The 70,198-nt window shown below is 45.5% G+C and overlaps 6 protein-coding genes and 1 long non-coding RNA gene across 11 annotated transcripts in view; 3 read left to right on the forward strand and 4 right to left on the reverse strand.

Annotated features, from left to right (window-relative positions):
• Positions 1 to 3,141: 3,141 nt before the first annotated feature.
• On the reverse strand, positions 3,142 to 8,269 carry LOC125744958 (calumenin). The gene is made up of 6 exons (XM_049017286.1): positions 8,010 to 8,269; positions 7,532 to 7,725; positions 6,864 to 7,030; positions 6,389 to 6,449; positions 5,158 to 5,357; positions 3,142 to 4,535 (listed from the first exon to the last, which is right to left on the reverse strand). Exons 1-6 carry the CDS (start codon positions 8,228 to 8,230, stop codon positions 4,431 to 4,433), a joined length of 948 nt encoding a protein of 315 aa, XP_048873243.1. The 5' UTR covers positions 8,231 to 8,269; the 3' UTR covers positions 3,142 to 4,430.
• A 5,140-nt stretch (positions 8,270 to 13,409) lies between these two features.
• On the reverse strand, positions 13,410 to 15,376 carry gtf3c6 (general transcription factor IIIC, polypeptide 6, alpha). The gene is made up of 6 exons (XM_049017300.1): positions 15,219 to 15,376; positions 14,993 to 15,073; positions 14,759 to 14,822; positions 14,493 to 14,537; positions 14,187 to 14,291; positions 13,410 to 14,050 (listed from the first exon to the last, which is right to left on the reverse strand). Exons 1-6 carry the CDS (start codon positions 15,240 to 15,242, stop codon positions 13,773 to 13,775), a joined length of 597 nt encoding a protein of 198 aa, XP_048873257.1. The 5' UTR covers positions 15,243 to 15,376; the 3' UTR covers positions 13,410 to 13,772.
• A 7,459-nt stretch (positions 15,377 to 22,835) lies between these two features.
• LOC125733682 (inosine-5'-monophosphate dehydrogenase 1b-like) lies at positions 22,836 to 40,341 on the forward strand. The gene is given in 17 exon segments (XM_049006063.1): positions 22,836 to 23,397; positions 24,073 to 24,171; positions 24,260 to 24,334; positions 30,100 to 30,148; positions 33,291 to 33,332; positions 33,334 to 33,393; positions 33,507 to 33,581; positions 33,707 to 33,913; positions 34,320 to 34,407; positions 35,093 to 35,292; positions 35,772 to 35,862; positions 35,951 to 36,046; positions 36,142 to 36,285; positions 36,370 to 36,531; positions 36,662 to 36,806; positions 37,130 to 37,213; positions 38,131 to 40,341. Coding segments are annotated over 16 exon segments (1,638 nt in total). The 5' UTR covers positions 22,836 to 23,397; position 24,073; the 3' UTR covers positions 38,153 to 40,341.
• A 518-nt stretch (positions 40,342 to 40,859) lies between these two features.
• Positions 40,860 to 46,335, reverse strand: prrt4b (proline rich transmembrane protein 4b). The gene is given in 3 exon segments (XM_049006059.1): positions 40,860 to 42,128; positions 42,130 to 45,855; positions 46,112 to 46,335. Coding segments are annotated over 2 exon segments (2,007 nt in total). The 5' UTR covers positions 43,938 to 45,855; positions 46,112 to 46,335; the 3' UTR covers positions 40,860 to 41,929.
• On the forward strand, positions 45,875 to 46,594 carry LOC125733698 (uncharacterized). Of its 2 annotated transcripts, none has more exons than XR_007393046.1 (3): positions 45,875 to 45,960; positions 46,089 to 46,152; positions 46,537 to 46,594. It is a non-coding gene; the product is annotated as an uncharacterized LOC125733698 (long non-coding RNA). The 2 variants fall into 2 exon arrangements; XR_007393040.1 differs by lacking the exon at positions 45,875 to 45,960 and adding an exon at positions 45,990 to 46,024.
• Positions 46,595 to 50,943: 4,349 nt separating this feature from the next.
• LOC125733651 (uncharacterized) lies at positions 50,944 to 59,928 on the reverse strand. 3 transcript variants are annotated; one of them, XM_049006061.1, is made up of 3 exons: positions 59,793 to 59,928; positions 55,769 to 56,682; positions 50,944 to 51,065 (listed from the first exon to the last, which is right to left on the reverse strand). In XM_049006061.1, the coding sequence occupies exons 2-3, from the start codon at positions 56,586 to 56,588 to the stop codon at positions 50,944 to 50,946; spliced, it is 942 nt and encodes a 313-aa protein (XP_048862018.1). In that variant the 5' UTR covers positions 56,589 to 56,682; positions 59,793 to 59,928. The 3 variants fall into 3 exon arrangements, 2 of the variants coding, with proteins under 2 accessions (XP_048862018.1, XP_048862019.1); XM_049006062.1 differs by lacking the exon at positions 59,793 to 59,928 and adding an exon at positions 59,497 to 59,786; XR_007393014.1 differs by lacking the exon at positions 50,944 to 51,065 and adding an exon at positions 53,051 to 53,182.
• A 6,779-nt stretch (positions 59,929 to 66,707) lies between these two features.
• rbm28 (RNA binding motif protein 28) overlaps positions 66,708 to 70,198 on the forward strand; it is a 12,131-nt gene continuing 8,640 nt past the window's right edge. For both annotated transcript variants that reach the window (XM_049019487.1, XM_049019497.1), the window contains exons 1-7: positions 66,708 to 67,075; positions 67,210 to 67,356; positions 67,549 to 67,643; positions 67,732 to 67,807; positions 67,994 to 68,086; positions 68,736 to 68,804; positions 69,050 to 69,128. In XM_049019487.1, coding sequence (XP_048875444.1) covers positions 66,958 to 67,075; positions 67,210 to 67,356; positions 67,549 to 67,643; positions 67,732 to 67,807; positions 67,994 to 68,086; positions 68,736 to 68,804; positions 69,050 to 69,128 — 677 coding nt within the window. In that variant the 5' untranslated portion in view covers positions 66,708 to 66,957. The remainder of the gene's footprint in view (positions 67,076 to 67,209; positions 67,357 to 67,548; positions 67,644 to 67,731; positions 67,808 to 67,993; positions 68,087 to 68,735; positions 68,805 to 69,049; positions 69,129 to 70,198) is intronic.

The following is a 70,198-nucleotide window of genomic DNA, read 5'->3' on the forward strand; positions in this document are numbered from 1 at the left end:
TGGAGTTGGCCCACCCTCAACTTCAGCTCTTCTGGGAAGGCTGTCCACAAGGTTTAGGAGTGTGTTTATGGGAATTTTTGACCATTCTTCAGGCACTGATATTGGATGAGAAGGCCTGGCTCGAAGTCTCCGCTCTAAATCATCCCAAAGGTGTTCTATCGGGTTGAGGTCAGGGCTCTGTGCAGGCCAGTCAAGTTCCTCCACACTAGACTCACTCATCCATGTCCTTATGGACCTTGCTTTGTGCACTAGTGCACAGCCATGTTGGAACAGGAAGGGGCCATCCCCAAAATGTCCCCACAAAGTTTGGAGCATGGAATTGTCCAAAATTGCTTTGAATGCTGTAGCATTAAGAGTTCCTTTCACTGGATCCAAGGGGCCAAGCCCAACCCCTGAAAAACAACCCCACACCATAACCCCCCCACCACCAAACTTTACACTTGGCATAATGCAGTCAGGCAATATCGTTCTCCTGGCAACTGCCAAACCCAGACTCATCCATCGTATTGCCAGACAGAGAAACGTGGTTAATCACTCCAGAGAACACGTCTCCACTGCACTAGAGTCCAGTGGCAGTGTACTTTACACCACTGCATCCGACGCTTTACATTGCACTTGGTGATGTAAGGCTTGGATGCAGCTGCTTGGCTATGGAAAACCATTCCATGGAGGAATATTTAGTAACAAGGAAATTTCAGGAATGGACTTATTGCACAGGTGGCGTCCTATCATGGTACCAGGTTTGAGCTCCTGAGAGTTACCCATTCTTTCGCAAATGTTTGTAGAAGCAGTCTGCATGTCTAGGTGTTTGATTTTATACACCTGTGGCTATGGAAGTGATTGGAACTTGAATTCAACAATTTGGAGGGGTGTCCCAATACTTTTGGCAATATAGTGTATGTGATTGTTTATACTGTGTGGGTTCATGGTATCTGTTATATAGAAGAGAATCTGCTATTTGAACAGTGTCAAAGTAAAATGACTAAGTACTGATTTCAGCTATGACCAGTAAAGTTAGCCCACGGTGCTGTTAAGTCACGCACCATCGGACCATATGGCCTGTCTTGCACATTTGCTGACTGTCCTTGCTTCTGATAGTTCTACAGTCATCTGCATGCCCTGCTGGAATGTAACATCTGGCAACCCTCAGGCACCACTGGTGACCTTCACCCGCATAGCTAGAAAAAAAGCAGACAGAGTGTACTTTGCTTGATTTACAAAAGATTTACAAGAAATCCATATTTGGACAGTCTTTTAATAATAATATATTGCGTAATATGAGTGATACTGTTTGAAAGTGTATCTTACCTGAATCACTTAACTCTAACATTTGGTTTTGTTTTATAAAAACAAAAAGAAGACGCTAACAGTTTTGGGGGGAAACACTTCAACTTCTTAGGCAGTAAATACTCCACAGGACAATGTAATCTTTTTGGCAGAGTATATTTTTTAAAGCAATAGTCTCAAATTGGCATTTTCCTGTCTATTGTAATGACAATGGTTGCTAATGTTTGTATGGTATATTCCAGAGTTCCTGGGTGATCCTTCAGGTCAGACTGGTAAACACACTTTAAAGAGTACAAGATGGACTATTATGGTTCCTCAACATTGTCTGATTCACTTAGGACTGCAGGCAGCCATCTTCTTTATATTTAATCCCAGCTTGTCAGCAATGTTTCACCTTTCCAGTAGCATGCGGAAAATGAGACTATCGCCAGGTCCTTCACACCCACGACCTTCCCCAGGAAGATGGAGAAAAGGGGGCTCAAAGGTGTTGATAGCCAGTCGGATCCCATGTCCTGCTACTTACCTCACAAACTCTGCGGCCTTTACCTTTGTGGATGCTGGCTTCAAATGGCAATGGTCCTTTATTTGTGGAATCATGAAGCAAACGCTTGACTTGCCAGCATGTGTGAACCACACGTGTTTTTTTGTACACACAAATTTCTCTTGGGATGGCTAACATTATGAAATGGATGGATGGATGGGATGGAGTAGGGGGATTTATTAGAGTTATTGGAAGATGGATGAATGGATTGGATAAATGGAATGGGCACCGAAGATTTTGTAAGACAAGCATTGATGCGGACGTGGCATAAGATTGAAGATGCTTCTGTGGATTCCAACAAAACAAAGATGGCCGCCTTAGGCTATAACTGCAAAGGGAAAGAAACACGCAATGAAAACAAATCAGGTTGCTAAGTATCAAATTAGAGGCGTAGTAGTCTCTACACCAATGGCTGCCAACAGGACAATGTTCAAGATATTCAGTCAATAGCGACACCCCACCCCCAAATCAGCGAAACGAACCACCGCAACATGGTGGCTCTCCAGATCATTTTCCTTGTAGAACTAGCTCTCACTGTAAAAAAGGGAGAACACTGTTTTAAATAGTCATAACTACTGACAGGTTTCAGTGCAACGTAATCAAATAAATGTAACCCCAATGTAGTATATGCCATGTACAGTAACAGAACGTGATGGGCTAAACCAGTATGGAGAATTGTGTAAATGGGTTATCACGAGGGGCGGCATAGTGGTGCAGTGGTTAGCACTGTTGCCTCACACTTCTGAGACCTGGGTTCGAGTCTCCGCCTGGGTCACACGTGTGTGGAGTTTGCATGTTCTCCCCATGTCATCGTGGGGTTTTTTCCGGGTACTCCGGTTTCCCCCCAAAGTCCAAAAACATGCTGAGGCTATTTGGAGTTGCTATATTGCCTGTAGGTGTGCATGTGTGAGTGAATGGTGTGTGAGTGTGCCCTGCGATGGGCTGGCCCCCCATCCTGGGTTGTTCCCTGCCTCGTGCCCATAGCTTTCGGGATAGGCTCCGCGACCCAGTAGGCTAAGCGGTTTGGAAAATGGATGGATGGGTCACGAAGGCATCATTTTATGGACCAAATGCACTCTGTGATTCATCTTTCATCAAATTCTACAAGTGAGCTACGACCAGACAGTTTCATTTTTCATGATGTCAAATGCTAAGCAAACATTCTTTGATTACATGGGGTTACTAATTTCCCATTGAATGATTACCAAAATCCACAGTAATTCCCAAGTACATCTTAGTAATGTTAGGTTCATGCTGAAAATGACAAACACTTTTGAGGCAAACAGTTTCATACCTATAGGCTGGGGAACTGATTTGTTTATTGGATTTCGTTTTATTGACAAAAAAAAATGTAATATCCAACCGCAATGCAGTTACAGAACTTGATTCAAATCCTTGTATTTTACTGCTCATTTTGCGTACAAATTGAGGTAATCATATACACAGGCTTTCAACTTACATACAGTAAACAAAAGTAGGGTTACCAACATTGCATTATGCAGACTATACAAAAGGTCTATATGACAATTCATCAAATTCTGAACAGTGGTTAAGAAAATTGTGTAAAGGGGAGGGGAAGGGTCCACAGAGACCACCTGGGTCACTCCATCCATTGCCCTAGATCTGTGACTTTCAACCCTGGTCCACAAAGACTGCAGTGCCGGCAGACTAATCTTCCCCATTCTCATTAAACTGCTAATAACCTCAGTAGTGAAATATTGGTTCAATTAGCATAATATCAATTAGTATAATCAAGTGCGTAAGTGCTTGGGTACACCAAACCCCCCCTCCAGCCCAAGCACCCTGCAGGGACCAAAGCAGACCAGCACCTTTCGAAATGGCTCTTGCTACTGACAGATATACCTATCAGAAAAACCATATTTCTACAGATATTTACTCCAATTAGTTCTACACCTCCCGTAAACCACCTAATAAACTGACCAACGGCTTTTTCCTTCCATGGTTTTTTTTTTTTTTTTTTTTTTTTTTTTTTTAAGATCAGCTCCCATTTGGAAAACAGGAAGTTAAAAAGAAACAACATTTGAAAGGAGCAAAGGCCCCAAGAAATAGTGTGGAGCTCGGTTTGTTAAACTAAACGAATCTATTAAGGACCCATATAAGAAACAATTTATCAAAACATGAACACGACGTAAAACATTCAAAAAAGTGTCAAAAAGCAAAGATACCAAAGCTTGTTCTTCATTCATATACGGCTTCAAAGGATCACCTGCAAAGCCAATATCACATCCTCCCATGACAACCTAACAACTTCCTCCCACAAGTTAAAAGTTGTACAGTTAAAGGCTGAACACGCTCAATTGCCACCTGATGTTTTAAAATTGTGAAGGAGCTTCTGTCAGAGAATTTGCTGCAAATAATCGCACACACTGTCTTTCAACCCGCTACATGCCAAAATGTCTTTCAACTGTGAGTAATCAAGTATAACAACCGGGTGGTTTCGGAAATGCATTTTACATACCAACAGAATACATTGCATGTCCTCATAACTGTCTTATCTGAGACCAGGTATTTGAACAGGAAGCCATAAAATAAATTATTTCTTATCTAGTCAACATTAAAAGACTTCCCCATGTGGAAAGATTTAAAACTCATCATGTCGTACTAGGGCTTCTCCAAAGTCAGTGGCTTGACTTCCAACGAACAAATCGTACTTTGCGATTATTTCTTCTTTAGTGAGTTGACCATCCTGGAACAAGTAAAACAGAATTCGGTTCAATTTTATATCCTTTGAATTATACAAACACATATTTCACACAGGGGGCGGCATAGTGGTGCAGTGGTTAGCACTGTTGCCTCACACCTCTGGGACCCGGGTTCAAGTCTCCGCCTGGGTCACATGTGTGCGGAGTTTGCATGTTCTCCCCATGTCGTCGTGGGGTTTCCTCCGGGTACTCCGGTTTCCCCCCCCACAGTCCAAAAACATGCTGAGGCTAATTGGACTTGCTAAATTGCCTGTAGGACTGCTTGTGTGAGTAAATGGTGTGTGAGTGTGCCCTGCGATGGGCTGGCCCCCCATCCTGGGTTGTTCCCTGCCTCGTGCCCAATAGGATAAGCGGTTTGGAAAATGGATGGATATTTCACACAGGACAGACCATCGAATCACACTCTCTTTCTAATTTGATTATAATGTAACAACTTTCAGAAAGTAATTTTGGCCTTTAAAAGTGCTTCCAAGCAAAGTACATATTTGACTTCTAAAAATGTCAGATCTTTGCGATTTAGCTAGTAACCAACTCTGGTGCATGCCTTAAAAATCTGCAGTGAGCATAATTTATACATTTATTGAAAATACAGAATTCTGGACTCACCTTGTCCGTGTCAGACTCGTAGACCAGGTGCTTTGCTTCTGCTTCAGCGTGGTCGTAATCCGAAGGCAGGATCCAGTCCCTCGTTTCTTCCTTGTCCATCTTCCCATCTTTATTCTTGTCCCGGAACTCCACAAACTGCTCTCGCTCCGTCTTCACCCACTCGGGTTCCTGGGGGTCACCCTCATGGTTGTACATGTCCCCTGGTAAGAGAAAGAACCAGTTTGGGGGGGGGGGTGAACTTTTGTTCAATCCTTTACGTTCTGGGTAGATTTAAAGCAGTTTATCCACCAGTCTATACATCACAATGCAGCTGCATAGCTAACAGAAACTGTATTCCAGAGTAACCATAGCAACAAACCCTCAGTCACACAGTGGGCAGGCTAATTCTGACACTGATTAAAAAGCCTCCCTGACTAAACAATCCAATTAATCATGTCACCAATGTGACCAATGTGCACTTTTTCCATAAGTGTCGCACGCACCTTGCTTTTCTGTGTACAGATTTCACAGTCTCAATTATTTGAAATGAATGGAATTATCTGCACTTTTGAAAGCATTACAGCTTAACGGCCCAGGGCATATTGCACGTTAACTTTCTTTTTCTGTTGTTGAGTATAATCACAAATTATCTGCACATGATGTTGATGAGGCACCATGAGAGTATGGAAGGGCTGCTAGTGATTTGATAATTAGTACATTTACAGAGGTAGGTTGGTGCTAAGGGATCGTTAGCAAATTCAGCGATCCATAATGAAGTGAAGAATAGGTGTCCTGTCAAGGATCCTCTATACACTTCCAGCCAGGAGAGGCTTATGCCTCTCAAACGGACCCTAAAGTCCAGCAGCTGGGTGCCCTATGGATAGTCTCAATGATACTCAACGTCTGTGAACTAAAAATATTTCAAGAAATTTCACTGGAATTTCCTTAATTCGGTAAGAAAAATATCAGCTTATTAAAAAGGAAATTCATATGCAAATTCAGCCTTCCAAATATGCAACAATCTTAAAAAAAAATCATTGTTGCTGTATGAGAAAATAAACATTACAAAAGGAGTGACTCTGGTCCTTTTAAGTACCGAGGGGTGTCGCTCACTGCGTTACATGTTTTATGATTTGCATGTTTTCACAGTTTGTAGTTTTTCATGTCCCATGCAAACCAGCCAAGTTTAAGGAACTGTACTAAACTGCACATCAATCGTTTCATATATACCTGATGTGACTGCTGTACTTACCGATGTATTCCTCCAAGTCAATATATCCATCCCCATTCTTGTCGATGTCCTCCATGGTTTCCTACAGAATATAAAGAATAACCACATCTTGGGTGTTTCTCAATATGCTTAGTTGACCGTACTTGTGTTCATCTTCCATTGCCGAAGACCAGTTCCAATACTCAAGAACAATGGTACAAAAGACGGTAAAAATCCCCAGATGTCATTCTTGCCTCACCCTAAATATCAAGGATCCCTTGGTTGCATCCTCACTGAACGAGAGCAATCCCATGATTCATTGCGGCCCAAGTTCGTTCTTGGGAGGCAAGTTAGCAAGATGGGTCTTGCCAAGACCACAGTTACGATTCTTGGTATTGGGAAACACCCCTTAATTCTGTTCAATACACACACACTTTCCACATCCTCTCACTCAGGAAACAACACACTGCTTTCCTCCCTCATGCACAAGTAATTTTAAATTGCAATGCAGACACACCAGCACCACGATGTCCTTCATGTAGTCAAACTCCTCCGGATGCAGGAAAGCTGTAAACTCCTCCTTGCTGGCGATAAGGTCGCCATCTTTGTCGGCCATCTTGAAGCGCCTCTCGTCCCGCGACATCATCTGCTTGTAGTTGAAGCCGTCGTCGGGGTCATTGTCATCTGTGGGGCTCACAGCGTTACTGCTCGTGTGACACCTTTCGGAGCGGCATTAGTGTCACATTAAAAGTGATCGGGATATGAGTAGACACACGAAGGGCAGTGAAGGGCAGAGTATACTGAAGGCAGTGAAGAAGGCACTGATGACTGATTCTGGCTGTAACTTCTCCAGAACATTGGACCTACTCAGCTTCCATGCTCAACTCTTTGGTCTTACCCAAGAAAACACAAAAAGTTACAATTCAATACTATTCCCGCGAGATCACACTAGTGAGACCATTCCATACCAGGTACCCCCTACCATTTATCCAGTTTTTATTAACCCCTTTAACCCAGTCCAGCAAGATTGTAGAAAGGAAAAAATAAATTAATTAATTAATAAACTCGATGAAGACAAAGACCACACCAATGTATGCAATCAATAAGAAAGTCGCCCATCTCTGCGTCCATCTCACGTCGGATCGTTTGACAGGAGAGCGACAAACCTCAGAAGTGGAGACCTACCAAGCACATAGCCGTAGGTCACATTCTTGTATTCCTCCCAGGAAATGACGCCATCCTCGTTGAGGTCGTGGCCCTTCCACTGCCGGTCCACGTCATCATAAATCCAGCGCTTCTGCGCAAACTTGATCCATTTCTTCATCTCCTCTGTCGTGACGAACCCATCTTTGTCTTCGTCGATTTTTTCTACAATCTTTCTGCGGAGAGACAAGATCAACGGGCCGGCCAGGTAAGTGACGGCGTGAGGCAACGGATATACCATTTCACGGGACACATTGTTGGAGTAAACTGCTTAAAAATAAAACATGCCTTTCACCTTATGCATTCAGCACTGCAAAGCTAGGAAATTTATTAAATATGAAAAAACTTCAGGGGATTATAATGGCAGGAGATCCTGCCACAGAATGACAGATGCACACAACCAAATAGGTACCGAGAATCTAGTGACCATCACTGTACTTAACGTTCTAAGGTTCCGTACCCCAGTCTCTCTTTACTCTCCTCGGGGGTGAGCTGGTCAAATGTCTTGGCCTCTTCCTCGCCGAGGAAGGCGTCGTGGTCGTAGTCGAAGCTCTCGCCGTCATCGTGCTCCTTCTCGCTCAGCGGGTCGTCGTGGTGAACGCGGTCTTTCTTCTCCATGGGCTTGCTGGTGGCATACACCACACACAGCGCGAAACACATCACCAATGGCCGTAGCTCCATCACGCAACGCTCTGTCAAGACATGAGAGGTTCGGTGAGAATCAACCTGTTTGGGTCAAAGATGTATGACGTGATTGTTTAACATATCGGTATTGGTCGATATCTGCTTAAATTGTTTTTTTTTTTTTTAAATCAAGACATTGGCATGAGTTCTATGTGTCAGCCTTGGTCAGTTTTGCCAGCTGATATCTCGACTTTAGTTAATATTCAAATTTAGCAGCACCAGAGCTAAAGACATAACTACTAAAACGATGGAAATGTTTGCAGTGGACGATCGTCCATTTTCCATAGTGGAGGTTGAGGGATTTCGTCAGCACATTCGACATTTAAAACCTCGCTACAGTCTCCCAAGTTGGCGCTGCTTCGCCGGTGCCGCACTGCCAGTTACGGGATGGGGATGCAGTACACGTTCATTGGATCTAAAGTAGGAAACGTCTCACTTGTTGATCACAGTTCCAGTTCCTTAACCGTGACAATACTGAGACAAAGAATGTCACAAAAAAGTAATCAAAAGCCTTTTATACTTGCTTACTATAAAGACGATGTAGCCTGGTTATTGTAGTTAAGTGAAGAATGATGTAAAATGTAAAAACACATTTTAATCACTGTTCTCAAAGCCTTGATCTTCTCAAATTATATGTCATTAGCTACCCAGTCCCTGAGGATGGTGTGAGATAGAAGAAAACACGCCGAAGCCCCGTAAACCACGACCTAATCCACAATAAAGACCCGTACTTCGAGGACTAGCTGCCATTGAGAATAATTCATTTATTTGACAACCGCGGAGTTTCCTAAGCGGCGGCCACATCCTTCATCAGGACCAAGTTGAATTTTAATAATGTATTTATTATGTTTAACAAATAAATGCTTCGAGGAATCGACTGAAACATTAGATCGACGAATTTCCTTTATGTAACAGACGAATGGAAACGATATTACCAATAACGGGACTGGGACATTAACGCTTAGATTTCTAGACATTTCTCTCCTCGACGACACAAACCTTAAATTATGTATGGCATATCTATTTCAGACTTAGGGAAGAACACAAAGACCACGCTTCCATTTTCGTACGGTTAAATAAAAAAACACACACAACGCGCACCAATTAAGTTCATTATTAATTTAAAATTCTGGCTGGACACACGAACTTGTTCATGCCACAGAGTGACAATAAGCCAATATTCTTCACTTATAGAGTAGACTATGAATTGGAATGTAACAGCGTAAAAACAACAATAATAAGTAATAATCTAAAAAGGCACGAATTCCGATCAGCAAACATAAAAACACAAGACAAATCAAAAATTTATAGCTTCCAGCCAGCCATCTAGGGTCTGGTGTGCGGAACGTTAATTCCCGGCAAGATCGAATAGCGGTAAAGCAATGATGTCAGTATAAAACGACCAAGTAAGAGAAAAAAACGTGATATCCGAATTACCAACCCAAACAGAAGTACAGCGCCAAAGAAACACACCTACCGATTGATATAGAGTCAAACACCCAACGCGATCTGTCCTGTAACCGCAGATGTCTGAATAAAGAAGAGATCGGCGGATCTACGCCCCTTCGCTACAGTATTTCCTGCAGAAAAAAACAAGGCGGACCAATAAAATCGACCTAAAGGCTCCGCGCGTCAGTGACGTAACGTTCCTTTGGCGTCTTCCGATTGGTCTGCCGCAATAGAACACGATTATCTGATTGGCTATGAATCGCCACGTCCTCAAACCCGTGGAAGAAATCTATTTTACACCTCATATTGGAAACTCAGAAAAAAAGTCAGAAGAAATATTTAATCAATTTAATCCCCTCCTTCAGAACTTAAATTCATTTTAATTGTAAGCACAAGTATTGATTTTAATATAGCAAAGTTATTAAACGTTAGACGGCGGTTGTTGGAGCAATCTAATTTTATACCCCACTCCCATTGAATCAATTTCTTTGTTTCGCTGTTCATTTTCTTAATGTGATTAACTGAAAATGAACAGGTCAAGACCGGCAAATACTAATTAACAATCCGGTTGCTGAAGGTAGAATGGCTAATTGACACGAGTGGCAGCCCTTGTCCATTCAAATAGAATAGAATAGAATAGAATAAACCTTTATTATCCCACGAATGAGAAATTAAAAAATTAAAAATTCACAATATGCTAATGTGTTAATGTTTATTCTGTTTTACATTTAAATGTAGAATATTAAATCATAACCTCGCGACCATGACATAGATAGAAGGCAGGATGGATGGATGAATGTGAAATCATTAAGTTATTTTTAAGAAAAAGTATTTCAGTACAAAACTGATATCCGGCCACTTGAGATAGATGATTACCAATTTTTAACTAATTACACGATCGCCCAATAATTATGCACTGGTCTTCATGTTACTGTCCAGGAAGTACCTGACATTGTCAGGGAAACTGAAGAGTTTGCTGCTGCAATTTTTAGGAAGACCATTAATCTTAAATTGCCCAGTAAAAAGATAATACTGTAAGCTTCAGTTAAAGGGATCAATTACTTATAAAGCTGTCATATCACCTGCAATCCAACACTTGTTACATACTTACAATTTTTTAAATGTAGCCTAAATATCAAAAATAATAGTGCACTGCAGTTCGTTAAACAAATAATACAATTATGTCATGCATCTTTTTAAAATGAAGCTTATGCACAAAACTGTTTATTTGATGTGCATACCAAATAAAATAAAAGTTCATAAATAAGGGGTTTATTTAAATTATATTTTATCACAGTAGTCTCAGTATATTTTACCAGCTGATATCAGATAGATCAATTGTATTTATTAATGCAATATTCAGCTTGCGGAAAGTTTACTTCTCATAATTCCACTATTTTCGCGACTTGCCTTAGTCAAGAATCGGACTGAGCTAAACATTATGCAGTTATTACGTATAGTTCTTAATATCCCAAAAAATCTATTGCCACAATCATCGTGGTAGTGACATGTGAAGCTGTGAAATTCCACTTTCTGGAAAAGATCCATAATCGATGGTCATATTACATTTGCTGGTCATCGCAGGGGAACCCCCCCCCCCCCCAGCTCACAGCGAGTCTTCGGCTCCCCATTTGTCGGTATCCCGCAGGAAAGCCCGGCTGCTTTCGCCATCCCGAAATCTGAAGTGTTTTCCACATACATCAAACCCCCCACCGAGTCGATCATCGCCAGCAGTGTCGCGAACACGGACACCAAGGTGGCGATCAGGTACACCTTAAGTGGGAGACTCATGTCTCTTTCCAGTGGGATGCAGGACCTGGGAGAGAGAGAACAAGCATCAACAAACACGCAAAATCATTCCGGTAAAATAAATTGTTAGTAAATCTAGCGACAGTCAATTAGTATACCACATGTTTGTAAAATTATACTACGATTCGTCTCAAGATTAAATTCCACCTACGTTTATTTGAAATTCGACCCTCCTTCTTGGACTATAACAGACACCCGTAACAGCGTGGATTTGCAATTACTTCGCTGAAATATTTATTTGAAAGCGGAAGTTTCTGCTAGTTACTTTATATCCTTCGGGTCCTAACCGACCCCACCTATCTCTTCCGTGGAAACAGCGGTAGTCACGGTGCTTTCCAAGCGACGTGTATAGTTCTGCTGTTTCATAGCAGGCCCACATAGGAAAATTACACCGTTTAATGAACGTTTCTCACGGTGCAGATGTTGCAGAAAGAATAACGGAGAGCATTCTCCGTTTCTGTTACACAGCAGCATCGCCCAGTAGCCAGCACACCTCTAGGGCTGGAGGGAGTGCTCCTCCCCTCTTTGGTGAGTTTCCTTTGGCTCCAAAAACATGCATTTCAGCCCAAGTGTCAGAAAGCTGCCCATAGTGTGTGATCGTGATTGTAACCTGAGATGGACTGACATCCCATCCCCCATGGCATCTGGGATTAGCTCAACAGACATTTTTGGACTGCAGCAGGAAACCCAAACAACCATAACAACATGGGTAATAACTATAGAAACATGGCTAATAAACAAAGTTTGAATCTGAAATTAAATTACTAAAAATATAGTGTGTAACCACTTCATCACCAGCTAGGCACCACTTGAGATTTTGGGCCCCATGAAAGCATATATTAGGCCTCAAACCCAGACCAATTCTATTATCTTCCAATTTTTTTAAGGTCTCTGTCACTCAGGGGCCCTTAGAACCATCCTAACTCCACCCCCCACCCCCCCTTTACAGTGCCCCTGTCACCAGCACACCTTACATCATAATTTGGTTCCATATATTGGAAATTGCAAAAGAGCAGACCAGCCAATGGAAAGATAAGAAACTATTGTAAAGCCTTTAGCTGAGAAGAATGGCCAGCCAGGAAAAGACAGAATCACGAACCTTTTATAGATTGTTCTAACGGGAGGTTTAGAATTGGTTAGCATACATCATGTACCTGTACAGCTCTGGCGTGAATAACATCCAGGGCATCCAGCTGTGAATCGATTCGGAGGCCCTGATACCAAGGTTGCAGTGCCATCCACTGAGTCACCCACCGGCCAGAAAGGTACATACTATCATGCATATATCTCCGAGTCACCCACCGGCCAGAAAGGTACATACTATCATGCATATATCTCCGAGTCACCCACCGGCCAGAAAGGTACATACTATCATGCATATATCTCCGAGTCACCCACCGGCCAGAAAGGTACATACTATCATGCATATATCTCCGAGTCACCCACCGGCCAGAAAGGTACATAACATCAGGCATATATCTCCGAGTCACCCTCCGGCCAGAAAGGTACATAACATCAGGCATATATCTCCGAGTCACCCTCCGGCCAGAAAGGTACATACTATCATGCATATATCTCCGAGTCACCCTCCGGCCAGAAACGTACATATCAGGCATATATCTCCTTCCCCATCTCACAGGACTGGGTGATCCCATCCAGCGTGTCACAAGCCTGAATGCTTGTTGCTATGATTTATTCATGTTACAGACAAACCTGTAATTGTGTTGTAACATTTCCACACACCCTGTGGTTTTAGCTGATGACTGCACACTGACAGTATTACATATGACAGCCCCCTACAGGCAGCTGGGAGTTAAGGGCCTTGCTCAAGTGCCCATAGATGTACTGAAGCTGGGCTTGAACTGCCCCACCACACACACACACACACACACACCTTTGCAATTCATTTCTAGGGGGAAAACTTCAATCCCAATTTAATGGCCTTAACAATAAGTAACCAAAAAAAACACAAGACTTTTGACACTTTTACTTTTTTCATAGCATTCACAGATCTTTGTGGGAACCTGAAAAATGGTTCCTACAACATGAAAATATATGGTTTTTATTCCATGGTGGGGAACAGTTGGTTCCCACCATGAAATATAAATCTAATTCTCTCTCTCTCTCTCTCTCTCACTATTTTATTTATGATGTTACAAAAACAATGAAAAGCTAAAAAAAAGTTTGTTTTGAATTTCATAATTGGTAATTTCATAAAATTGTCCTACAACATGAATTCCCGTCATGCCACTTAAGTCCTTCATGATTTTCAGTCACATGGTCACTCTGCGGGTGTAACCACATCACTCTGCGTTTCCATCTCGCTCCCTGCTTCCTGATGACCTGAAGCACTCTGGCTTGAAGCAGACTCCAGCACGCCACATCCAAGTCCTGGCTGTTCCGAATCGGAAGCCTCGGCCTCAGACCCAGATCCGCTCGGGCTGGGACTGCTAAATGTGCGAGTCCCTCCCCACCTCTTTTTTGGGTTCTGGATGAAACTGCAGACTGTGCTGTTTCGGCCCAAGAATTCGCTGTCATTCAGCTGCAGTACTTCAATGCCTTGTGGTTAAGAACAACAAAAAATAATAATTGGCATTTTTAAAAGTAGCAATAATTAATTGACATATTTCCATGTTTCAATGATTTATCCTAGCCAGAGTTAGGATCACACAAATACTAGAGTTCTGGGACCAACCTGAGCTGGGCTCCCCCTCCTTTTTCTCAGAGAGGAAGGTGCGTTGCATCATTAACTTTTTCACCGTGTGGCACTTGTACTGCAGCTGGGGGCTGGGCTCCTTATCTAGAAGAAGCATACCGACAATAGGGGAAACTTCAGAACACAATTCTCAATTGTGATTTCACGAATCAATTTACGATTTCCCTCAAGAAATGTAATTCAGGCAAGTCATTATTTGGGTAACAGAAATAATGCCATATTAGTTACTTTTAAATACTTCAATAATTTCTTCTTTCCCTTAGAAAAATTACAATAGAAACGTACCACCCGCGTCGGTTTCATCGAAGATCACACAAGTGCCAAGAACATCTGAGAGAAAAACAAGCAAGCGAGATATTTCACTCTATGCTAAGAGAAACTATGCCCATCAAACGAAACGGATAGAAATAAAAGCGTAATCAAATCAACAAACGTACACATTACAACGTGAGGCTGCCACCCCTCTCCTAGATATACAGAATGAACCTGAGTAATAAAGCAAAGCAGCATCGCATTCATTAATATAATCTGAGATTAAAGGGCTTAATTACCTTCATACTCCCCAGCAAATACATACGCCCCGACCTGCATCATTGGTTGCTCGGTGTCTATTCCCTGCAAACCCAAGCATATTGGTTATTTCTCCGGTTATCTACTAGTTCCATTGTATTTAACGAAATTTATTTAGAAGTAATAGGTGCGGTTGACCAAAGAGAACCCGATAACTCACACAGGTTTAAATAACGTTTACAAATAAAACCGCTTCAACGTATGAGAAGACTTACCACGATTTTACACTGACCCTCGGATTTTGTTAAAAAATCTGAATCGATGATTCCTGAAAGTTCAACCAGAACGAGCTGTTCCTAAATTAAGGGAAAGAGACAAAAAAAATTACGTTTTGCCGAACTGTTGCTCCGTGACTCTAGATACCTAATGGCATTAAACATTACGTGCATAACCGCAATCATTGTAAACTTTTTCCATCATAAAGATATCCGTTTCTCTAACCTCTTCTTGCCATTCATCTTCCATTGTGAAATACGCCCCTGTATTCCTTCACATTGCATTTGGTTCCGTTTTAGTAAGAATGAGGAGATTTGCAGATGCGGGCGGCCATTTTTGTTGTGCTGTAGCAAGACCAAGTAATCGATGCCTGATTTCATGGATGATGGTGATGATGATGATGATGATGATGATGATGATGATGATGATGATGAATAAAAATAATAATAAAGATAATAACGATGCAAATAATAATTAGAATGGGATCTCTTGTAAAGGATAATAAAATTGACCAGGTAGTCTCCTTCAGAAGATACCTATATAAGTACGAATAAAAAATAAATATATGGAATAATTAAATTCGATGGGAAAACAAAGTTACATGTTGATTACACTTGTGTTATACATTTTATACGTTATTGCCAAATCTCCTAAAAGAGCACTAACGCCAGTTACCGCTAGATGGCCACAGAGAACCCGTCATTTTTCTGAAATCGCTCATCCGAGAAAGAATGTAAAGGCGCTTCAATGAAGAAACCATCCGTTCAGGTTAACCGAAAAGAAGTCACGGTAAATTACGAATGGCTGACAACTTAAGTAGTACAGGAATCATGTTTGGATGTTCTTTGTTAAAGCATTTTATAAGATAAACATTATAATCGTTATCGACGATAAGAGAACGTTTCTTTCGCATGTCCATCCGTCCATCTTCCACCCGGTCATCCTGGTTAGGGTCGCGGGTCTCTTGGATGTGCAGGATGGATATCATCTTCCGCTTAATCCGGGGTCGGGTCGCGGGGGCAGCCGTCTCAGCAGGGAGACCCAGACTTCCCTCTCCCCGGCCACTTCATCCAGCTCCTCTGGGGGGCTCCCGAGGCGTTCCCAGGCCAGCCGAGAGACATAGTCTCTCCAGACTGTGTCCAGACCAGAGGATGGATATCTCGTGTGTTTTAATAGCTCGCGCATTTTTGATTTGTATGAAACTGTGATTGCATGGTGAACAGATCTTAAAAATATTTCCCAGAATGACTAAGTGCAGGGATATTTGTGGTGGAAACTCAATATTGCATCGCCTTACCGTCAGACACAAGCATCATCTCTGGATCCCAGGTTACTGACAGGCTGGGTTTTTTATTTCCGAGTGTAGAAATACTTGCGGCGGAGGTTCGATAAAGCATCACGTGACATTGAGATGGACGCATCCGTTCTGGACCACATTTAGATACAGGTCTTAGCTAGACCTATTCAACTCTGGGCAAAGCCTCATACCACACCCACATCTCGGTTAGACTTCAAGTGTGTGTGTGTGTGTGTTTGTATGTGTGAACTTCATTATCACTCCAAGGTACCAAGGGATTCAGACAGTGGCTAACTCTCTATGCAATTTAACATCCCTAATCCTCCTTAGTAAAGAACAGGGTAGGAAACTGGGAAAAGGGGTTAACCAGAGGAAACCTTGACAGGAACAGGGAGAACATGCACACACCTCATACCCAGAGCTAGGATTCGAACCCACAACCCTACGAGGCTACAGCCCTAACAGCTAAGTCATATTGCCCCTATTGCTAAATATTCTCCATGAATAATATAATACATATGAATCAATATAAATATTGATATGAATCTCGATTAGTGCCCCTGCTTTTCCTCAGAAACAGAATTCACTTTATTGGCCAGGTACACTTGCATGCATTGGGAATTTGTCTGGGCAGTGGTACATGCATTCAAAGAAGATATAGAACATAAGCACAGGTCTTCATGCGCGGACAGGTCAGCCTTAGGGGGAGGTTGTGTACTCTGAGTAAGCGGCTTTTCTCCCCTAATCCCTCCGAAACTCGTAAGCGTTTAGTCACCTGCAGGTCAAGGTATCACAAAGGGACCCGTTCCACCCAACTGCCTCTGATACAGCAGGGTCTTGTGGCCCAGAGCTGTCGATTAGCCAGGGTGTGACGCTATTGGCTGGCTTCAGGGTCACTACGGAAACAGATTAGCAGTTTAGGGGACAGCAGCCACTCAGTGCACAGAGCGTGTAATTAATGCCAAGTCATCCCCATTAGGAGGCCCAGCAGAATCTAAGGCTGCAGCAGTGTCTATGGCAATGGCAGCATCAGCACTGCATAAACAAGTAGAGAAAAATCCCTCCCAATGAAAACTGATGTACATAATTTATTACTCTCACTCTATTAATTCCAAAATAAAATACACTTCCAACGGGCACTTAGGATGCCTGTTATTAGGACATTCTTCTGAGAGTATGATGGTCTCAGTGCCGTGTGTTTGTATATATGTGCTGTGCTGACTAGGATTGCACTACTTGTTGATTGGTATTTAGTCATTGTCATTGTCTTATGTTTAATGACACTAGTCTGGAGGAATTCTTTGCATGTACATTGGACAATAAAACTTTGAAAGGGCTAATTTTATATCCAATAGGCTGATGAGAGCCTCTTCTCCAAAGGCATCCTGGGAGGGTTTGTGTACAATCTGCTTGCAAAACTGGTTTCCATCCAAACAGTCTGGAACAGGAGTTCAGGTCATCAAAAGCAGCCCACAGGGGAACGGGGCTGCTGTGTACATCAAGTCGTTGATTTAATATTGCAGGCCATGGCTTATGAAACCCCAGGTGAACATGAAGGCCTGTGTTTTCCCTATGACCGTGTTTGTGCAGTGATCTCTCGGTGGGGTTACCCTTCAGGGAGTACCCCGGAGAGAAATGGCCTTCACACGCACACACGTGCGCATACACACACACACACACACACACACAAACATAAGGGTGCAGCATCCTTACTGCTGGGGTAGGCTTGGGAGTGGAAAGTAAGTATCTTTAAGTGTTTTCATTTTGTCCCATTCCACTCCCCCCCCCCCCCCCCAGCCATATATACTCCTGCCCCCCCCTTTTTTTAGTCCTCCAATCCTCTTTGTGAAGAGTGACGTCCGCTCTGGTCAGGAGCAGGGTTAAGCTGGGAGCTCCCCCTCTCTATCCCGCCTCATCGGAGCATCCCGCTGCCACAGTCCTCGTCCCCCGCCTCCCTGCCTCGCGGCTGCTGCTACAACCCCGCCGAGCATCACCCATCATTTCTCTGCCAGATCTGCTCCTCTGCTTCCTCTTTCGTCTGCAGACTGTGCCGAGAGAGTCAGAAAGACAGCTGACGTTTGGGAGGAGTCCCAGCAAACGAAGGTTGAAGAACATAAACGATCCACGGGACGCAATGTGCTCAGTGAGATAATATTGTTTTTAGTTATTGTTTTTCATGAGAGCCCCCACCCCCGCCTGGGCGTCCCGCTGTCTCTCTTTTTATCTGAGCACCACATGTGAATTGTTTCGAGACCCACTGTATGACCGCGGATCTGCGGAGACTTGAGGCAGAGCCCGGAGCAGGGTCGCAGGGGTCGGACGGCAGGAGGAACAAGAGAGGCCGCTGCTCTGGATTTCTCGAAGATGGAGGGGCACAGGTATGAGGGGCTCGGAGATGACGGGGACGTGGACCGGTGGAGGATGCCGACGGATGCGGATCCTGCCCGACACATCCGCCGGCCGGCTGTCCAAGTGCATGGGCATGAGACTGTTGCCCAGCGCTACACTGCCACCCGCATCCAGGCAGGCTATGCGCCAGAGAGGTGAGTGAACCAGCACCCACCACCGGGCGGTTTAGCGTTAGCTGCTAACGTCAACGCCAACGACCATCACATCAATGGTTGAGTCCTTGACATGAACTCGAACTGCGCGCATCCATTTCACATGCAAGTTTCGCTAGCATAGTTCACTTGATATTTTAATTAATTATAATACAATTTTAATAAGGGGGGGGTCTAAATTTATAGATAATAAAATCAGTACCAGTACAAAGTTTCTCTATAGATGGCGTAGCAGCGCAGCGGAAGTGTAATCCCCACGGAAACACGCAACTAAAATTCCCCTCTCCTTTGGTCTTTAGCCAGAGAAATGGCACATCTGTCGAGCTCCGTTTGCCATATGAAAGACGCTAAATGGACACAGAACGCGATGCCACAAAGAGCGGTTCACGTGGAAACGGAACGTTCATTATGGCCTGGATAAATAATGCAGTGTCTGAGCCAGGCACCCTTTTATCCGGGAAAGTGCAGTTACAGGACCGTCGCGTTTCAGGCCGCCTTTGATCATCACAGTGGTGTTTGCGAGAAAAGCAAGAAATGTAACGTTAGAATTGTGGCGTCTTGTCAGCTGGCAAGAGACATGCAGTCTCCTGCCATAACCTGTGGCAAGTGCACTAAGGTCAATATTTAAGCGTTTAAACGGCTGTTATTTTTGTTACTGTGGTTGTTATTCGTTTGTTTTACATTCTGTTCATTCCAGCGTTCCTGTTCCACTACAGGCTGTCAGTATTAGCTGATTGTCTGTATTTCTTATATCTGCCAACCTGCCATGACGTCGAGCATGATAGGTGGTTAGAGGATAGATGGATGGATAAACTGGTAGATGTGCCTTTTTTTCTTCATTCAGAAATAAGTTTGGAGACTCTCTACCACTTTTATATACTTTGCAACAAGATACTGGTACATTCTGTGACGAATATGAGGTTAATCTCCTACACATTTGTGAAAGATTTTAAATATGTGTCACATTTCCTTCTCTGGGAGCCTTCTCTCCATCTACATTCTAAAGGAGCAGAATCCACAGGGGCAGAGGAACATACACCATGCATTTCCCGATTAATGCTGACCTTCTCATTGTCCAAATGTATGACTTGGCTTTAGATATTGGCCAATACCTAACCAGAGTATCACCCATCCATCCATTTTCCAAACCGCTTATCCTACTGGGTCGCGGGGGGTCCGGAGCCTATCCCAGAAGCAATGAGCACGAGGCAGGGAACAACCCAGGATGGGGGGCCAGCCCATCACAGGGCACACTCACACACCATTCACTCTCACACACACACACCTACGGGCAATTTAGCAAGTCCAATTAGCCTCAGCATGTTTTTGGACTGTGGGGGGAAACCGGAGTACCCGGAGGAAACCCCACGACGACATGGGGAGAACATGCAAACTCCACACACATGTGACCCAGGCGGAGACTCAAACCCAGGTCCCAGAGGTGTGAGTGCTAACCACTGCACCACTATGCTCCCCCCCCCCCCCCAAAGTATTTATTCGTTAATCCATCAGCAAAGTAGCTCTTACCTAATGTCACATCGACAAAGCTTCTTGCACAAGCCAGTGAAAGATCCCACTGTGTGGGCCTGCTGAAGACATGTAGGAAAAATGCAGCCTGGGGAATGAGGGAAAATGGAGGGAATTAACCTGCTGCCAAATGCAAAATTTCCCAAAGATTACATATGTTGCCATTTTCTATGGTTTATATTTCTCCCAGAAGAGTCTACAATTTGCTCTTGTAGGAAAACCTCAGACAGTCTGTGCTGAGTGATTTACAGAGGGACCCTGACCTCTATTGTCAGGATGTGATGATCTATGACTCTGATCGGTCCAAGCACTTCCTCAGGGTGTGGTGAAAACGGTCTTGTGCCCCCCCCCACCATTCTGGGCACTTTCTACAGCATGTAAGAGCTGAACGCTCAGTCGTATGTGATTTTCGGTACATTAACGTTCAGGTGAGGTTTCCGGATCACAAACTCCTGGCTTCACGATTAAATTTCACTAAGAGGACCTGGAATGAAAAGCAGTGCAGGATTAGACTGATGACACTGAGTATATATATTCAGATGTGATTTGCGGAGTGAAAAAAATACCCAAATCCCTGTCTCTACCAGTCACCCAGCCGGCTTAATCTCCCCCTTCCTGGGATCCATAGAGCACTGCAGTGATGTCGATGGCAGCCACTTTACCGAAGCGCATCCCAGCAGCGCAGATCTGCTGCTGACTGGGAGCGCCTCTCTTATGATATCAGTATAATCGTGTACGCATTAAACCGGCGCTGCTCAGCTGTCCCGCCTCAAGGCCCCACATTTTTCCTTGGTAATTAAGTCATGACACAATTTTTTTTTACATTCTGAACTAAATTTATTTCACAAAATAGTGCAGTATCAGTAAATAGAACATCTGACATCCTACCTTGGGCTCATTCATTTTGGGGGTTGGGGAAGGAAAGGCACCCCTGTATGCGGTGATGTGGCGCACTTTTGAACAAACAACACAACTCCTCCTCAAAGGAAGGGGCTACCCTGTATTTGACATTACTATATATATATATATAGTATAATATATTATATTATATTATATATATATATATATATATATATATATATATATTATTATTATTATTATTATTTTAAACATACGTGCATACATTTACATTTACATTTTCCGGAAGTGCTTATCCTGCAGGAATCCCAGGAAACACCGCGTACAATGCAGCGGACGCCCTGACCGAGACGCCAGGCCACTGCTAGGCAAAGCGGGACCTTAGTTTCAACATATTCAGTAATGTATGAATTATGTGTGAATCAGCAACTTCATGTCATTGCACATTTTTTACTGAAACTGTAACCTTATTCAAATAATCTAGTTGATTTGCTTCATTTTTTCTTTACATTTACCTCACTGTTATTGAAATGTGTTTATTAACATCTTCAGAATAATGTCGCACATGGCATTTCACAATATCAACAATACCTTGGCTGAATCTTCACAAAGGTTTATTAGCTGGCCAAAAATATTATAATTCAACTACTTAACACCAGAAAACGCCATACAACACTCGTTCGTTTTTCTTCCCCCATTACAGATATGGTGCCCAGTCTCGTATGACTAAGCGAATCGGCCATATTATCTTTTTTTTACCCACATAATCACAACATACGGCTGTGTAATTTTAGCAATGAGCCTTTAGGGCTTTCAGCCTTTCAGACCGATTCAGCGACATATGCCTATAATTACCGCAAAATATATCTGCGTCTCCCCTAAGGGGCAAAAGCTGTCTTTGTTTTACAGGCCTGCAGGTTTAACCTGCCCCACCGTCTCACTAGCGGAACTCCTGCATTCACGGGTTCATAGGAATGATTAATCTGAGACAGTGAATGAATCCAATTTATACGGAGATCGAGGGAAGAAAATCGCACTTCATTCTGGATATCAAATCTGGAGGCAAAGCAGGGGTAAAGCCGGGTATTTAACCCTGGATTGGGGGACACTGCCGTTATAGCACCGGGACCCGTTATAACCTGAGTTGTATCATTCTCCTGACATTGAAGACACAAGTCAAAAGCTACGTGACTATCTTACCAGACATTCGCTGTATGACGTAAACTGTCAACTGCGAGCAGCGCTTCGGAACGGCACGTGCCAATTCCCATCACACAGATACAGCCCTAGCGACATAGTTCATATTTATTAAGATTTTAATGCAAAAATATACATAGATCTGGCATAAAATGCATTCAATGCGGGGGTTGAGGTGAACCTGGAAACACCCAGAAGCGCCCATCCTGGTGTCACTTTACCAAACTGCATGATTTTGGACCCGCACAAACACCAGAACGTGCTAGTCGCTGTTGCCACACACATCGTCATGGATGCTTGAATCAAACCCCAAACCCATGTGCGCGGCCTCAGTTCCACCCGCTAAACCACCGTTAGAAATTTCCATGCATATTTTAAAATACAAGCGATTCATTTAAAGGGCTGAAACTTTGTAAGCAGATAATGCGATCTGTATAAACGAGTTACTAGAATTCCTACATATTTTTAAGCAAGCTCCAATTAAACGCATTCGCACGTACATTTTAAGCAATATGAGGGCAAAGTAATTAGCAGGTTTAAAATGCCGTGCAAAGTCTCATGCGATTTAAGATAGCAGCAACACCGCATCGCATGTGAGATATTAAAAGATATTAGTGCTGCTAAAAAGAATAGGCTCCCTGTGTTGAACGGAGATGCAGTTTGGACTAATGCAGGAATGGGATTAAGGAGTTAAAAAGTACCCTTACAGAGACATGTGACAAAGCTGAAAGGCGCGACGCTGTTTGCAAGCAGGGCGCGACATCCAGCTCCGGACACACTAGGGCAATAAGAGATCGGGACCGTCGTTCAGCGTCGCCAGGTGTAAAGAGTGCAAAGGGGCCAGGGCTTCGTCGGTGTTTCCGATATTGGCTTAAATCTGCCTTTGTCTCGCCGTCTTTCCTGCCGGAGGCTTCAGTCTCACGATAACGCCAGAAGAGAGACGGCTTCAGTTTCATTTCGAAAGGTATAAAACCCAAACCGGGCTTGTTTCCCCGCTGTGGTTGAAAATCTTTTATATTTTTATATTAAAACGCATTTGCAGGACGCAGAAGATTCATGTATTTTTTATTTCCTGGTTCGCAGTGCTGCGTATTTGAGGGAAGGATCGGCGAAAACGTGCTCGGTGCATGGGAGGCACGTGCGTTTATTTTAGCCGATCCGTAATGAATTGGTGCTTCTGCGTTTTAAAATGAATTATTTACGCTTCCCATTTTTACAATAAATAATTATAATTCCGCGTATGTTTTATATTTGATGGTACATCGTGTGTGTGTGTGTGTACATGCAGTCTAGGTCACTGGGCCGTTTCGTCTTAGCCGTACGGCTATGTGGTGCAGAAATATGCGACCAAAAGCGATTCATCGCTGGTTTTGGGCGTGGGGACCTGCGGTGCAGACGTGATTCTTTTTAAATAGCTTGGTCTGCATTTATATTTCAGAGACTGTCTGTCTGTCCAGTAGACTTTAGGGAATCAGGTGGCGTCAGGTTGGGTTTTCTTGGGGGGGGGGGGGGGGGGGGGGATTGGGGCGAGTGTGATTTTTCTGCATTTCATGCAGATGATTAAAAAAGAAAGCTCCGGGTGGTTCTTGACGCCTGTGCAGTGCATTTTACTCTCCATCCCCTTTTGTTTTTCCGGTAGTATGGCGGATTATCTGATCACCGGAGGCACCGGCTACGTCCCGGACGACGGGCTCTCAGCCCAGCAGCTTTTCTCCATCGGAGACGGCCTCACCTACAAGTAAGTCCTCCCGGTCCGTCGCCGGCGCCCCGTTTGCTGCCACGATCCGCATGAAACGGGGACAAAAACGCAGCGTCTTAAACCGCAGATCAGCTCAGCAGTCCGATGCTGATGGACTCACAGCCGAGCAGCTGGTCGCTAAAGTGGACGGACTGACTTACAAGTAAGGAGCCTCGGCTTTGTGCATCGCTGCCACCTCCTCAGACAAAGACAGACATCTTCTCCCAATCTACTCCAAAGCTCCTCTTTTTAAACACCTCTTTCCTCTAAATCAATCTGCTTTGATCTATGATGGACTGCCTTTACCACCCGGTGAACTGGTTATGATTTTTGCGTAACGAGACCGACTTAATCCACTGGCTTAAACACACACCTATATACATAAATCGGACTTTCCTGTTTATTTATATAGTCGTGTGCCCAGGGGTGTAGGAATCGCGGGAGACGCGTCTCTCCCAATATTTAATTTGGCTTCATTTGTCCTCCCCAAACAATAGACCTTTGCACGTAAATTAAGATGTGTACCCCTCAATATTAAACTCTCTCATACTCCCTTGCCTGTGCCAACTGAATATTGCATTGCACGATTTGATCCCAGAATCATAAATTATGAAAACAGTCGTCAAAACCAGTATTGCACCTTAGACAGGATGGATTGTTTTTCACGTTTTTGCATTTCAGGATGTGTGTTCACTTAGCTGACTGTGGGCTCTGTAAATATCCCTTTGTTTTGACTTAAACTCTTCACACAGACGGCCTTAAGGTGCGATGGTGTGGGGGTGTAGTTTGCTTTTCTCTGGATGGGTTGTGTTTGCGTAACACATGGTTGCCATGTTTGTGTGCAGGTCTGAGGGGAGATTTTGTGGCGTGGTACTTTTTTCTTGTGGAGTACTGAACCTTGCCCGATAATATTTGGTTTGCTATAAAAAGTACTTCAGGAAGGCTTCTGGTCGAGTTATATAATCTGCGTGTTGCACATGTGAGCATTAGGGAGACGTGTCTGATTCACCTCATTCGGTCTGGAGTGCTGTCTGTTGGGGGCTGTGCCAGTTCTGTTGGGTTGCTGCCAGGTAAAGGTGCATTTCTGTACGTACGCTGGTTTGATAATCACTTTGGATAGTGTCACTGATCTGGAACCTGTCCGAAGAGACGTGGAGCTCTGGGTGGGATAGATGCCAGGCAGGATGCCAGTGTGTCGTGTTTGCCATTGTACCGAAAAACCGTGCCTTTGGGTCGTGGGAATTGAATCACAGGCTTGCGTTCTGAGCCGGTGCTTCTGACGAGAAAGCTCTACCTTCCGATAGGAAGGCTCTGGATGCAGAGATGTGAGCAGAGGAGGTGGTGAGACTCCCAGTCTGCCGGTATCGCAAGGAAATATGGTCCTGAGATATCAGCGTAACACCCAGGCAGGTGTTACTGAGGTCAGGCCCGGCTGCTTAGCAACTGCTCAGTGGTTTCTATAGCAACCGTGTATATTTGCTTGGTTTTTACTGTTTTTTTTTTTTGGTGCCTGTAAATGAGTTTGTTTTAAAATCTGTAGTTCTTAAAAATTATAATAATAATAAAAAATAACAGGTCTTTGTTCTAAGTATGTATGGATGACTGCTAATTTAACCGCAACACATTCCTTTCACAGATGCATGCCTGAGTAACTTAAGTCACAGCTAAGTCGCCTTCGTCAGCCAAACAGCTTGTTCATACATATGGCAGGAATCTTCACCGGGTCCCTGGCGAATCTTCAGCCTTCGGATTTCGGAACGTACCCCAAATGGCGGGGTACTGTTTGTGTACCGGTGACGCCCGACCCAGGGAAATGATGTGACGTCGGACGTCGGCTTTGCTGCCCATTAAAAGCTGCACATCATTGCAGACTGAAATACAGCACTTTTCGTCAGCGGTATTTTTTATTTTTTTTTTAAAGTTCACTGGAGAGTGTGCTGCGTATCCTGTTGATATTTTGTTCCAGCATCTGACATTGTACACTCTCTTTATTGTACTTAACAGTGAGCGCCTCGTGGCAGTTGGAGGAATGTGGGGAGGGGGGGCTGTAAATGGGGGCCGGAGCTCTGTGTAAGACCTGAGGCCTCCGAACGGCTTATAACTCACGAGGTGTTCAGGGTTCGGCTTTGACTTCTAACCCCGGATCTCACGAACTCCCCGTCCCTCGGCGATTCCTTTTGTGTGAAGTACAGTCGCTCCCTCCAGATGCACGAATTTGACATTTTGCGGTTTTGATAATTCCAGCCCTAACCCTCGCGCCTGAAGGCATGACTGTACTTTGGAATAAGACTAAAGTTTGAATAAATGAATATAAATGGTGTAAAGCCGTCACGATTACTTGATTAAAGTCGGTTACTTAAAAAGCATTGATTTAAAAATTTTCCTTCTCGATCGCTCGGCAATATGGCGGAAGGAAGTCGCCTGTAGTGTATGAGCGTAATTTCATTCACATTAACAGTGATGGAAATATAGTCGTCTGTAAGTATTGCAAAGCAGAATGTAAATATTACCACAGAAATTGGGAAACTAATATGAGGTTAACCATAGATATGTGCCACTTTGCCTCTGAGTAGCTTAGCCTGATTTGTAATCACTTTCACTTAAATTATTTGGCTTAATTTACTTTCTGTCATTCCTGTATGTCAAAATAATCACAGCTAAAATGAAGGTATGTCCCGTGATTTAGCTGCATTGTCTTGCATAATACAGGGATCCCACCTTTGGTCGGCTAGTGGCTGTGAGCTTTTCAGTTTGACAAGCCTGCATAAGCATTTGCATGTATGTAAGAGTTTTAGAATAGAATACGCCTTTAATGTCCATCAAATTTCCGTCGCATGGAAACTTTGACAGTGACGAATTCAACACACAATACAAGCAACACTATACACAATAAACATATATGTCAGTGCAACTAGATATAAGTGGAATATGTTATAAAATCAGTCCAGTTTACTCCAAGCGAGAAATTTAACATAAATGAATGCATTTAAAACAAAATACATAAGATACCAATTTAATTGGCAACTAGTTTTGTTATATTATCTAAAAGAAATAGTCTTTAAGGATGGTTACAGCTGATGGAATAAATGGCCGTTTGTAGCCTTTTTTCCTGACTAATGGGACTGTGAGTCTCCGGCCTGATGGCAACAATCGGAAGACACAAGTGGATGAGTGAAATCTATAAACCTGTTGTGCTTTTTTTTTTTGTCAAAATCTGTGAGTACAGGTGGGAGAGTTGATGTTTATGGCCAGTGATTTTCCCGGCCTGATCGACAGAATAGCCAGGCCTGATCACTAACATCCTCGTTCAGCAGGTTAGCCCTGCTGAGATCCCTATCGTACTTTATCGGTGCAGCGAGTTTCTGCATTTTGTTCTGTAGTGAGCGCACATCGGAAAGGGTTACTGTCGGAAGGGGGAAGCGGCTTCCACGTCGTTTGACGTTAACGAACGACATGGACAAACGTACACAATGTCACCGCCGAGGGTCAGCTCCTGTACTTGCGCCCCATAAGTTTATTACCTTGTAAATATTCCGTATGGATTGCAAACTGCCTCAAATTTTAGGTTAATAATGGAATAATATAGATTTGGTGTTAGATTTCTCGCGTGATTCAGAAAGCATGAGCGTCATGGTAGATGCCTGAGATTCGGCAGCCCTGTGATACATAACGTGTGTGCAGAGCTCATGCAAACGCAGCGGCGGTAAGCTTTAGACCGATTTATTTGATTTATTTTTACATATAGTAGATAATTTTGAAAAGGAACCATCGTTAAAATAAAATAAAGCTTGTCAAGTTTAGTTTCCAGAGAGGTAAAAAATAATAGGTTTTAGGGCAGCTTATCCATGCTTGAAGCCAGCAGACTCGTCCTTGATGTGACGGTCACATGTGGATGAAATGTCATGTTGACAGTAACATCGCACGTTGCGCAGGTCTGTCAGGGCGGCAGAATGGCACGGGGTGTGTGTGTGGGGGGGCTTTTCCGGGGATCCTTTGGTGTCCATCCACTGTCCAAAAACGTGCCACTTAAATGAAGTCTGTTAAACTGACTGCATCTGGCAGTGACTGGTTGATTCCTGCCTCCCACTAATTATGTAATATAATATAAACGATTATTCGATGAATCCTCAGATTCCTGTATACCTTTGTGTGCTTTCACTGTAGTATAATTGTTTGGAGATCTCCGAGTGCATACCTAGGAGTTGCGTCGTGGCCGTCTAAGGATGATGGATTACGGGGGTGGGGGCACTCGGCATTTTCTGCCGCCGGCTTTCGGGATGCCTGTTCTCGGGATTTTGTTTCCTGCTCTTCCGGCTTTTTCCGAGATCCCTGTCGCCGTGGTCCCTCGTTCGCTTCTCTGCCTTTTGCTCCAAGCTCCCAAAGATGAGTGTAGTGCCGCTCTGTGCTAGGGGCTCTGCTCACAAAGGCTCGCTCTTCCGGTTCTGTTCCTGACTTGTCTGTCAGATGAAGCTGTCAGTCTGGATTTTCAGGAAGATACACCAGAGATTTAAAAAAGCTGTGAACCCAGGAGCAAAATATTTGGCATCAAGGGGTATTGAGTGTGGGAGGTTGAATTTGGCTTTTGATCGACTTTGGGTAGTTTGCAATCTCACGCCTCGGGATTTGATTCCTACTCCCTCTGTCTCTGTGGGGAGTTGATATGTTTTCCCTGTATTTCCATGATTATTATTATTATTATTTTTTTATTTAACCAGGGTTTCCTCTTGTGGTCCAAAAATATGCAGTCTGGTCAGTTTGTGTCTCAATTTCCTGCAGTGTGTCATTGATTTTGTGTGTATGTGTATCTGGGGGGAGGGGGGTATTTATCACATTGTGGGGACCAAATGTGGTGAAACCTCTTACTTTTCTGGTCCAGATAATATAAACTTTAGTTTTATAAAAATCTGTAGCTGCAATCAAAAAACTAAAATATCCAAAAGTCTGGTATTTTGTTGTAGTTTCTGATGGTTACGATTGGATGGTTATGGCTGGGTCAGGGTTGTCAGGGTCAGGGTTATCACGGTCAGGGTCTGGGTTATCACGGTCAGGGTCAGGGTTATGCCTCGTGCCCTGCGATACCCTGAGACATACTGCAGGCTCTCTGTGAACCTGAACCAGCTAAACGCTTCCTGGAAGACAGAGAAAGCGTTTAGGGAATCTATGCTAACATCGTTAGCCTCCTGAAATCGCGTGCTGCTGATTTTCTGCTGATGTTCGTGCAGATGGTTAATCAGGAGTTGCACTGGGCCCACGAGATTCCGATCCCCGGTGAAGTTCTCGGAATCGTCTGGGCCGAGCAGCTGAAGCTGTTTTCATCCATTTTATTTTTGCTCCATGTTTGATGACCTGGTTCTTGTCTGGAGGTTTACTAACTGCGAGGGACCCAGCCGCTGATGGCGACCAAGTGCTTGTGAGCGGCGGCCCGGGCCCCCGTGTGGATCACTGTGTGCCTTATTCTGCGCGGAGCAGGAGCAGACTGACCTGCTCGGGGTGGGGTCACTATTCTGTGGTTTCTGCATTTAGCCGCTGGCATTTGTCCCGGGACAAGGCTGCTCTCCACCTCCTCCACGTCTGCTTGTTTGTGGGCTCAAGCTCCTCCAAGTCGTGCCCCTCCCTCACTGACACATGTTTCCCGTCGCGAGGGTCACTGGTGTTATACCACTGGGTCTGTGTACACGGAGTGCTTCAAGTGTTGCAGTCTCTGAGGAGTCTGATTAAAAACATGTGCTGTTTTTGTGAATTTTTGTTTTTCATGTCCTGAGTAGCAAATGTAATGAGACTGTTTTGTTTTCCTAACATTTTGGCATCTCCGTCGTACCTCACTTGTCTAGTGATATGGCTTGAAATTGCTCCGGAGCTTCCGATTGGCTGCCGCTAAGCTAATTTGCTAATTGCCGCCATGCCCTGTCCTGTCTTCTCTCCCGCCAGTGATTTCCTGATCCTGCCCGGCTTTATCGACTTCACCTCCGACGAAGTGGTGAGTCCGATGGGCCCCGTTGGCCGCAGTCACTACACTAAGCATATGAAACAAACACATTTCGTATTTAAAAGCGACATGATTTTCGAGCAGAGCATCGGAATCAACGGAGCCGCAGCGGAGTGGCTGTGAGACGTGAATGCAGGTGGTGTGGAGGGCGGTCGTCGTGTTCGACAGCCATGTGCCCCCCCCATTTGGGAAGGCCTTCAGCAAACGTCTGAGCAGTTTTTCTTTTAAGGATTGGATTGTAATAATTTTTTTATGTACTTTAAAGATCTAATAGCTTACATTTTGTTGAAACATTCATGGGTAGGTTATTTCTCCCCAAAATGTCTGTGTCTTCCTGTCTGGTTCCTGCCTTTAGTTTTCATGAGTCAGTTCAGGCACTAAGACTGGAAAGAGAGCTGTTTTCTGCTTTTTCAGATTCCTCGAACCCACCGCCACCCGCAGGCCCTCCCTCTCCTTCCACACACGGGACAGCTGCCTCATTCTGGCAGGCCTGGCTGTCTTGTTTGTGCCGCCTGACTCTCCTGGGGTTTTGCTGAGCTGTCGGGTGTTGCTCTACCTTAGCAGACCTGTTTGTGCATGCAGCTGTGACCCTCCCCTGGCCCCCGGTGGAAATGAGTGATGGGGTGGGGCTTGTGGGGGGGAGGCTCCTCTTTAATTAGAGAGCAGCACAACTCCCGTTTCCTACCAACATGCTCGTCCCTCATCCTTTGTAGAGTCATGCTTTGCTCTATTTTTAATGGAATAGAGGGTTTCTGATCACTGCCCTGCAGACTGTATTTATGTCTGACCTCACTTCACACAGAAGAGTCCCCAAACTCTTCCCCTGCTGGTCGCCTCGTGGGAGTCAAACAAAAATCCTGCTGAGGCGATAAAATAAATTTTCTTCACCTCTGGGTAGCCTAGCCCGATTGTCATCGCGTTCATTCTGTTCTCGCGTTTTCCCGGCCGTGGGAACGTGGCAGCCGACCTGCCTGCGAGGGACGAGCCAGCCATTGTCGACGACTCCCAATCACTCGTAATGTCGTTACGTTAATCTTTAGCTTAGTGCAGTGGCGTCATGGCATCGAAAGAGAAACTAATTCCACGTCCACCAGGCTGCAGGATGATGGGGAACCACTACGATCTTCTGGAAGTTTCTTTGCCAAGGGGATTAAGCCTAATTGGGTTTAATGTTGAAGAAGCGACAGAATGAAGTGGAGGGGCCTCTCTGGGGAAACACCGGTCTTTGTTTCCACTTTACGTTGTTTTTTTTTTGATCACCCACGTCGTCCCGGTCGGGTGACCGTCCAGACTGTGGCAAATTCCTCTCTGGGGAGCCACCCCTGCCCCCTCCCAGGAAACCACCATGCCCACTTTTCAGACGCTGGCCTGAGGCGAGGACGTCTCGGTCTGCCGGCAGTCTGTGTCTGCCAGCAGTCTGTCTCTGCCGTCTTCCCGCCATCTGTTAATTAACCACAGATGTTTGGAAGCTGGGTTCAGATGTTTTCTTTGCACCGGTCCTGTGGTGCAGCTGGGTGGCTTCACACCCCCAGGGCTGTAGGCTCGACTGCTATGCCTGGATCTGTGTGAGGTTTGTGTGATTTCCACACCCGGGTTAGTAAGGACATTATTCCACCGAGTGTCCCATGTATGTGTGCGTGCGCACATGTGTTTGCAAGATATATTTTTTTGGTCCCAAAAAGGGGGAAACTCAATTTTCTAAAAATCTGAAACTGCAATCGCCACACTAAAAATGTCCGAAATCTTGTATTCAGCTTGGTTACTTATGGTTAAGGTTAGGGCTGGGTGGGGGTTAAGGTCGTCATGTTGGGATTATGGTTTTCCCCATAGGAATGAATGGAGAGTCACATGATAAGTGTGTGTTCGTGCGCACTCACATGCGTGTGGCCGGTTGGCACGCTGCCCAGGGTCCTGCCTTCTGCCCGCCTGTGTTTCCTAAATCGCCGTTTCCAAGAGCATTTGCTAACCATCACACCTCTTACTGTGGTGCATTTCCTGCTTTCCAAACCCATTGCCTCTCACGGCTGCCAACACCTTCACCGGGGAAGCACTTCGCTCCAATGGTAGAGTGACCTCCTTGGCTGAGCTGTCCAGTACTGGCCCGTTAAATCCCCGCCACCATGTCCCAAAGCTGCTATCAGATATTAGTTAGCTGGGTACTGATGCTAATCTATAATACCGACCGGAATCTGAAGGCTGGTAGTTTTGTTTGGTGGGAATCTATTAGGGCTCCGTACCCCCAGTGGGAAGATCGCCCTGGCAGTCTCTGCTTCGTACTTTTGTCAGCTAAGTAGATAAATGTACATCCTTATGGGCAGAAATGCAGTTGGCCTGACTTTGCCCTGATATTCTGAAGCAAAAGGAGCTGTTTGATATCGGAGGCACTTTGCCACTTCAGAAAGGACCACTGCAGGTGACTGACGACAGCTCTTAAGGAGCCCTGCTTTTACATCCAGTTCTATAGTATTATTGTGTTGGAATATGTTTCCTAATGATGTAATAAACACTTTGTTTTTTTCCATCGATGTCGACATCTCTCCTGCCTTTAGAAGTTCGTCTTCCTTTTCATTTTGGTTTTTGTGAAATAATCTCCGCCACTAAACTGGCCACATAAACGAAGCCATTTTGAGAAATAAGACCAGATTCTGCAGATTCTCTTACCAAACCTCCAGATCATCCACCTCCAGTGAATCTCCCATCCGTGTGATGAGCATTTCGGTTGTTTAAATCATTTACGGGAGGCCTCTTCAAATCTGGCCCTCGATTCCAAATCCAGGCCTGGTTTTCAGGTCTCCCTGGTAGTCAGTTTAATAATGACTGATTCTGATTGGCTAGAGGCTTCACACGTGGCTCACAGGGAAAGGAAGGCTGGAAGATCAGCAGGGCTTAGACTTTGAGGACCGTGATTTGAACAGCCCTGATTTACGGGAAGCTACAGATTGGAGCAGGTGCTGGACGTGTCTACTGTGCTGGTCTGACCTCTAGTGGACAAAGATGTCGATGCATGCAAATAAATGGGAATTTAGGTGTGTAGTGGGGAAAATATACTAGTGGGAAAAGTCAGTCCATGTCTGGGGCATTTTCAGAAGTAATTGTGCGAATTTTATTTTGTCTCCTGTGGTCTTGGTTACAGGACCTCACCTCTGCTCTGACTAGAAAGATCACTTTAAAGACCCCCCCTGATCTCATCTCCGATGGACACGGTTACGGAGTCCTCGATGGCCATCGCCATGGCGGTAGGTTCCACTACGGCCGTTTTTGAGGGGTGTAGAGACTTAAGGTGCTCGTGTTCCTGCAAGTCGCCCCAAGCATCTTGTATAAGGATTTATTATTTTTGGTCTTTTCCCAGCTCATGGGTGGCATCGGAATCATTCACCACAACTGTACTCCGGAGTTCCAGGCCAATGAAGTGAGGAAGGTTAAGGTAGGATTCTGGGTTTCGCCGTTTCTTACTATCCGTGCCTCCGCCTTCCTGCCCTGCGCATTGTGCCCCCTGGGATTGATCATGTGACTAATCAGGAGAGTGACACGCCTTCTCCTGAATGACAGAAATTCGAGCAGGGCTTCATCACGGACCCCGTGGTGATGAGCCCGCGTCACACGGTCGGGGACGTGTTCGAGGCCAAGGCCCGGCACGGCTTCTCGGGAATCCCCGTCACCGAGACCGGCAAGATGGGCAGCAAGTTGGTGGGCATCGTCACCTCCCGTGACATCGACTTCTTCACGGAGAAGGACTACAGCCGGCCCCTGGAGGAGGTGTGCCCATGGCGGTCGCTGCCGCACCGTTTCGCTAGAATGTTTTCCGTCTGTTTTGAGTCCCGTCGTTTAAGACCCAACTGTCTGACGCTTTAGTGAGCACATGCTCCGTTGCTTGCCAGCCCTTATCCAAAACCTCCTATGATTTGATCATAAGTACAGCTGGACGTTAAACGGGCAACAGGAGACCCTTCCTGGGGCTGAAACTATTCTCTCTCATATCTCAGGATATGACCAGTGGCAGGGTTTATTATCACAACAACCACACATTTCAAGGTTTGCCCCCTGTTGGCCACAAGTGGTCACTATACCGGTGATGGGGCAAAGTGAGTTTCTCGGGGACCCAGGCAGGACCTTCCTCTCTCCTGCTAGTTATCTATATCACCTCTGGATCTGTGTTTCCCAGGCGATGACCAAGCGTGAGGACCTGGTCGTGGCCCCAGCTGGGGTCACCCTGAAGGAGGCCAACGACATCCTCCAGAGGAGTAAGAAGGGTGAGTCCCAGAAGTCCCCCCCCCCCCCCATGTAGCTACTGGACATCCCTGGGTGGATGCTGTCGTTTCACATTTGCCTTGATCGTATCAGTGATCTCATACCCTACTGGTGACTCTCACCTCCACACTGTCGCTCTCACATTCTTGGCCAGTTCGTAGGAGGCTTGTGATTGTCTCACCGGGCAAAAACAATCCACCTTCCGACTTTCTTTTGGGGAGGGGGTGTCTTTTTTTTTTTTTCACGGGATGCTACCCCAAACTGTCTCATGTGCGGTTTTACAATGTGCAGTGAAATGCTTGCTTGTCCAACTCTGACTGCACTAACAGATAACAGTATGAAGTATGAAAGAGGGCATTGAACATGGACATTACTTATTAATGTGCAATTAGCAGCAAAATGTCAAATGAATAACATGGTATTTACTTCGGTACACTGTACAGTGCGAGTATATACTGGAGCTGGACAGATGTAGGCTGCAGCGGAACATTCTAGATCCTAGACGCAGTGCTCATTAATTACGGATCCGGATCGCTGGGGGAAAGCTCTCACTCACTCTTTCTAGCGCTACTCTGAGCTCTGCGCAGTGAAGACGCCATTTCCCAGTGGGCTGGGATCCCAAATAGTCTTCCTGGGCCTAAAACCGATATCCCTGGTGTGGTGCGCACCCCCCCCCCCACCCCCCAGGTAAGCTGCCCATCGTGAACGACAGCGATCAGCTGGTGGCCATCATCGCCCGCACGGACCTGAAGAAAAACCGCGACTACCCGCTGGCCTCCAAGGACTCGCGCAAGCAGCTGCTGTGTGGCGCCGCCATCGGCACCCGCGAGGATGACAAGTACCGACTGGACATGCTGGTGCAGGGCGGGGTGGACGTGGTGGTGCTGGTGAGTGTCGCCTTCACGGGAGCCGCCATAACTCCCGACGTCACAGAGTGATGTCACCGGCATGGGCAGAGTGATGTCACCGGCATGGGCAGAGCGATGTCACCAGGTCGCTTTGGATAAAAGTGGCCGCTAAACAAATTTAAAATAAAGTTTGTCAAATACGTGGTCATACACTGTACCACCAAGCAGTGAAATGCTTTTTCACTGGAATGTACTGGATGAATTTTGAAATGCAAAGAGAAATATCAGTTTAACAGAATATAAATATGTAAGAATAAAATTAGAATTAAAAAATATAATGACAAAGCTCCACATGCCTATGGCCTTAGGACAAGCGGAGATGGATGGATGGATGGATGGATGGATGGAAAGTAACAAATAAGATAAAATGACTACAAAATGGACCAAATGAAAAAGCAGTAAATCGGCAATGGAAGTGCACTGACAGTGAGGTGTAAATGTATTAATTTTCACCACAGGACTCGTCACAGGGGAATTCTGTCTACCAGATTAATATGATCAGCTACATTAAGCAGAAGTACCCGGAGCTGCAAGTGGTGGGGGGGAACGGTGAGTAGGTCACAACTCGGCTGGGGGGCGGGTGGTGAGAGATAGGTGCTAAGCTGCGCGCCCCCCCCCCCCCCCCCCCCCCATGCAGTGGTGACGGCGGCCCAGGCCAAGAACCTGATTGATGCCGGCGTGGACGCCCTGCGCGTGGGCATGGGCTGCGGATCCATCTGCATCACGCAGGAAGGTAGGAGCGCCGGCGTCTTTCGGGGCGGGACCCTGACCCTGCCGGTGACCATGCGAGTGATTTTTGTCTGCGTGTCCCGCCCACCATCCCCGCAGTCATGGCTTGCGGCCGACCCCAAGGCACGTCGGTGTACAAGGTGGCTGAGTACGCTCGCCGTTTTGGCGTCCCGGTCATCGCCGACGGGGGCATCCAGACGGTGGGACATGTGGTCAAGGCCCTCTCCCTGGGCGCGTCCACAGGTATGTTCACGTCTGACAGCTGTGGCACCTTCCGATCGAGCTGCTTATCGTGCGTAACTGACCCCTTGACCCTTCCGTTGACAGTGATGATGGGGTCGCTGCTTGCCGCCACCACGGAAGCACCAGGCGAGTACTTCTTCTCCGACGGCGTGCGACTGAAGAAGTACCGTGGGATGGGCTCCCTGGACGCCATGGAGGCGAACAGCAGTAGCCAGAAGCGTTACTTCAGGTAAGGCAGCCCCTAGTGTGTCAGCAGCCCGGTCCGCCCACTTGCCGTTTGCAGTCATGTGACTCTGTGTGTGTGTGTGTGTGTGTGTGTGTGTGTGTGTGTGTGTGTGTGTGTGTGTGTGTGTGTGTGTGTGTGTGTGTGGCACAGCGGAGAGCGACAAGGTCAAGGTGGCCCAGGGGGTATCGGGCTCCGTGCAGGACAAGGGCTCCATCCACAAGTTCGTGCCCTACCTGATCGCCGGCATCCAGCACGGATGCCAGGACATTGGCGCCAAGAGCCTGTCCATCCTCCGGTAAGTGCGTCCATCCGTAATCACACACGTGAGTTTGGTGTGCGGGTTCCTGGGAACGAGCGCCATGTGTATGGAAGTGAGGAACGCAAAGGAATTGTGGCCAACTTCACAGTTTTAACATCCATCCATCCATCCTACTTTCAGCCACTTATCGTAGACATGTTCGTGGGGTAAATTGAATCTGCCTTTTAATATTCCAGTTAGCTTCACTAATTTCTGTTGTGATAATTAGCACCTTAATTGGGTGGGAATCTTCCATCACGGACGCTGAGGCAATCTGCCATCAATGTCGGCTGAGAATGGCCGTCCCTCTCTCTCTGCAGCTCCATGATGTACTCCGGGGAGCTGAAGTTTGAGAAGAGGACCATGTCAGCGCAGATGGAGGGAGGCGTCCACGGCTTGCACTCGTAAGTCCCTCCCTCTCCACCAGGGGGCGCTCTCGCACCCCCTCATACGAGCCCCCTCTGGACGAACAGGGTCCTCCTAGTCGCCCGTCCCCAGAATCCATCACTGGGCTCTGAAATTCAGTTTAATTTTTACTTTTTATGCTTTCAGATGCAACATTTTAATCCAAATTCATAAGCTTTTGATGATTAACTTGCATGACCGCTGCTAACGGCTGGTGATGGTTAATGGATCCATTTAGCCGTGCTGCCATGTTAACTCCCCCCCCCCCCCCCCCCCCCAGCAGCACTTTTTAGAGCAGCAATAGTCTCACTTAGAAGTCAGCCAAAATGTCTAGGAAGCTCATGCTGCATGTTCAGAATGAAGCGCGTATTTAATGTGTGCTATCATGTTTAAGAGCTGAATAGACTTCAAAATGTCTTCTCTCCCCCCTACTCATGCATGCACCATAGATATTCTTTTGTGCCATGTAAGTACGCCACCTCCATACCAACGACCCAGTTCTGTAGCCGCAGCTGATTTTGGTGGCGTGTTTGGGCTCTGGGGAGAGTTGTGTACCTTCTGACTGTGTGTCCTCGCTGACACTCGTCTGCCATTGGTGCCAGGACTGTGTGCATCTTCAGCCTGTTTGAAATCCCTCCATCAGGAATCCGACCGGACTTGGGAATTGGCTTAAGGGCAGCGTTGATGTATTTTGGCCTATTTCAACATTACTACGCTTCCTGCTTATAAAATATATCACTTACGGTATCTGAAGGCAACATCATTTTGGGGATTGACAAATTTGGGATACAATGTACATTGCTGGCACCAATTAAGTGTTTTTTCTTTTTTTTAATGAAGTAATTTGTTGGTTAAAAATTACATCTACAACTGTAATGAATCCTACATGCCCCCTCCCCACTCTGTTTCTCCACAGTTATGAGAAACGGCTTTATTGAACCCGGAGGCAGGCCAACAACCCGCCTGGCTCCCCACATCCCATCTCCAGCGGCAACCAGACACAACGGGCACGTCTGATACTGTCCCAACGAACCCAACCCCGCACCCCACACACACACTACCCCCTGCCCCCACCTGCAGATTTGCACTATCAATTTGCCAGTGGAGCCTGGGCTTTGAAGCACCCCCCCCGGTCATGTGCGCCCTGAGCCAGCGTACCCCAACCTAAAGTAACACTGCGATTATGAAGGTGATGGGTAGAGGAGGGGGGAGGGGGGCATTTTGGATGCATGTTATCCTTTTTCAAATACCATGGGTCCCTCAGTCCTTTCCGAAAGCGTTTACAGCCGGACGGAGCACCCAGAATCTACCGGTGACCAGGTTTACCCTGATACATGGCGCGACCCCCAAAAATCTAGCCTCGTTTGCTTTAAAATTATCACGTGAACCGCAGGACAGGGTCCGTCTCAGCGCATTTCCGGATTTTAAACAGTAATGCGTTTTTCTGTGGCTGCCATGGCACCCGGGGACCTTGGAAAGCGTGACTTTGAGGCCAGGACAGCGGGCTGTCCATTTCTGTCTGCGCAGGGTGTCGCGTGGACCAAACGCCGAATGGTAGCCTTAATGCAGGGAGATGCTCCACCTGAGAGCCTTACCTTTCCAGTGTGATCGTCGTGTGTGGTGTTGAACGAAGACAACAAAAAAAAAAAACTGGAATTTGACCAATAATAATTTTTAAAAAGTACAGATAAATCATGAAAAATCAAAGTAAATAGGTGCTATTTTCACCATCTTGTCATTTATTTGTACAGCCAGTTTTCATTTCTGCCCAATTAGTATGTTACACCACCCTGCTTTTGTATAGATAGGCCTGGGTTCGTCAACTGTAATAATGCAACCAAAATAAACGTGGTTTTTTAGCTAGCAATATACCAGTCTGCTTCTCTGTCAAAAGTTTGCGGTCAGTTGCGTTGCAGCTTAACCGTTACATGTAGTGATGATCAGGTGTGACAGAAATCTGGACGAAGAGCAAAGCAAACCGTAATGATCTCCGACTGTGTTTCTACTTCAGCTTTTCCCCAGTTGACCGGCCGCAAAACTTCCACGTCCCTAAAACATCGGTTTTGTCCATGTAATGGAATTGTTGCGTAGTTTTTTTTTTTTTTTTTTTTTTAAGTTTAGTTTTCAGTCAGTTTCTCTTGTCGAAGGTTGACTTTCCTCCCTCTGGAGTTACTGGGTCCTGTCTGAGAAGGTATGTCAGAGGTCAGAGAAAATGCAGTGTTGGGGGAACCAATATGTTATTTCCATCGAATAAATTTACAACACAAGTTTTCATTTTCGGTTTCCTGCCATTTGGATATAGTTGCATCTCAGGTTTTCATTGGTTTGACCTTGAGTAATTTGTATCAGCAGAAGCGTTTACAATGTACAAAAGGTTATTTATGCATAAATAAAAGTATGTATTGAGTGTTCCGGTACATATGCTGTGGATATAAATGTAATAGATGCTGTATGAAATTCGTTTTCTAGCCACACTCGGAGTATAAGTTTTTGTAGACTGATTAGAATATAAAATTTTTAAGTATATTTTCAGTTTTTCACGCTGTGTAAAGTAGTTAATTATCAGAGGTGAAATGACAATGTTAGCTGGACAAATCTCCAGTTTTATTGTGGCTTTACTAACTTGCGGTTTTTTGAAATTGAGATTTCATGTAACAAGTCAGATTGCCACCTGTTTTTTTTTTTTTTTTTTGGTCGTACATATGCAACGCTGAACTGCCTGACGTCTGCTTTTCACTGCCCCTTCTAATGTAATAACAAAAGACTAACAAACTGAGCAAAAACCGAATTACTACAACCTTAAGTTCTGAGTTCGTGCGGAACAATCATGGTGAGCAAAGGCGCTTTTCATTTTCGCTGTTGGGAAGAGACTTCATTTGGTGTAGGTCAGTATCATTTTCTTTGTATTGTTTTTGTGGATAACGGTTCCTTATTTTTATACCCCTCTGCAATCAAGACCACCGACTACATCGTCATGTTACGCCGGCTTTCTCTGCTCCTAGCGCGCATCGGTGAAGCGCGTTGAATCTTCCGTCTTGGTTTTTCATTGTGCAACGGGATATTCGAAGCTTTAAGAAACGTTCACAATGTTACTGCTAATAAAAATTAAAATGCATTTTAAATAAAACGTTGTATATATTTAATTCTGGGTTGCACTGCTGTACACTTTATAGTAAACCTATTAGATGTTTAAATCGGGGGGGGGGGGGGTACACCTGTTCCATGCAGGGCCGAAGTGGGTGTGGCTTTCTGGGATGACCTCTCAGTCAGCCAGTAATGGTGGGACCCCAGGACTGAAGTTGAGAACCACTGTTTTAGTACTGGCTGATGAAGTGGTCATCCCAAAGACCCGCACCCACACTGACCCTCACCGGAAGATGTTCCTCCACCCCTGGTTTAAATGAGGACCCGAGTAGTTTGTGAAATACTCTTTAAATAGTTTTGTCTTGAAGTGACCGTTTGAAATTCTGTAGTTTATTACATATGCATCAGTTCAACGTCCTGCCTTATTTTAATGATGTGTGGACCATCTGTCTGCAGTCAGTTTCATAGGTGTCGTCAGTAGGACCTACATACTGTAGTATTGTACCACATTCACAGATTGCACCCCCCCCCCCCCCCAAGTGTAGCAATGACTTTGCATGATTCTGTGAAGTTCTTTTATTTGTTATTGGAAATGAACACCATTCTGAAAGAAGCATATCACTGAAAGCTTTTCCCCATATACGTTATCACAATAGAAATCAGCTATTTTTTCCGTAAACATTTTAAAACATGCACATAATAGCACAATAAATTAACTCCCCATGTAGAAAATATTCAATGCCTATTTAACAACGCAGAGAAGACTTACGAGTAAATGGCACAATAAATCTAAAACTGGAAAATAAATCTTTTTTTAATATAAAGTGAAATGGGCGTTAAGAAACGTTATAACAAATATTTTAAATAAAGCACATGGTGACGTGGCCTTGCAGGTCTCCAGTAGATGGCAATGGTGCGCTGCTACAATACTGCTGATATTTTCTTCCTCGTTACATTAAGCATCTAACCGTTACAAAAGTAATACTGTTCCGTTTGGAAATGACAATGCGGAACAGATAGGATGTCAGTGTTTATTAAATCATAACAGTGGCGATTTTTTTTTTTTGTTTTTACCTTTCAAAACCTTATTTTGTAATAATAGTTTTTACTTATATAATTTCTAGTACAATGTATCTAGTAAGTTATTTATGGATACTGAATTAAATTATTCTTTAAGTGCTTTATCACAGTATTATTTAAGTCTTGGTAAAATGTATAGAACTGTACAAATGTGTTTTTGAATAGGAAAAAAAAATCAGTCTCCCAATTTGAGACACAAATGTAAGAAAATTTCTCTTGGCGTCTCATCCCATGGCACTTTTGCGACACATTCCTGTTTCCATTAGGTCCGGTGTCCACCCACTTGGAATGAAAACCCTCAAGGATTAAAACCCAGGAATTCTAGGAGTGGGGGGGGTCCAAATCTGGGATTCAGGAAGCTTAGCGTTTCGGCAATGCTACATGGTCCATGACAGTGTGCTGGTTGGTGTTTTTTTATTTATTTATTTTTTAATTGTGAGCAGAGGGATAGAGCTAAACAATAGCACCTTGGCTACAGACCTTCGCTATATTTAGGCACCCCAGTGAGTCCTGGTGCTTCTCGGTCTGCATTGTCCATGTGATTGCCCCACCTACAGGTCAATGGTGTCGCTGCAGACACTGAGAGTATCAATCTGCCGACACGCACTAATGAACTCTGCCTGGATGGCCAGGTCCTGTGAGTTGTCCCGGTGCAGGCTCTCCTGTGAGGCTGACCCCAACACCTGGTACCGTCTTTGAAGGTTGAGGTTGCTCTGGGAAAGGTGGCCGGGCCCGACACGGCCACTGCCTAGGGGGGGTGGTACCCTGGCCCAGTCTCTCCGGGCTCGAACAGAGCACCAGGGAGGAGCCATCCAGCGAGGCCTGGAACACAGAGCTGGAGTTGCTGCCATGCCAGTGATCGGCGGAGGAGGAGAAGGAGGCTGCGTCCTGTGTACGGTGCCCAGACAGGGTGGGGCCCTTCAAAGGAGCCGGCGGAGCCTGGGGGGCCTCCACGTCCGTGCAGGAGGAAGTTCGGTACAGGCTGCGGTCAGCCGAGCTCTCCCAGAAGGAGTGGCTGTCGGAGGCTGGCTTGGTGCTGAAAGACAGGTTGCTGAAGGAGCTGAAGATGCTCTGGGGGAAGAGGGCCTCGCTGAAGAGTGCTTCATCGATGCTCCGGCGAAGGTTGATGGGCGAGGGAGGCCTCAAGTCTGCTGTGGAGTCACTGTCCAGGTGCAGGCTGGTTGAGGAGGACTTCAAGGAATCAGCTTTGGCCTTGACGTGGTCTGTGTCTCTGGCGGCCAACACCTGGTGGCTGTGGTAGAGGAGGTCTAGCCCGTCAACACTGTCTAGGCGGTGGTCCACCAGTGCATAGAGGGGCAGGCACTCAGATTCGCCACGGGCGATGGTGTCACAGATCACCAGCTTCTCCTGCTGCGACCATGGATATTTGTTGGGCAGCACTGACGACTTCATGGCGAGGTGGCCGCGAAAGACCTTGGGCCAGCAGCTGGGCTGGGGGAGGTCGCTGGAGCAGCAGAGCGGGTGCATGACGACAAAAGAGAGCGTCAGGCACACACTGGCTTCGCACACGCGGCAGCTCAGGTGGAAGGCCCACCAGGGCCAGGGCAGGAAGACCTCTGCACCTCCCAAGCCCAGTGCATGGAGCATGGCGTAGAGCTGCAGGCCAGCGCATGCCAGCACGAAGAGGGAGGAGAATACGGCTGTAGCGGCCGCCCGGTCCCAGTCCTTGGCGTCGGCAAAGGGGCAGCGGTTGTAGCGCTCAATGGGCGGTGATGTGTTGTTGAGGTGGTAGATGTGCTTGGAGTCAGCTCGCACATAGCAGTAGAAGACCAAGTAGGTGGTGGCTAGGGAGGCCGCCAAGACCACGAAGGCCCCTTGGGAGATGAAGAAGAGGCAGGGGAGCTGCGTGAAGACCTGGAGCAGGGCCACCGAGCCAAACGTGGTGGCGAAGTGCAGCAGCACCAGGACAGCCAGGAAGCAGGGGTGCTGGAGAACGGAATGGGACAGCTGCATCCGGGAACGCATGGAGAGCAGCAGGAAAACTATGCCGAAGGCGGCCGTGAGGCACGGGAAGGGTGCCTCGTACAGGAGGAGGGTCCCCGCTGCCGGCAGCTTGTCCTGGTGGCTGTAGGCGTCATAGAACAAGGAGAAGGCCCTGCTGCTCCCGGCAATCAGCAGGAAGAGGCTGACCAACGCAAAGTAGCCGCAACCCGACGGGCACCGGAAGGGGAGGCACGACAGGTTGAGCACGGCAAGGGCAGCCACCACAGCGAACAGAGAGCCCAGGCCGTAGATGTGGGCCTCCCATGCCACACCCCACGTGGCCATGGCCGTGTTCCAATCCGAGTACAGGGGGACAAACATAGGCGGGGTCAGGAGCATTAAGGGGTTGTACGATTGGTTGGAGGTGGCGTTGTCGTCCGGGAAGGCGGGGTTCCAAGCATCAGACGCGTTACAGGCCCCGGAGATGTCCGAGTTGCAGTCAGATAGTGAGTACAACTCGTTGGGCGTCGTGTCCAACAGCCAGATCTCACTGGTTGGGGTTCCTGCAGAACAGAGGCGAGTTACCACCACTGACCCTGCTGGACACTTGGTCATTAATGCCCCAGGTCTCAACAGCTTTCAAACGCATGCACACCTCCCAGGAACATTAAAATTCTCTCAGAAACACAGGGATATTGCGTACGTAACCTAACACGCTTACATTTCAGCCGGGCTTTCCGCTGAAACCTCTGCCAGGTCGAACACTCATGTTGAACAGGTTATTGCATTATAAGTAAAGTAGAACAAAGTAGGTAATATCTAAATGGGTCACACCCTAAAACCAGATTGAGAAAGACCTGGGATATTGACCTGGTTCCTGCCCTCATTAATGAGACTATTGTTCTGTCGGGAATGTGAGTTACTTTTTTGATTGCGTTACATCATGTATTGTGTCAGTTATTAAATAGTGCTTGCCAGAATATTGTTACCTCATTGTCTGACTATATTCTCTTTCGTAATCGCAGCATTATCAAATATATAATTAAAATATACTCTGCTAATATAAAAGTTATTTTATCAAATCTATTACTCCCTCCATACATCCGTATAAGTATTAATCACTCGGGGGCTTTTGGAATCGTCTTCAGTTTCCCACCCCTGGTAATTAACCTAACACGCTTTCCCCTGTGAAACTACATGTGGGATATGTCACATTTCTCATTCAGAAACATGCATTTTATTTAATAATTAATTCAAACCATAGGCTCCCCCAAAAACCCACCTTTTAATACACCAGGTTTGACAACAGAGACGAATGTGAGTTTCGGTCTCATACGAAAATTTCCTATGTACCTATAGATTTCCTATGCACTTATACTGGCACATGACGGAATCGTTAAACAGTGATTCATAGCCGTGATACATTGTCAGGTGTTTTTTTTTATTATTACTGATTGTTATGATTTATACATAACTTGCCAAAGTGCGGTGATCGTTTAAACACACACCCTGCGTAGAGTATATCCACCACAATCCATACTGAACCGCCGCCAGACATGTGGGCGGAGCCGATTTAACCTTGCCTTTCTCAGGACCGAACCAGGTCGTTTTTGTTATCCGCTGCGATCTCACGATCGACCCCCGTCCCCTTTAAAAACCACACCAAACGCACGCATTAATCACTGTGCACACCCCCTAGCCTGGACGGGGAGGACACGGCATCGATCCACCTGCACAGCAGAGTAAAATGCGCCATAGGCATAAAACCTACTTTAGAAGAGTTACAGACTCGGAAGCCTAAACGAAATGCAAGCGTAATCGCGGACTTCTTATCTACAGCTCCGGTATGGAAGAACAGTAAAACAACAAAAGGGAAATATTTTTAAAGTTTGTTTTAGACTTTTATAGTACTAGGCTGACCTCTCAGATTGAGAGGAGAGCGCCTCCCTCTGCGTGTGGAACTGTGACGGTCCTCCGGCGCTATATTAGCGCTCTGGTGGGGGTCTGTTCCCGGCCGCACCCTTTCCCCGCCGCCTCTGTGGGCGGGTTTACTCTTCCATTTCCTCTCAAAGCCCACTGGCTCTAAATATACTTGCCTTACAGGACATGTTTTGGTTGCTCCAGTTAGCATCGGGGCGTACTGTTCTGACCATCGATTTTATTGCGCTGCAGAATTTTCTCATTACTCACCCGGCGTAGATTACTGCTGCTGTTGTGTAACACACATAACAATTGTTAATTTTCTTAGGAATCACTGTCACCCACTGTTAAGTTTTCATTCCTGCTTGACATATCCATAAAGCTAGAAATGTTTTTAAAGCTGGTCACACACCAAACCCAATACTTCATTGTCCCAACCCCCGTGATTAAACCAACAGCAAAGTGGTTTATCCTATTTCTCACTCTACAGTCACTCCAGTATTTGAGGTGGGTCGTAATTACCTGTATGCAGTACCAGCATCTCTCAGTATCTGCTGGCACTCAATAGCAAGCAGAATACCATGCATCTGCTACTCAATAACAAGGGGAGTACCTGCACCTGGTACGTAAAAACAAGGGGAGTACAAGCACGAGGTACTCAATAACAAGGGGAGTACCGGCATCTGGTACTTAAAAACAAGGGGAGTACAAGCACGAGGTACTCAATAACAAGGGGAGTACCGGCATCTGGTATTTAAAAACAAGGGGAGTACAAGCACGAGGTACTCAATAACAAGGGGAGTACCGGCACCTGGTACTTAAAAACAAGGGGAGTCCAAGCACGAGGTACTCAATAACAAGGGGAGTACCTGCACCTGGTACTTAAAAACAAGGGGAGTACAAGCACGAGGTACTCAATAACAAGGGGAGTACCTGCACCTGGTACTTAAAAACAAGGGGAGTACAAGCACGAGGTACTCAATAACAAGGGGAGTACCTGCACCTGGTACTTAAAAACAAGGGGAGTACAAGCACGAGGTACTCAATAACAAGGGGAGTACCGGCATTTGGTACTTAAAAACAAGGGGAGTCCAAGCATGAGGTACTCAATAACAAGGGGAGTACCGGCACCTGGTACTTAAAAATAATGGGAGTACAGGCACGAGGTACTCAATAATAAGGGGAGTACCGGCATCTGGTACTTAAAAACAAGGGGAGTACAAGCACGAGGTACTCAATAACAAGGGGAGTACAGGCATCTGGTACTTAAAAACAAGGGGAGTCCAAGCACGAGGTACTCAATAACAAGGGGAGTACCGGCATCTGGTACTTAAAAACAAGGGGAGTCCAAGCACGAGGTACTCAATAACAAGGGGAGTACCGGCATCTGGTATTTAAAAACAAGGGGAGTACAAGCACGAGGTACTCAATAACAAGGGGAGTACCTGCACCTGGTACTTAAAAACAAGGGGAGTACAAGCACGAGGTACTCAATAACAAGGGGAGTACCTGCACCTGGTACTTAAAAACAAGGGGAGTACAAGCACGAGGTACTCAATAACAAGGGGAAGTACCGGCATCTGGTACTTAAAAACAAGGGGAGTACAAGCACGAGGTACTCAATAACAAGGGGAGTACCGGCATCTGGTACTTAAAAACAAGGGGAGTACAGGCACGAGGTACTCAATAATAAGGGGGAGTACCGGCATCTGGTACTTAAAAACAAGGGGAGTACAAGCACGAGGTACTCAATAACAAGGGGAGTACCTGCACCTGGTACTTAAAAACAAGGGGAGTACAAGCACGAGGTACTCAATAACAAGGGGAGTACCTGCACCTGGTACTTAAAAACAAGGGGAGTACAAGCACGAGGTACTCAATAACAAGGGGAGTACCGGCACCTGGTACTTAAAAACAAGGGGAGTACAAGCACGAGGTACTCAATAACAAGGGGAGTACCTGCACCTGGTACTTAAAAACAAGGGGAGTACAAGCACGAGGTACTCAATAACAAGGGGAGTACCTGCACCTGGTACTTAAAAACAAGGGGAGTCCAAGCACGAGGTACTCAATAACAAGGGGAGTACCGGCATTTGGTACTTAAAAACAAGGGGAGTCCAAGCATGAGGTACTCAATAACAAGGGGAGTACCGGCACCTGGTACTTAAAAATAATGGGAGTACAGGCACGAGGTACTCTATAACAAGGGGAGTACCGACACCTCTTTTTCCACATTTCAAGAACTGAGTCACTCCCTTTAATCAACAAGATGCTATTTATTTGAATACTTGTATTTTCTATTTTCCATAACTGCTTATCCAGTACTGAGCCACAGTGATCCTACCCCGGAAAACACAGGGTACAAGGTAGGGGGCAGCTTTTGGACTATTGGATGAAAGCCGCATGATGTGGGGAGATCATGCCTGCAGGGGGGCAAACCAAGTTTGGAGCCCTCTACTTGTGAGGCTGCAGTGCCACCTGCAAGCCACCGTACCTCCAAATGCTGAAACTGCACTGTGTAATTTTGGAGGGATTCTGGCCATTAACCAACACAGGATTCCTGCATCGATCATCCTGAGTGTCGTGCATTGGTAATTATCCTATTATCATTCATCCGCAGTGTGACTTTTATAATAAAATGCCTTTTACCCATCATTGTAAATTGCTGCTGAAATACACTTCTCTCCCGTCAATCTGATTGCTTTTTTCTCTCAGAAAGCAGGTTGGAAAGCCAGCTTTTCAACACATTCTGCAAAAATTTCATTTGAGCTATAACAAGCCACTAATTGCTAAATTCCTGCCCGTGAGTCATTTTACTAGCTGAGACGTATTAAGGCATTTTACATGGCGAGTGGGACGTTTTTTTCCGTGTAATATTGAGTAAAAACCTGGTGTTAAAAGGTTATTTTAATGCCTAGTTATCTCACAACAGCAGCAGCAATGTAGTTATGAGAGAATATGATACACACATTTACTGACCCAAAGCTGGATAAGCCCTGCCCACTTAGGCAAGGTGTCCTTCCTCAAGGTGTTTTTCACACCCCTTCGAGAGTCCAGGAAATTTACTCCATTACTGCAGGTGACACTGTGACCGGGATGACCGCAAACAGAGGAGCCCCGGATTCGACCCTGTCAGTGTCTAGGCCGTCTGCCACCGTGGATTTGCCTGCTCTAGGGCATTATGGGAAACGGGGTCTTGTTGCAGTGTTGTCTTGGCACGGATGTGAATTGGAAATGGACCACAGCCCCCGAACAATACACTGGAAAGAGCGAGATCGTCAGTAATATGGGTCATTACGGTACAGTTAGCACTGAGTCCAATTCTGGCTAGAAAGGTTTTGGCAGAGAGTTTCCAGACTCTCTAAAACTCGATAAGGTTTATTTATTTCCGCTTTGTCCCCTTAACCTTCAATTCAACTCTCTCTCTCTCTCTCTCCTGAAAAGCGAAAGGTGCTCAGACTTCTAAACTAATATACTGAGATGGGCCAAAAGTTTAGGCTAAATGAGAGGCCAAAATATACCGCTCCGCTAACAACAAAAGCGAAGCTTTTATGAAGTCATAGTCTCGTTTGTAAATTAAGTGTTGATGAGCGGCGGTTTCACACGTGTAACACATTATTTGTCGCGTTAGCAGATTGCTGTACAGAGGCGCCAGACTGCGCAAAATAAACAGCGATGCTTCTGTTTATTTTCAGTCTCACACGGCACACGAGGACCCGGCGAAGGAATCCGCAAACACACGGCTCCCGTGGAGAAGGGACCTGTCTCTTTATCGGCACTTCCCCCTCTCCCGTCGCTGTTTAATTTTCCGAGCCCCGGGTTTAATGTTCGGGCACCGTGAAACGCAATGACGTCGATCAGCCGCTCAAGCCACCGGCTTCTACATCCACCGGTTACAGAGGGAAGCCCTTCAAGCAAAAGCCTGATTTTCTGAGCAGGAAACATCACACGAGGCTGCTGAGGGTGTGCAGATCTGACCGAATTCACGAAAACGCTATTTAACTGAGGCGAAATTTGATGTCCTTCAAGTGACCTTCACAGAGTTACGTGGGGGGTTTTTTTGCACGCATTTTGTCTGTAACCTTAAGCAGTCTCGCTACGGCTGAAAATACCTCCACATGCTGTCCTGCTTTCATCTAAGTAGCCCAGCTATTTCTGTTTCACTATAAAAGGGTTGTGGGTTAGTGGATTAAAGGTGGAGCCATCTTGCATGCCGCATTCACAACTGGATAACAGGGTCCGCATTTGCAATACATGGTTACTGGTGGCCATCATTCCGCGAAGATTAATCTGGCCTGATTTACCACATTATTGCTGCAAACTGATAGCTAATAGTAACTTCCAATGAGCTGATCAATTATTATTTAAATAGTCTAATAATGAAACTGTGTGAATACAGGCGCTAATTGTTAGCTGTCTCAAGCTGTTTCATGGAAGTTTTGTCTCCCATAAGCAGCTGCTTAATAAGGGGTATTTGTGTGTTATTTTATGAAACTGTGGGTTAGATGGGTTGGAGCACTGAGATGACGCTGTGCAATTTTACAGTTGCCTGCGAATCTGGATCTGGCTGTAGAATGGTGGGAAAAAGGTTTACACTGCTGTGTTGTTAGGGGGAATGTGTACTGGTCACAAAAATGGGTTAATATGATGGGAGGTGGGTGGCATGGTGGTGCAGTGGTTGGCACTGTTGCCTCGCACCTCTGGGACCCGGGTTCGAGTCTCCACCTGGGTCACATGTGTGTGGAGTTTGCATGTTCTCCCCATGTCGTCGTGGGGTTTCCTCCGGGTACTCTGGTTTCCCCCCACAGTCCAAAAACACGCTGATTGGAGTTGCTAAATTGCCCGTAGGTGTGCATGTGTGAGTGAATGGTGTGTGAGTGTGCCCTGCGATGGGCTGGCCCCCCATCCTGGGTTGTTCCCTGCCTCGTGCCCATTGCTTCCGGGATAGGCTCCGGACCCCCCGTGACCCAGTAGGATAAGCAGTTTGGAAAATGGATGGATGGATGGATCTAGCACTATGGGCACTGACTGGGAATGTCAGCCAGCCACAAAGCAATAAGACGTCTGCTGGTCTGACCTGGTACAGGCTCATGGCTTAATGTGGCCCCACCTTTGGGGGATGGGCACCTAGGGTGTGCTCACAGTGCCTGGGCTACCCCCGCCCCCCAGGCTGACAGATCTTTGAAGTAGAATTAGAGTTGAACAGTGAGCCCAGGGGGTGTATGGGGGGGGGGTCAAATGGACAGGAAAAGGGAAGTGCTTTTCACGACTCCCTCCACAGACAAAAACATCAAGCTCTTAAGAGGAGCGTCCGGCTGCCTCCTGACCATCAGATCGATACCGAAGTTCCAGAAAGACGCCTTGCTGCTCTGCTCTCCTTCTGCTTCCCTCACGCAGCCCTCCGGCCTTATCTTCAGAGACCGTCTTTTGAAAACGACGTGTAACCATGTGTAGGAAGGATGGCTCTCGCGTGTTCGGCAGGCAACAAAATCAGCCAATAGTTTGATTTTTTTGGCTTCTAATTAGCCTGTGACTGTGATAGTTTCTATCATTGTTCTCAGTTCGCCGTTTGGTTATGATGCTGCTTGTGTGGGTGACGACCCAGTCTACCATTACTGTCTACCATTATCGTGTTTATTTTTATCTAAATACAATCTGTTCTACTTTTAATACCAACCACGTTTAAAAAATATTTTTCCAGTTATCTCGTTTGTTCTTTGTAATACCCACCTGAATCCGGCAGAGACAGAGTGGTGACGGAGGTGACCGTGGCCGTCCACTGGATCCTCCGCTTCTCCTCCTCCTGCGCCTCCCTGGGGGTGGCTGAAAAAAAGGAGGCGGCAGCTCAGAGCAGCGTTCGTGGAAGGCTCCGGAACACTGCCGGACCCCCGAAAACCCAGCTTTAACCCAGTTATGTCAAGCGGATCTCTCTCATCTTCTTCACCCGCCTCCAGCCATGCGTAGCTATGGAGTCGGCCATGTTGATTAATTACGCGGAGATGCGTAGGGAGGACGGCTGCTGGCTGCATTACGCTGAGAGAAATAAGGAGTACAAAACGCCCTTTCATCCCGGGTGCCAACACACAATGTGGGTGACTTTACGCAGGAACGAACACCGTCCTGTTTCTCCCAGTTGAGGCCCGATAAAAACGCCATGCTGCCACCCCCATACTGACAGGGGGCCTGACGCAACGGAGCGCGCCCCGTAACAGCTCAGCCCCGCCAGCTGGGTTCCATGGCAACCACAAATCCGGCTCAAGGGAAGCATTGTGAGGGCTTTGCATTCTTATCTAGAAGAGATACGACGCGGTTACTGGACAAACACAGAGGAATGATTTCAATATTTCCAAGTTGTGATGGCCTAAACTAAACTTCAGGACATGGGTATTGACCACCTGTCGAGTGCCTCAGGCGTGGAGCAGCACGTAATCCAGAGCTGGTTGTTATTCTGTAGTGCAACATCTAAGTGCTGCTTGATATAGTCGGAGCATAATTTCCCTCTAAACTTTGACAAAATGCTTGTAGCTTCATCATTCGGGTGCGAGGAAGGATATTGACATCGCAATGTGTCTAATCCAGGGTTTGGTGTTTCTAAAATGTGCAAAACTTCATTTTTCTGAACTTGTGATCGATAATAAGCAGATACCCTCTAGACTGGTCAAGAATAGCTGTGAAGTTTACCAACACTCAAACCACATATTTGCACACGGCCCCCTGTTGGCTACAAACAGTCACTACAGCAAATATTTAAATAATCACTTTGCTTATTTTGGAGATGCTAATAGGGATTGTTCTGCTAACCGGCTAGCTAGCTGTGATCCGCTGACGCTACTCACTTGCTATTTATTTAGTTTTTGAAACACCTGAGGAGGGGTCGGGGGGGGGGGGGCTGCAGGTGATTTGATTCGATTATCGCACCTTTGTCAGTTACTGATGAACACGATCCGCTGCCTGGTTTTTTTAATTGTTTTTCAATATGAACTGTTTTTCCGACTACTGGTTTAACTAATGATTCTCCTCCTACGTCCTTCCCTCTCTTAAATCCGCTCCCCAGACTCTTGTAAATAAAAATTAGCAGAACTGCGGCAAAGTTACAGGCTGATGCCTCCCCCCCACATTAGGCCTGGCCTCCCCCCACGTGGAAGCCAGACTGCGACCATGCTCTCCCACACCCAGAAAGCTTGGCTTGTGTTTGATTCCCAGTCCTAGCTTCGGTTTGCCTACCAAACCAATCGGCAGACACCCTTATGCACAGCAGCTAACAGATCCATTGCATTGGGTTACATGAGATGCCGCGTTTACAGAGCCAATGTATCCACACAAGCAAAGCGCAGGAAGACCTTCCGCTGTGGGCCAAGTGCCCCCTGTTTGTTATACAGCTCTGTGCAGATGTCGGCTGGGAGGATGAAATCGTCAGTATGAAACACATAAATATGCTCAGCGGGTATTTCAGGATGCCACTCCCCCCTCTCTCCTGATTGGCTGCCTCAGAGTACAGCCGTCTACATCAATGCCAATAAAATCATGAACAACTGAGAGCATCCTGGGCATCCAGCAAAACACTGACTAAACTGTAACCAACTGACTGAAAACGGTCCCCACTGACCACACCGTTTCAGGGGTGACTTGACCATCTAACGCACAGCTACCTCTGCTCTGCATCAGGGCAGGTGTAATTTTCCTGTGATGCAGCAAATGGCGCATTTTACAATGTTTGTGTAGCTGCAATAGCGGCATCATATGGATGGGCTACAGCCACGACAAGTAGGACGATCCAGGCCCCGTTGGTGTCGCTCCTTCCTAATTCCCCTCACGCAAGCCTTGTCATGCTCAGCGCTGTGCTCGAAGGCGCAGGGGCCAGTGTACGGCAGCCTCTCCTCCTGTTAGCCTCTGCGTCAGTCGCCTGGAGCTGAGTGTTTCACTGAGTGGAGCTCTTCACGCTGCATGAGTAACAAGGTGTCGGATTAAGTGCCACCATCGATAGTGTGAATTTAGCACATAAATGCAGAAGCCAGCCCATCCCTGCCTGTCACCGCAGCCTGTTCCATAGCCAGCTATAGTCAAGGGTCATTCTCAGAGCCTGTATGATGATTTAATTAATGCTGAGAATTATTGTAATCTTAAGATGCGCTGCAGAACCTTGTCCTGTTATTGAGCTACAGCCCCACAGATTCCACTCAAAGCCATTGTTTAATACTGAGTTTATTGCTATATTGATATATAACAGGCAAACCGATGGTGGTTGGTCTGCCTGAACCCCTGGCAGAATATGGAGAGAGCTTCGGATAAATGGGAGAAGCAGCGTAGATGAACCCTCGGTTAAAAGCTGGGTTTGCTTGCAGATGTACTTAGAGTGCCCTGTCAGCATTCCCAGCAGGACCATATTTGTGGGTCTGAGACAGATTTGTATTTAACAGTGCTTCTTTCGACTGTCTTTTTTATACGGTTTTATCCTAACTAGGCTAACGTTATGCATATTTTCAGCGACGCTGAACCGTAACCACCGCTGGTCGAATGACGAGTCGGGTTACCTTGACAACCTTGCTACAGCGTGCCATTCAATTTAGGTCGTAATTTCCGCCGAAGCGAGTGTTTCTGTCGAAGTGTGTGTTGTGGAGGGGGCGTTAGTGCTGAAAGGCACACATTCCAGGCCAATTACACCTCTGAACAAGGCAGTAACGCTACTGTAAAGCCTGCGCAGATACATCGTTTGGCTGTACAATGATAGGCAGTGCCCATGCAGTAATCCCACTGAAAATAGATGTTTTTTTCAAGGCACTCGTGTCTTTCTGTTAGGGAGAACGGGTATGAACAAAGTTATATCTACATTTAACATATTTTATGTATTTAATACATCTTCAACAGAATTAATATGAAATCCAATCTTCTGTAGGCTTGTTATAAACAAACTTCCAGGGTTTGCTCGCCTTTAAATTTGTAATTTATACAGCTCCCTGCCCATATAACTGAGACGTATTTATGGCTTTAATGTCGTGAGACTTTGAAATGTATTAGAATGTGACGCTTTTGGCTCTGCGTAGCCTATCAGACGCGCGGCGTTTTATGGACCCTGGAAATAGACCTGCAGAGAGGGCAAACAATAGCCTCTGCCGAATCGCCACAAGCCACGGTTTCACCGAGGAGAGGGACTGACGGGCTGCAGACGGCGAACGGCGCCGCGGTCCACTAGCGGGGTACGGCGCGCTCCTTCGGGAACCGGCATAAAAACGGCGGCGCGCACGGGCAGAATACTGATCCGCGCTGCGGCACGGGGGCCGGCCCCTTCAGAGCCTCGGCTCAGCCAATCGCGGCGCGGCTGTCCACGAGGACCCGCCCCCTTTATGAATTAATAATTAAAAACATCGGTCTTTCTGAAGGCTATAGTGTCGTTATATAACTTTTGGGTCTCTCACTAGTTCGATAAAGATGATCTCAAGATGGAGATTGTGTTTTATGTACTTAAAACGATCATTCCTTTCAGACACTCAATCCGCACTGGTTTTCTGTCTTACTATCACTGGAAACTTACAACGCCGTTTTGACATAGACAGAGACGACACCCGTGAAAAACAACTACATTTAAATTTCAGATCAATTTCTGTTCGAATAAACAAGCAGATTGAACATCCATCCGTCCATCTTCCATAAATACTAATCCAGAACCTTGTCACGTTCAGCCTAAAGCATGTAAAAGCAAGCACAGCGAATGAGGAAGGGGACATTCTGGATCCGATGCTGGTCCATCACACTTACATGTGTGTGAAGTTTGCATGTTCTCCCCATGTCGTCATGGGATTTCCTCTAGGTACTCTGGTTCCCCCCGCCTAAAACATACTGAGGTGAATTGGAGTTACCAAATTGTGAATGGTGTGTGAGTGTGCCCTGCACCCCATCCTGGGTTATTCCCTACTTTTCACCAAAAGCCTCCATAATGGGCTCTAAACCCCTCTCAACCCGGAACAGGAGAAGTGGGTACAAAAAATGGATGGATGGTTGATATGATGGTTTAATAACGGTGAGGATCCATTTCTTTCCCCAGTTTTCCCTAAGCCCGAATGGACTTGCCTTCAGCCATCCAGCTCCCTCTATTTGTGTTTGTGTGTGTGTGTGTGTGTTGTAATGGACTGGCATCCTTCCCCAAAGTTCCCTGCCAAATGCCCTGGAATAAGCTCCATGGCTTCTGCTCTGCAGAGTAACAAAGTGTAAGAGAACACATTACTCAGGTTTTATCGACCCCTGCGTTTCCAAGGACACATGATGCCGCTCTGTTACAAACTCCAGCAGAACCACAGTTCACCGAATGTCAGCGCAAATAGAAGCCAATATTGGGAAGAAGAGGGAGAGGCCAGCCGGGTGGGTCGAACTGACGCAGGTCGTCTCAGTGTCACCAAGTGCAAATGTCAGCCTTGGCTATGGATTGTACTTGCATTGACATAGGATTTACTGAGCATCAGTCAGCAAACAAACAGCATGCCGACCCACAGACCACCGCTGACAAATGCGATGTGATTTGTGGTCTGCCTTACCGTTAGCAGGTGTGCCGGGTCTTGCCCGCTGCGTTGGCGTTGGCCTTGTTGCGTTTTCAGGCTTTTGACTCCCCGAGGAGGGTCCTGCTTCTGTCCGATCTTCCGGTACGTTCGCTCCATCACCCGACAATCTGATGCTTATTTTTGATCCTGTCCCTGGAGCTCTCTTGGCATCCTGGTCAGTAGCTATTGCTGTATCTAGGCCAGATGAAGTAGCTATCGCATCAAGAGGCTCCGTGGTTCCTGTTTCTTCAGAGAGAGACACATGTGAAGTACTGTTTTTGACAGGTTGCGTTTGTACTCGAGTTGATGTTTGGGAGGGAAAATTTTCACTATTTAAACTCTTCTTTGGCCAGGAACTACTCTGAAGTGTGTTGTAGGAGAAGACGGATGCTGTTGGTTTCACATCTCCAGTCGGGCCTGCTGTGACTGTGTCCAGGGTTGTAATTAACATATTCCATGACGTGTCTGTTGCCGATGCAAAGGATGAGCCTGCATCACTGGGTGCAGGAGTGGAGGTCTGTGCTTCGGGATTCTCCGTAGATTTATCTGCATCTTCAGATCGCGTCTGGGAGCTCCACAGACCAAAGGGGAAAGTAACAGGCAGGGAGAAGTAGGAGGAAGTCTTGGTCTCCATCACTTCCTCGGGCGGTGCCCAGATGGACCAAAACGAGCTGTCCCTCTGCATGTCTGAAGATCCTCCATGGCTGCCGGAATCTGCCTGCGGTGAGGATGAGGACCTCGTCACCTGCGCCCCAGTTGGGGACATGGCAGGGAAAGTGCCAAGACACAACGTCAGTGTCCAGACGTGGAGTAACATGATGTCTCTATTAAAGCATATTGTGGTGATCACAGATTATCCACCATTTTCCTTGTGAAATAACAGGTGGTGTTTGCAGTCAACGCTCGCTGACCTACAAGATAAACAGAAGAAGACAACAGACAGACCTCATTAATCTCCTACATCTACGGGGGAGTCAAAATTTGTGCATGCTTCTAGCCATACTGTTGTTTACTACAATAGTGCTGTTTCTCCTGCACTCGACCCACTCTAATTTAGATACATCCGGCGTAATAATAGATCGCCTGTCAAATTGACCCCAGCCAGTCTTCTTCACCCTTCCCACAGACGTCAGATTGCGAGTGTCTTCTGTGTCTTTCCAGGACACCGGGCAGCTTTTACGTTGCAGGATCTGAGCCGCAGCCGAACCCTTATTTACGGAGGAGCGCACCGAGCTCTCAGCTCTGCGAGCAGGCGCTCAGAGGGGTGAGTGTGCAGTGATAAAGGGGGAGGGCACATTCGCCACCGTGGGGCCCCAGTGTGCTGCATTGTTACACCGACAAACAAGCGCGAACACCAATGGAATTCCTCCTGCGGGGAAGCTAGCCAGGCTCGCCCCCTCCCGCCTCTGCTACCCCTCCGGTCCCTTTCAAATCGAAGATTGATTCTGACTCTTGGCTGCTGTTAACTGTGCTCTTTATTCCCACCAGGGAAAACCGATAGGGCTTGCAGGCATCTGTGAGTGGACCTGCCCTCTGGACGGCTACCGATGGCTCACTGATATCCCACTGGGAGACACTGCTAATCCAGAACACAGGCGGAGGATAATTAAATATTATTATATATATATAACAACAACAAAAAACACCAGGAAATCCTGTTTCCATCTATACAGCAGATGTAAGTGTCCGTAACCTCGTAACCTGAATCGTAACCTCATTCTCTCGCCCAGTTGGGGGGGCAGGTTTGGCCATATTACGGCTAATAGTGAACCACAGAGATCACACAGCCGCACACCTGACAGAAGCGAACAGCCAAATAAATGAAAAATCTGACTTATGTCGGAGACAGCAAAAGGAGCCGACCTACTTGCATTAGTTTCAGACTAATTCTTGAACACCTGTATTGAACTACATGCTTCGAAGCACAAGACTGACTAATTTAATAAGTATACATTGTGTGTGTTTTCATTGATTAGTTCCATGTTACTGACCCAGAGGTAGATTATACTGCTAATTCCATTGTCGCTGGAGTTTAGAAGCATAACGGAGTGATTGTTCAGTCTAAAATGAAGACAGCGGGAGCATACAAACTGAACATACACGCTAGTGTCTTCTCTGCAACTGAATGGCTTTCACTGGGAAAACACCCACATTGCTAACTGTAGCTGATTCGCCCAGACAGGACAGCTGTCTTAATGGCCTTCAGTTTGCGTGTGGCTTGTCTGTCTAAACCCAACTTGCTTTGGGGGGGGGGGGGGGGTACATTTTACTATCTGACTTCCTTCTCTTTGCCATTGTGGGTTCTCCACAAAGACAGATGCTGGCTTTCTCTTATAAATCATTGGATCGCCAGACGCAACGTGAAGTGAGAGCGCTGTGGGGGGGAGGGGGGGGGGACAAAGGCCAGACAGGAGGCCTGTGACCCGCTTGGTTACACAGTCAGCAGGACACCAGCAGGCCATTGAAGGAGAGCAATTAGCTTGTACAACAACCGGGACCATCTGATTACCGGTAATTTTTAAATCAGCGGGATGTAGCCAAAAACAGGGACTGGCCAGTCGGAATGCTCACATAGCGTTTTAGAGGGACGTCAGTGACCAAGGCCGGGGTCCCCTATTCATAGCACCGGTCACCAGAGCAGCGATGTGCTGTCAGTGCCCTGGGGGGAACAGGAGAAACGTCTATTTGTCCTTTATTAATCGCCCCGTCTTCTGGATGGGAACGTAATTGTTTTTAAGGGGCTATTACGTTATATTATTCATGATTTATCATCCTTTTAATAAATATCGCACGTTTCTTTTAAAGGGGGTGATGTCCGCTGCAAGCGTCATTTCTTGTGCGTTGATCTGTAGCCGTATTTACCGCAATTGCTTGTAGATTCCAGTCACCGGGAGCGGGCACACTAATAAATCAGCGGCTTTGACAGTCACAAAATTGATGAATGTGTTATGGACATTTAAGATAATGCCAAAATACTGGTTTCACTGTGTTTGAATAAGGTTTACATTTCATATGGTAAACTATATACTATGCAAGTTCCTGGATGGTACATTTGTATTTTAGATTTTTATAGTTAATATTTTAATATTTGTCATTTGGCTCGTTATGTAAATGAGAATGGCATCACAATATAGTCTCGTGTTTAAAGCGCATGTCACGGCAAAGCACACTACGTTTACCGTAGTAGAGGAGAGATGGGTACATGTTCTCCATTTCAAATCACTCCGTTTCGAGCAGATTGAGGTTATTGCATTAAGAAACATCAGTGCCACATTTCAGGAGTCTAAATGCTGTTTACAAACAGGCCGAATAGGCGCTTGTTCCGCATAACCAACCATCTGCCATGCAGCAAAAACTACAAGCACTTCAGACAGATGCAGAGGTTAAACATCTGGTCACGTTTGCAATTAGCCAGACATCGGATTGCTTTTAACTTATAATAAACCGCATCGATTTTTCTTCCGTCAGAGCTCAACTGCACAAATCTTACTTAAATAGCTTCGAATAAAAATGAAATTTACCATCATACTGTCAGACCAACCTACGCGGAAGGTATTAAAGACACTGCGGGATCATTTTGCCATTTACTATAAATGATGCATGTTTCCCAAAGATCTTAATAATCACCGCTTGTGATGTGATAATTTACATCCTCCTTGGAGGTGATGTAAAACTGAGTCGCTCCATTTCTTGCGCAACGTGAAACCAGGCGTGCCATCTATTACCTGTATCGGTCTGACAGCTGGAGTAAAAAGGCTCCTCTTCGTTAGTCCACTTGTCTCCTTATATCGCCATCAGACCCCTGCACGCCTTTTTATTTAAATCCCTTTCCCAGCTTGTTTGGCTCCGAGGAGGCGGCGCGCCTGGACGCAGCACGGACGCGCATCGGCTCCGCCGACAACCGGCACCTTCGGTTCCCCGCACTGTCTGTCCTCCAGCTGTCAGCGAGCACGAAGGAACGCCGATCCACCCGCCACCCCCTTCCGCACCTGAGCAGTTGGAGGGAATGGGAAATACTCACCCTCTCCTAGATAGTGCAGTGAAAAAATGCTGGAGCTTCTTTGCCGGTCCAGTGTTGTAAATATCCTCAGCGTGTGTATGTGTGTGAAAACCAGTTCCAAGCTTCTCTCTGAATCCCTGCCTATCTCCCTCCCTCCCTCCTCCCTCTCTCTCTCTCTCTCTCTCTCTCTCTCTCTCTCTCTCTCTCTCTCCTGGTCCCTCGCCCCACCCTATTCCCCCTGCTGAAAAAGTTAACCTACTGTGAATGTAAAACACACTGCAGGCATGCAGTTTGTTAGTCACACACACCACTTGAGTGGCCAGCAGGGAAAAGAGGTACACACACACACGCACACACACACACACACCACAAACAAAGACGGGGCGGGACAGACACAGCCCCAAGCAGACCACAAAGCACACACAGATATGCCCAAAGTGGCCCCCAGGGATCGAAACCAGCAGCCACACAAGAACTTGTTCCGGTGGCCTGTGCTATCCCTCACAGTGACACGGGGTGGGCGTTGGGGGCACCCCATGGATGAGAGCTGGTGGGAGGGTAATCCATCAGAGGGGCAAATCAATGCGGGATGGGGTGGTTTGGCTGCGGCGAGGCGAACCACAGGAAACATGACTGAGCTTCTATAGATGTGTCTAATGAAGTAAAAGTGTAAATTTCCCCGTCTGATCATTTTGTAGCTTTATTTTTGTGGTACTGTATCTGACGAGATCTCTCTGTATCTTAGCGACATTTCATTTTTTGAAGACAAGTTTATTAAAACATTCCAAACTTTTCATAACTGACGTATGATTCATGTCCCACTACTCTAAAATTATATTAAACGCCATTAAATTATATTACCTCTGGTCAAAACTGATCACCATTATCGTTATACACTATATGGCCAATTTTAGGTAGACACCAGGTTGTCCAACATCTCATTCCGAAACCAAGGGTATTGATGTGAAGTTGGCTAACCCTTAGTTGCTATAACAGCCTGTACTCCTCTGGGGAGGCTTTCCATTAGATGTCGGGACATTGCTGGTAGGATTTACTGCTATTCAGGTTTGGTGTTGACGTAGGATGATCTGGTTCCTTTCTGTGAGCATTTGGCAGATGCCCTTAGCCATACACCTAGTGGAAGTTTGTTCCACCACGTAGGTGGCAAAATAGAGTAGTGTCTTGATGTAGGTCCTCCCTGCACGCTGAGACTTGAGGCTCACTTGTGACACACCAGGGCATCTCCTGCAGGACAAAATTATGGTGAACTGACTTGTGGGAAAGATGGCATGCTGTGATGGTGCCAAGTGGAAAATCACAGATCTTTCCTGCTGCTAATATTTGTCGCCGATCGCATGACTCTGCTTAATTATACACCTGGCTGTGTCTTAATTAGGCAAGTCCTCTAATTGATAGGGGGTCCACATACCTTTGGCCTTACTGCACATGTTTAAAAATATGCAAGCAAAATAATACAGAACTGCCCATAAGTTTGATTATTTATGCTTCTGAAGATGGTCCAAGTCCAGCTTTTTAAAGCAGAGCTCAGTCAGGCGAGAATCGCCCAATGGACACTGACAGGGCGTGAAATGAGGGGCAGGGAGCCGGGCAACCTCAGGAGAGACCTTCAGCATCCTGCTGCAATCGAACCCTTGTCTTCTGGGCCTTGCAAATGGTCCCATGGATGTACAGGATTTATAGAATGTATACGGATATTTTTACATTCCCAGATTGGGGGGGGGCTACATTTTCCCCTCTATGCCTTATATGTTCTGCTCTTGTACGTCATAAAAAAATTACATCCAAGGATTCAAAAGGTCTATTTTCATTTGTACTGGTACAATTACTGAATACTATAATATGTTTAAAAGTGTGTTTCCTGCAGAGAGACACAGGGTGCAAAGACAGGACAAAAAGTTTAATTACTAGTTTACTAATTTGATTAAAGGGCCAGAGGGATACCATTAACTAAATTGGTAACACTTTACCTGAGGCACAAATAATACGGTATTATACTTTTACTTATGTATTAATTAACCACAAACTAATTCTTAGTTACACACTGATCTCATTTTAATTCATCATCAATGAAGCGTGATGCATCTTTCATCCAAAACAGTTACTATATTTGTTATACTATATATCTGTTAATTCTGTAAACCTTTGTGAATTACTGAAGGAACAAGTCATGATTAACTGATCTCATGTTTATTCATCATTAATGAATCGCGGCGCATCGTTTATCTCAAGTAGCAACTATATTTGTTCATGATTTCTTCATAATTTGTAGTAGCTGAGTACTAAGTATTTGTGGCCAGTCGGTAAAGTGTCACAATCAAAATATACCATGATTCTGCTAGGTTGTGCCAAATGAAGCTAACTAGTGCGGCCCGAAAGGTCCAGCCGTCGTAATAATGTGGGACTCTCAGGTTCTTGCCCCGCAGAAACACGCTGTGCCATTGATTCAGCAGAAGGCCACCTGGTGTATTTCAGCTGGCGTCCGGAGCTCCACGCAGGCGCAGGCAAAAATCGAGCGGCTCTGCCCATTGGGACATAATGGAAACCATTGCATTTAAAATGCTATCTCTGCTCAGCAGAGGGCTGCGGCGTGAAGTCCAGTCTGCTCCTGCCCCCCTAATTGGATTGAGGTAGGAGATGATGCAGGTCCGCCAGACCTGGGCTGGAGATCCAGGACACATGATAAAGCTGATTCAACAGAAGGAAGAGGCATGGACGAATTTTACAGGTTGGAGTCAATTACCGTCCATTAAGGATGTCCATTAATCAGTAAAGCACAAGCATACTGGGTCTGTTACGTAAATGATTGGCTTTTATGCAGCTGTGTTTTTTAACTGCACAATCGATGACTCAGCGAATACAAAGTTTCCTCAGAATGGATCTGAAGATGAATATTTTATATTTTCTTGCAGGAGTGCTTTACATAAATCCTTGTGTTTCCCCAGTAGGCTTCATTGTAGCATTTAAGTGCCATATTGTGTAGATCTGGACAGTCACCGTGTCACTGCATATGTATGCTGATTGGTTCTCTGATTAACAGACTGTTCATTACCGTACTGTGCACTCATGCTGTGTCGCAAATCTAAGCTAGTAAACAAGTAGTGACAGAACTAGAAAAACTGGTTAGTATACCCACTGGAATGGTTATTCATGGATAGTCACCAAGAATTCAATATGTGCCTAAGATCAAGATTTTAATTCCATAGCAATTGCATCACCAGATTGATGTTAGCTATAGCAATATGCCTCACCATTAAATTACTGCAATATTGACATAATTGTGCTTCAGCTCTTGTGTATGTGCAACTACTTACACCCAGTATGACACATGCTTTCATTATGTGAACTGATTTCTGTTTTTCTGGCTTTGGTGCAATGAAACGCAGGATGACAATGTGGATTTTGGCACTGGATGAGTGGGAAAAATCCCTGCATTAATTAGTGTGGGATATCTCTGAATCATGATATGGTCTGAGGCCGTGGAAAACAAAGGGACATTCAGCTGGGTCGTGGGGACGGTGACACCGGCGTGGTCTGCGGCACATATGTTTGACGGATGGGGTCTGGGCCTTCCGGATCTGCCTGGAAGGCCGAGACCGCACAGAGCTGCAGAATTTGGAAACAAACACAGAGGTTAATTGTGACAGAGATAATACTCCTTTGTTCTGAACAAACAACAGATTCTTTTCTTTAATCAGTCTTAAACACAGAAAGCGACATTGATAACATTCAGTTTTCCAGCAATGTTTTCGGTTTTACTGGATATTTGTCTGATTTATAGGGTCTCAGCCTCCATGATAAGTTGCTGGCAGATGGATGGATGGATGCATTTTTCAGATTTTATAAACGCTCCATACTTTTTATTTCATATATAGAATATTTTGAATTCAAATGATGTCACGTTTTAGCATTTTAACATTGTTTTAGCAATTCTATTAAATATATTAGGCACGATAAACAGACTAAAGTTTAAATGTTGTAGGAAAGACGCATAAGAACAATTTCAATTTGAATTTATTGTTCATATAGCGCCTTTCGTAACAGAGTTGCCCCAGGTCACTTGAGAAGAGTGTGTGGAAATCCATTATTGCATCATCATGATGTAATAAAACAGGGGAGAAGGGAAATAAAGAAAGTCAGAAAACAACGGAGGGGAGGAGACAACTCCCCAGTAAGGAGGAAAAAAATCTCTAGGGTTCCGGGGTCTACTGGCTGCTCAGCCCCCTGCTGGGGTGTGCTGACATTATGGAAAACAGAAAATTAGCCTGCTTTAATAAAAACAAGATGTGAACTGGGAATTAACAGTATTTCTGTAAAAATACGAACAGAGACCCATGTTGTTAAATGTTTCATAGTTATTGACTAATATTCAGTGTAGCATGTTAAGTGTGTTAAGTTGTGCATTGACTGCCTTAATGTCAGAGCAAAGCTGGAAAAAATGTTAAATCAGAGAGGGAGGGATTGTTTTGCTCTGGGAGGAGATGAGTCATGGAGGCCAGTATCAGAAAAATGCGGTCGCTGGGTGGGTTTCCCCTGCCGACAGGTGATTCCAGTAAGAAAGGTCAGACACGCCTCTGGAGAAGAGCTTTCTTACTGGGAGAAGCAAACTAACTGGCACGCGCTCTGTTTTAGCACGTATTTTAATTACCGTAAGAAGCAGTCGGACACCTTATCTGGAAGGACTTGTGGTGGAAAAATTGACAGAAGTGTTTTATAAATGGGAGAATTAAGTTTTGGCTGGGGTTAAACGACGCCTGTGGTCAATGGGTTCTCAGTTTGTAGCCTTGTCTGTCTGATACAAACCACTCACACAGCCTACAAATGACGGAAAAATTACACCATTCCTGACAATCTTTGACTTCATATAAAAATATCCCCTCTTCGGGTCTGTTTTAGCAGCCAACATAAGAGAAAAACAGACGAACAAAGGAATCAGGGTGGCCGAGGTGGTCTTCTGGGATTCAGCACTGCAATAACACCGCCCTTGCACTTTCACAGCTCCCGGAGAAACTGCTTATTAATATTTTCCATTCAGCCGCAGAAAATTGTAAAGGGATTACATCTTAACTTCGCACAGTGTACATACTTATTAATAGGTTCCCCACACCGGCACAGAGCGATGAAAATCCCAGGCTGATGGATGGCAGATGAGCCCTTTAGTGCGCTTCAGCTCCTGCACTGGTACATAACAATATCCAGGATGATGTCTATAAAATACTTCAAAAGACGACAGCAGGTTTTTTTAACGGTGAGAAATTCAATTATGCAGTAAGATCAAATGCGGGAAGTTTCTTTTCTTCAAGCTTAAAAGATTTTATGAATTTATTAAGGATATATACCTTTAGTGTGCGTATAAACATGAATATAGTGAACGATCTGCTTCTGCTTATATCGGGATATCGAATCCTGGGAAACAGCCTTTATAATGAACCATATGCTCATCGGGGGCACTTGTGGGGAAATTTGTGGGGTCTAACAGCACCCGGTGTCGTTTAAACGCTTTGGTTTACATAGCAGCGTGAATCCGAAATGATCCGTCCCGTTATACAGGTTGGACCCGCTTCCGAGAAGCGGAGGAGCGCTGTGCGAGTCAACGGGCCCCCGCTGAATGCAATCTGTAAATGGGAAGGGCAGAGACAATGGGGGCCACCTTGGGATAAAGGCGTCCATGTGCTGGCCAAACAGATGACGTCACTCCGGGGATGGGCAGGGGGAGGGTGGTAAATCTCTCCGTGACATGCTATGTCGCGCCCCCCCTCCCCACACACTACAACGGGCATTTACTTGCATCACTGCTTCTGAAAGTGATCCTTTCCTGGGGTGCCTTCGACTTATCCAAAAACTGGGACGAGTTATTAAAAATACCAGGCGGCCCAAGACCGGGGGGAGGCGCTCCGCCGCCCTGGGCTATTTTGGAGGCATATAGGGCTGCTTTGCAATACGCAGGCTGGCTTTTTTTCAGCAATAGACGAAAGAATAAGTACGAAATACATTCTAATATACTATAAATGGAACTTTGAGCACTGAGTCAATTTTTTTATTATAAAGTCCAGTCATGTTTACAACATAGCAGCAGAATATTATGGAAGCACAACGCTGTCTAACACTGCCATCAAAACATGGCAGTGACAAGGGGATTCGGATACATATTTCGTTCAGTCTGTAGGAACAATTAGTTACAGGCAAGCAGTCAAGCAAAGCTTGTACCAAATAGTAAAACACATTTAGCGATGAAGAGTTGACAGGAACAATTAAGCCGTCAAGATTTAAAAGACCGGTAAAATAAATTTTCAGAAACTGAAATGCTTGAAGCGGGCGCCACCTACTGTCAGTTGAAGTGCTCAGGGGTGAATATTTATAGAATACGAAACAACTAAGATTATTATAAACGTAGGGCCTACGTGCAAGTTCTCCCCAGTTGAGCTTGATGGGCCGAATGGCCTCCTCTCGTTTGTGAATTTCTTATGTTCTTATAACGGTTAATCAGATTTCATATGGCTACGAAACTCAAAATTCAATAAATTCACCGTCCAAACGACCTTATTATTATTAACAAACCATTTTTCAGGACACGTTACTGAGTAGCTAAAAACAAAGTGACGTTTTATTTCCACAGCAAAATTGTACTGTATAAGCGATATGAAGGATGAAGAGATTTATGTTTAACTTAAATAATTATTTTACTTTCGGATATTTTGCAATTCTAGAAATAAAATTAATTTTATATTACTGCAAACAAAATTACTGTATAAATTGTAATATCTTTTTCCCCGAACCGATATTATTTTTTTCAATTAGTGGCTGTTAATGAACGAATAATGTTTTTTTATTTTTTTATTTTTATTATTATTATTATTAAAAAATAAATAAATCATAAATGCGGAACTGAATAAATCAGTCTCCGGAATTTCGCGTCGAATATATTTTGGGCGGACAACTTCCGTTTCGTTACAAAAATGGCTGCCGCCAGTGGTAAATGTGAGAGTTGCATGGTGCTCTTAAATATATATGATATTTGAAGAGACCCAAGTGTGTCCGTTTTGATGCACTTTCAGTCAAATGAGAAACTGAATTGATGTTAGTCGGGTAACAAAATACTTGAGTTAAAGCGCAAAGGGCGGATTAGGTGATTAATTGTGTTCAGTAGTTCTTTACCATATAACTCAAAATGTCTGTTCCAACTTTATTTGTTCGAAATTTGCCGACGTCTGCCTCTAATGGACGCATGGAAGAAATATTTGCCGAAATAGGACCCGTGAAAAGTTGTTTCGTTGTAAAAGAGAAGGGTAAGCCAATATAATTGAGTTACTCGATATTACTTGAATGTGAATCATAAATTCAGCTCATTCTTACTGCAAATTTAAACACAGCGATGGACTGTCATCCTTTCGCTTTGCCCCTTAATTTGTTTATTTTTTAGGAACAGACAAATGCCGAGGGTTTGGATATGTTACTTTCTCTATGGAGGAGGACTCCCAAAGAGCTATAAAGGAAATCAAGGAATACGATGGACAGAAAATCTCGGTGTCTGTAGCCAAGAAGAAACTGGATAACAAGAAGAAAGGGGGTATGACAGATCTTTCGCTCGTTAAAGATTCTGTACTTTACAAAGTAACAAGAGATTTTCTGTGACGTTTCCGATTGGGCTTCTAAAGTACATAACGTTTTCGGAAAAGGAACCTAAACTGGCAATATGAGCAGTGAGGTCGGCGCCTTACTGCCTTGCATACGGTTAAAGTGCCATATATGTTTCCTTAAGCGATCAAGGAGTCTGCTCCAAAAGAACAGAAATCAAAAGGTCTGAAAAAGAACAGAAGGAAAGCGAGGCTGATCATAAGAAATCTCAGTTTCAAGGTAAGTGATCATATGCTTGGGATTATGAAGGAATAGGAAAGAAGCTATTGTTTTTGCTTAGTAAATATGTAACTGTACTTTCTTGCAGTGTACTGAGGGTGACCTCAAAGAGGTCTTTTCGAAGTACGGGACAGTGCTGGAAGTGAAAATTCCCCTAAAGCCAGGTAATGACACATATGTGATGACATATTTCAAAGTAAATGTAGCTTTTCTACACACATCTTCAGAGTCTCATTGTTTTACGCACCATGATGAATCCTGGAACAATCTGGGGGGAAAACGAACATCACGATTTCTGAAAGTGGTTGCTGAAGTTTCATAATGGATGTTTGAGTGAATGTTTTCTGTAGATGGGAAAATGCGTGGATTTGCATTCGTCCAGTTTAAAAACATGCTGGAAGCCGGAAGAGCCCTGAGTCTCACAAATCTAAAGGAAATTAAAGGTATTTATGAACATATCCCATTAAATGATCATTTTGCATCGCATGTCTGAAATGTCAATTTTTAAACCGTATGCTGTAATCAGTGCCAGTGATTATTTCAAAATGAAAAATACATTTCCCATTTATTAACCTAGTTAATTTCTTAAAATGGGCCAGAAGTTGAAAATCTATAAAGTGGCAACACGATACCTTAGACAATGACAAATTACTGCTCGTTCCTGACCGGTTCCCGTTTGCTCAGAAATAAACTTGCACATCTCATCATGATGGATGTTATTCTGTGTACTATATTTTAACATTGATTACGTCACCATTGATTAACTTGTGGTAAGAGCAAAGCCTACACCAAGACTGAAATCTCAAACCTACAACGTGAGTTAACCACAGTTGCCAACTTTGGTCAGCTGGCTGGAGTGAGATTTTCAATTCGACAGAAGTCTGCACACACATGCACACTGTGAATAACTTGTAGAGTTTGTGAACTACCCCACCGTTTATGATGTAGTTAATTTTAGGTTTATAATGGAATAATATAGATTTGGTGTAAGATTTCTTGCATGAGAGTCTGAAAGCGTCGATGTCTGTGAGAGAGTTGGCGACCATGATGAACTTATTGTGGTGCATTAACACCCTTTCTGCTCTTCCACAGGAAGGCAAGTAGCTGTCGACTGGGCAGTTGCGAAGGACAAGTACATGACTACGGTTAATGTGCCTGCAGGTGATTAAGTTCACAAATTAATTTTGCAAGCAACTAGTTTCATTAAACAGTGGATGGATAAATGAGGATTTTTGTAGAAAGTCATTTTCTGTGTGGTTTAGCGGCTTTATGGTGCAGTGGTAATTAGCTAATTACTGCTGTGTAGATGGCCAGTGGGGAGAGCAGTGGGTAATTCTTTTAATGTTTTTGCTAATTACATGTAACGTGTTTTGGTGGCTGATGGTTCTCCTGAAATTCTAATGCAGGGTCCAAAAAGGGTGGGGAGGAGGCCAAGGATCCGGAACCGGAGTCTGAAGAGGAAATCGATCCGCCGGCTCTGAGCACGTATGTGTCTGCTTCGTAACACAGCTTCTCTTTCGCGTCTCACTGGACGCACTCCTGGCTTCCTGCAAATTCCTAAATGGCTAAAAAAAAATCTGCTGTGACTTAATGTGTCATTAGAATGCACCAGCGGTCCTTATTGCACTTAATGGGGTGCAGTAATTAAATAAATGCAGTTTGGATGCGGCAGATTAGGGCACAGAACCTTCTGATGTGCTGCGGTCCACGCAGCCGCACCGCCAGCGTTTCCGTACTCTGAGGATACCTTAACCGCGAACATAGCTGGTAAAGCGCTCTCACCAGATGGTGATGTCATCTGGCGATGTGTAAAGCAGGCTATTCCTGGGCCTCCATGTGCTGAACCTGGGTTCAGTCAAAATGGTAAAAATGAAGTTTAGTGTGCATGTATTGAGCGTTTGAGTAACTGTAGTGTGCCTGCTGTTACTTCTCTTTTTCCTTCATTGTAATCCTGAGATTACGTTATGTATCCTTTGTCCATATTGAAGCCCTGTGCTGTCTCTTACGTTACCTCTGTGGTGTGAGACTGGCAGTTGGTGGTGTCATGAGAGGGCAGGTGTGGCTTGGTGAGCTGAGCCTCTCTGCCTGTAATCAGAAGGGCGCCGCTTCTGCCTCGACAGAACAGTCATATGTCTGTAGGCCTTTGGGTGAGGCCCTTAACCCCCATGGGCACCACTGTAGGTGGCTGCCCCTCACTGCCCAGCTCGCATATGTGTCTGTTTGTCGTGGAGAGCAGGATGGGGTTGGCGAAAAGAGAAAATAGATATGCGATGTACTTTTTTAGTAGAGAACTCGGGATTTAGATGGGATTTAGTTCATTATGATTATGATGTTGCCCTGTGATGGGCTGGCCCCCCATCCTGGGTTGTTCCCTGCCTCGTGCCCATTGCTTCTGGGATAGACTCCGGACCCCCCGCGACCCAGTAGGATAAGCGGTTTGGAAAATGGATGGATGGATGGATGATTATGATGTTATATTTTTGATTAATTTACATAGGCCTATTTATGTTTACGATATGCAAGTAAACATCTGTTTGGATTTGTTATAGAAACGT

The sequence above is a fragment of the Brienomyrus brachyistius genome, chromosome 1, assembly GCF_023856365.1.
Source record: "Brienomyrus brachyistius isolate T26 chromosome 1, BBRACH_0.4, whole genome shotgun sequence".
NCBI classification, from domain to species: domain Eukaryota; kingdom Metazoa; phylum Chordata; class Actinopteri; order Osteoglossiformes; family Mormyridae; genus Brienomyrus; species Brienomyrus brachyistius.

Excerpts from the sequence above, each read along its gene's own strand:
- LOC125744958 (XM_049017286.1), bottom strand. The coding sequence starts at position 8,230 with ATGGAGCTACGGCCATTGGTGATGTGTTTCGCGCTGTGTGTGGTGTAT. Across the intron at positions 7,726-8,009 it reads GAGAGTAAAGAGAGACTGGG|AAAGATTGTAGAAAAAATCG; the intron begins GTACGGAACCTT and ends GTCTCTCCGCAG. Across the intron at positions 6,450-6,863 it reads TGAAGGACATCGTGGTGCTG|GAAACCATGGAGGACATCGA; the intron begins GTGTGTCTGCAT and ends TATATTCTGTAG.
- gtf3c6 (XM_049017300.1), bottom strand. The coding sequence starts at position 15,242 with ATGGAAGATGAATGGCAAGAAGAG. Across the intron at positions 14,823-14,992 it reads AGGGTCAGTGTAAAATCGTG|GGAATAGACACCGAGCAACC; the intron begins GTAAGTCTTCTC and ends TTGGGTTTGCAG. Across the intron at positions 14,051-14,186 it reads GGAGGGGGAGCCCAGCTCAG|GCATTGAAGTACTGCAGCTG; the intron begins GTTGGTCCCAGA and ends CTTAACCACAAG.
- LOC125733651 (XM_049006061.1), bottom strand. The coding sequence starts at position 56,588 with ATGTTACTCCACGTCTGGACACTGACGTTGTGTCTTGGCACTTTCCCT. Across the intron at positions 51,066-55,768 it reads ACCCGGCACACCTGCTAACG|CCACCCCCAGGGAGGCGCAG; the intron begins GTAAGGCAGACC and ends CCTTTTTTTCAG.